Here is a 72,089-nt window from a genome sequence, read left to right as displayed (position 1 = left end):
AAAATAGATGCCACTTTAATATCTCAAACGTTTGTATAATTCAAACCGTGTGCATTTTGTTAACCATTCATGTGACGCCACGTGTCTTGGTTTTAATGCAAAGTGTGAGCAGGATTTGTGCATCTCTTGAAAATGAACGGTTCTTTTGGATGACCCGTGTGCAACCACTTACAAGCAATTTGGTAAGATTTGCATCTGTCATATTGGGTATGTTTCCATCTGTTAAACTGGAAAGATTGACATTTGTTGATCCAGTAAGATTGCCATTTGTCAAACCTTGTAACACTGCGATTTGTCAGAATATGAAGCTAAAAATCACTAGCAGTATCTAATTTTTGCAACTAAAATTCAGTAATTAAGCATAGATGGAGGCGAGGAGGCGTGTTCAGCCGGGCGTGCAGCGGGTGGCGCAGTACAATTCGATTTGACAGTGGGCGGCACAGTTCCCGATACGGCTTTAATGTAGACGAGGGAGAGGGTAGCGGTTCCCGAAATGTTGAACGGCCAATGATGCATCCTCCTTGAATTAGCATCTTGTGGATGCATGAGGGAAGTAATGGGAGGAGGACCGGGAAAAGAGGCAGCACGATGTGAATGCAACGCAGTTTGCACTCATATAAAGGCGCCCCTCTATTCCAATGCATCTACCACATTGTACGCACCTATGCATTTGCCTAAGCACCTACACTAATAAGCGCAAAAGTGCTCACTCCAGACCCATGGTGGTGATGCACGCGAGCGGCCAGCGGCTGTGCCAGATGGTCCACGACGCCATCCTGTGGCATGGGACCGAGGATCGTCTCCAGACGGTGTTGGCGATTGGCTGGTGGATGGCCACCGTCGACGCCGGCTACGACTCTCAGTTGGACCAGATGATCGTTGCCACCACCAACAAGTACACCGTCGTCAAGAAGCTCACGGACGACATCACCGTACTCCTCCAGCCCACGCGCCCGGGCTCCTCATTGCCTGCCACCCTAATCGGCCTCCATGGTCGAAACCTCTTTCAAGCACTGGTGGCCCTGTGACTCCCCGTTGATGCGACGAAGAATGTCCACCTGGAGGTCGCACTCGCCGCGAGGCGCCTCGCCCTGCAAGAATTTGTCGACCTACACATCCACGTGTACAAGCAAATCGTGTACATAGGTATCTACAAGGCCAGTGAGGATGCTACGATGTTGGCCTTCTTCAACCGGCTGGAAGCCTTGGATGCCTAATCGAAAACAGTTCATCGACTGAACCGTATGCCGTATATGATGACCCCTAAGTATAGGGGATCAATTGTAGCTCTTTTCGATAAGTAAGAGTGTCAAATCCAACGAGGAGCAAAAGGAACTGACAAGTAGTTTTCAGTAAGGTAATGTCTGCAACTGCTGAAACTGTAAGTAGCAATTAGTTTGATAGCAAGATAATTTGTAACGAGCAAGTAACAATAGGAGCAATAAGTATGCATCAAGGTAGCCCAATCCTTTTGAGGACAAGGACATGCCTAAACGGTCTCTTATGATAAGCAAAGCGTTCTTGAGGGTACACGGGAATTTCATCTAGTCACTTTCATCATATTGGTTCGATTTGTGTTCGGTACTTTGATAATTTGATATGTGGGTGGACCGGTGCTTAGGAGTTGTTCTTACTTGAACAAACCTCCTACTTATGATTAACCCTACCGCAAGCATCTGCAACTACGAGAAAAGTATTAGGGATAAATACTAACCATAGCATTAAACTCTAGGATCCAATCGGTCCCTTACGGAATAGTGCATAAACTGGGGTTTAAGTTTCTGTCACTCTCGCAACCCACCATCTATTTACTACTCAACAATGCATTCCCTTAGGCCCAAATATGGTGAAGTGTCATGTAGTCGACGTTCACATGACACAACTGAGGGAATCACAACATACATACCATCAAAATATCGAACACATATCAAATTCACATGATTACTTGCAATATGATTTATCCCGTGACCTCAAGAACAAAAGTAACTACTCACAAATAATCAACATGCTCATGATCAGAGGGGTATTAATATGCATAATGGATCTGAACATATAATCTTCCACCAAATAAACCATATAGTAATCAACTACAAGATGTAATCAACACTACTAGTCACCCCTAGCAACAATCTATAGTTACGGTAACAAGATTGAATACAAGAGATGAACTAGGGTTTGAGATGAGATGGTGCTGGTGAAGATGTTGATGGAGATTGCCCTCCCCAAGATGGGAGAGTTGTTGGTGATGATGGTGACGATGATTTCCCCCTCCGGGGGGGAAGTACCCCAGCAGAATCGCTCCGCCAGAGGGCAAAAGTGCCCTTGCCCAAGTTCCGCCTCGAGACGGCGGCGCTTCATCCCGAAAGCCTTCCCTTTATATTTTTCTAGGTCAAAATCACTTATATACCAGAAGATGGGCACCGAAGGTGGGCCGAGGAGGCCACAACCCACCAGGGCGTGCCAGGGGGGCCTGGCGCGCCCAGGTGGGTTGTGCCCACCTGGTGGCCCCCCTCTGGTGTTTATTGGCTCCAGTATTTCTCAAATATTCCATAACAAATCCTCGTGGAGTTTCAGCTCATTTGGAGTTGTGCAGAATAGGTAGCCTGACGTAGCTTTTTCAGGACCAGATTTCCAGCTGCCGGAATTCTCCCCCTTGGTGTGTACCTTGCAAATTATGAGAGAAAAGGCATTAGAATTACTCCAAAAAGCATTATTATGGATAAAAACATTGTAAATAACAGTAAGAAAACATGATGCAAAATGGACGTATCAGATCCCCCAAGCTTAGACCTCGCTTGTCCTCAAGCGAAAACCGAAATCGAAAAACATGTCCACAAGCTTTGAGAGAGAGGTGTTGATAAAAACAAAATACGGACATAGAAGCATCATGTTGATTATTATAACAGCAACAAATTTGAACATAGGACTTTTATCATAGAACTTTTATCATACACTTACCATGAATAAGTAACAATTCATCACACAATCAAAGTATAAAGCAAAAACTCTATTAGAAACCAACAAACTATGTTCTCAGTCAACTTTGCAACTACAATTCATCATCTTTTCAGGAAGGGTCACGTGTCGGAGCCCTTAAGCAAGTCCACATACTCAACCATCATAGAGTCCTCTATGATTGCTAACACTCACCGAGTACACATGAGCAAAACGTTTCAACCGGACAAATAGAAAGATAGGGGCTTATAGTTTTGCCTCCCAACATACTCACCTCAAGGGTGATGCCAACAATAATAACTCATGCTATCTATATGCAACTGAACATATGTGCCTAGGTCTTTCCCCACCACATGATGCTTGCCAAAGGAGAAAATTAAAAAGGTATAGAAGGAAAACTTTGACTCTTTGCATAAAAGTAAATACATAAAAGTAAAAGATAGGCCCTTCGCAGAGGGAAGCAGATGTTGCCATGCGCTTAATTGTTTGCATGCTCAACCCCTTAGTGCTAAAGAACTTCACGTTACATTGCCCCTTAAGATGACAACCTTCATTATGCAGTCTGTCGCTTTTATTCTTTGTCATCCAAGTTCGTGCAACGCTCAATTTTCTCTTACCACTGGTACGCGTCGGTCCTAAACAAAAGGTTTTTAACCCCTTTCCCCGACGGCATTTGAAACCGCCACCAAGTGAGTGTGGGCGATAGGGGGGTCCTTCCCACACAACCCAGAAACCGTCGGGGATAGGGTCCCTACAGTACTCCTACTCGTTTTTGCTCGCATTGCCATCGCAGTCGGTATTCTGTGGTGCTACGTTTACGATGCGCGGCCCATCACAAACGGTTCACTATTATAGAACATGTATGATGCGCGGCCCATCACAAACGGTTCACCATTAAGAAGATTAGCTAATCATCGTACGAGTGCCGGACAGGATTATGAAACGTCGGACCGTCGTAACATCGTCGTACACGACAACTGTCGCTCACGCTATTCTGTGGTGCAATGTTTACGATGGATACTTCATTAGAAACAGTTCATGGTTGCGAATCATGTACGATAAGGCAACTAACACAAACGTTTAGTTTGCCCACACCGTTTGTGGTATTGTCCGACATCGCACACGCTTTGCAAACGTCAACTGTGTGCATGCTTGCACATGTTTCCTCTCTGTGAACCGTCTTGGATTATGGTGTATATCGCAAACGTTTGTGTTTTACCAACCGTGTGTGCCGTAACAACCTGGAGAGCGTAATTTCACCATAATTTAATTGTTGCTTTTCCAAATTGTAACGGATTTGGATTTGAATTTGAATGTATGCTACAAATTTATTCATATCCATCAGGTTCAAACAACCAATGCATTATTCAATGCATAGGTACATATGTTCAAGAATTACATAAGAACCAAATAAAGAATGATGAACCACAGTTATATACTTGTACTATTAAAGACGGTAAAGAAAGAGGCGAAATATATTCTGGTTGCTGAACAAGGTGAAGCGGAATGCCCATATTGTGCCCTCCTTCATGCAGAAGGCACGCACGACTCTAGTCCAACCCCTTGTGATGGCCGAACGCCCATCCTTCACGGTCTTCATGAAAACATCTAGATAATCATCGTGTTCTGGTAGAAATACTTTAACCTTTGCATGCCCACCAATCATGTACTTTGAGATGTAATCTTGAGTAAACTGCTTTGGCAACCACTGCAAAGGAAAAAGATTCAGACATAATCATCTAACAGAACTCATTATGGGCAGTAAAAAGAAGGCTGTAGAGTTCTTACTTACCATCCTGCAGTTTGCTGTTGTCTTGGATAAAGTGTAAACAAATAGTTTAATTGCCATCTTTGGACCCATTTTACTAACAATCTTTATCAGCTTCCTCACTTGATGGTGGTTCATCGATATCTCATTGCCCCATACGCAAAAAGGGTCGAAACGCAGATCTTTACCAATGACATATGTACCTAAAAGCACCAAGTTAATATTAGAAGCTAAACAGCAATTGCACAACGATGTAGTACAACACTCTTTTATAATATGTCTATATACATCCGTATGTGGTAGTCCATTTGAAATCTCTAAAAGACAAATATTTAGGAACGGAGGGAGTATCTTATAACATCCAATATACTCACATATTAGATGAATTAACATCGTCTTATATTATGGGCCGGAAGGAGTTTAGTTCATTCTTACAAATTATCGGCGATTAACTGCTGCTGTATCCATGGGTTACAGTTAGTTTGAGCTAGTTCGGGCTCAAATAGCCCTAAGTATATCTAAACATGAGGGCTAGTTTGAGCTAGTTGCATCTATAACCCACCCCAAAAAACTATCCAACCCAAGAGGTGCTAATTGGAGCTAGTTCCCCTAGTGCATTTATTGTCAATCTAACCCTGCCATCCAAACAACTCTTTGGATGGAGTTAGTTCAGGGTTAGTAATGAACTAGAAACTAACTCTAACCTTTAGCTAACTTGAGTATCCAAACAGGGATGTGTTGTTGCCATTGCTGCTGCTGCTCTTCTACGTATATCTAGACATCATTAGAACATTAATGTAACACACTTCCTTGTTGCTATGTAGCCTAGGATTGCATATTTACTTATTTAGACATTAATTACAGTGCATGTTGCTATGTAGCCTCAGATATATTACATATGGCCCCAGTTAACCTAATGAAAAATGGGTTGCAGATATATTCAGTTAAAAGTCCGATTCACCGATTAGTCCCTTATCAGCCGCCAGCCTATATGGTACCAGCTACCGATATCCTGAACAGTGAGTAGATATAGGCCATGGGATGAAACTAACCTCCATGGAAAACAGCAGTCGTTCCCAAAATTGTCCTGTGTAGGTACATCGAGAAGCATGTTAAGCACAACAGGCTAAACATCAACCAAAATTATACATGGCAGCCAAAATAATCTCCAAAAGATAGCTTCAGTGTGCAGGTTTAAGCACGCTAGTAAAGCAAAACAAGTGGAAAGGTGTGCTAACTGCAATAGGCCTAACATTTAACAACAAGCAAACATAGTCATTCAAACTGGTATTGTGCCGGTCTAAGTACGCTGGTTATGGTTAAATAAAAATGGAAAGGCGTGTTAACTACAAGATGCAGCAACCAAATGTAGTCATTCATAGTGGTATTGTTGAAACTGGTACTGATGAAATCGAACTGCAAAGTTCATACTTGCACATAAAGAACATCACGTTGCGAATAACTGGAATAAACAAGGCATACTATGAACAACCAAAGATAGCATTTGAAACTGAACATATGCTAACTACAAACAACCGAACAATCAAAAAACTTTAAAAGAGGCATATGCTAGCTATAACAGGCTTAACAGCAAGCAAATATATGCATTCCTATCGCTATGTTTAAAAATGGATTGATGAAATGTACTGCACAGTAAATAATTGCACATATAGAGCATCACATTGTGAACAACTGAAATAAACAAGGCATACTACAAACAACCAGATATAGCAATTAAAACTGGACATCTTCTACACTACAAAAGGGACTCGACAAAACAAATCATGGGTTTCCCCCTGTGAAGAGGCGCGGCAAAACAAATCATGGGTTTCCTCACTTGTCACAGATGGGCTCGTTCCCGTGGGAAGAGCATGGACCCTGGATGTGCTCCATGTTGTCACAGATGGGCTCCTTCCCCTTGGAAGAGCACGGCTGTAGGGTGCCCTCCCTGATGTCGCAAACGGGCGCTTTCCCCTTGGGAGAGCAGAAGGGCTCTTTCCCCTTGGAAGAGCCGGAGAGGATGCCCTCCTCGTGGTCGCCGTCGATGAGGTCTGACTTGGAAGCTGTGGATCCCAAGCCAGCGTCGCAGAACGTGTCCTTCAGAAATGAAAAAAGGGGCTCGATGGCGATGTAGAATGGCAAATTGTTGACAGCGAGCCAAAGGAGATCAGCGGCGGGGCCATGGATGAGATCGACGATGGTTGAACCCGAGGGGTTGGGGTGGGCCAGTTAACCTGTGACACAGCCAGCCTCAGGCCGTCGCTGTCGATGACCTCAATGTCGTAGCCGGCGGCCGAGACATGCCCGCATACTCTTGCCCGCTGCTTGAGTGCCTGCCTCTAGTAATGGTCGTCAGCTTCCTCGGTGACATCGGGCGAAGAGACCGCTATACACCTCTTTTGGGCCAGTCGCTCCTCGGGCTCCACGGGAAGCGTAGCCGGGCTTAGGCTGCGACGCTCTGGGGTGGGGGATGGGGATGGGGATGGGGATCTGTGGGAAAGGGGGCGCTTGGCAGGCGTCATCTAAGAAACTCAGGGCAGCCTGCGTATGGAGATCAGTGGGTAAGATGCACGGGCAAACCGACAGATGTTGAGAATGGAGGCCTTGCGGCGGCCGCGGGGACCTTGCTAGGGTTTTGAGCGAGGGAGGGGGTGTGTGTGTGCGCGCGCGCACGCCCGAGGAGGTTTTGGTGTGTGTGTGTGGAAGGGGGCGCGGAGTGTTTGAGGAAATGACGCGGGTACTGAAAATTTTACTACACGGGAGTGAAATGCGGGAGTGAAATGTCGGGCTATTGAAATTTTTGATGATAGTGCATCGCACACGGTCCGGAGATAACAACCGTGTGTTATGAAATAGAAAAACCCTCGAGGCGGGCAGATATTTTCTAGGGATGCAGGCAGGATTGGGAACAAGAAACATCACACACGGTCCGGAGATAAACAACCGTGTGTTATGAAACAGAAAAACCCTCGAGGCGGGTAGATATTTTCTATGGATGCAGGCGGGATTGGGAACAAGAAACATTGCACATGGTCTGGAGATAACAACCGTGTGTTATGAAACAGAAAAAGCCACGAGGCGGGCAGATATTTTTGAGAGGGGGAGCCTCGTGGAGCCCAATGTACTGTGTGGATGTGTGTGTGACAGGTGCACCAGCGTGGCGCACGGTTAGTTTGAGTGAACCGTGTTTGTTGCATCATCCGACTTGTCTAATGCTCATAAATTTGGCGAAAAATGACGCGGGAGAGGGTCAGAACACAAACACACTTGCATGTGGACCAAATTTATGTATCAAAAGGGTGGTTTGATTTTCAAATACCAAATGCAACTTCGATGTGGCACCTCTCTTGCAAAGCGCACGGTATTTCTTGCCCGCACTGAGGGAGTCCTGGACTAAGGGGTCCTCGGGCGTCCGGCCTGTTGGACATGGGCCGGACTAATGGGCTGTGAAGATACAAGACCAAAGACTCTCTCTCGTGTCCGGATGGGACTCTCCTTGGCGTGGAAGGCAAGCTTGGCGACCAAACATGAAGATTCATTTCTCCGTAACCGACTTTGTACAACCCTAGCTCCCTCCGGTGTCTATATAAACCGGAGGGCTTAGTCCAGAAATAGCCATAGTCATACAGGCTAGACTTCTAGGGTTTTAGCCATTACGATCTCGTGGTAGATCAACTCTTGTAATACTCATATTCATTAAGATCAATCAAGCAGGAAGTAGGGTATTACCTCCATAGAGAGGGCCCGAACCTGGGTAAACATTGTGTCCCCCGTCTCCTGTTACCATCGACCTTAGACGCGCAGTTCGGGACCCCCTACCCGAGATCCGCCGGTTTTGACACCGACATTGGTGCTTTCATTGAGAGTTCCACTGTGCCGTCCCCAAAAGGTTTGATGGCTCCTTCAATCGTCAACAACAGTACTGTTCAAGGGAAAACCTTCCTCCCCGGACAGATCTTCGTGTTCGGCGGCTTCGCACTGCGGGCCAACTCGCTTGGCCATCTGGAGCAGATCGACAGCTACGCCCCTGGCCATCAGGTCAGATTTGGGAGCTTGAACTACGTCACGGATATCTGCGGAGACTTGATCTTCGACGGATTCGAGAGCACGGCAGTCGCTCCCCGTCGCCACGATGAACATGACTTAAATCTGTCATCGGGCCATGCCCAGGAAATTGCACCTGTAACCGCTCTAGCCTTAGATTCGGAGTAGATCGCGCCATCTGAGGACGGGAAGCTCAACCCCGCAATGGAAGCCGTAGATTCCGTGGCATTGGAGCCGCACACAGACCTAATCTCGGGTGATGTCCGCGTCACCGGAACCTCGGAGTCGTTTCCGGCTATAAGTTCCGAGCCATGTGCGTCTGCGTATATCGAGCAGGATCAGTCATCGATCGCCGAATTCAGCGCCGCAGACATCTTCCGGCACTCGCCTTTAGGCGACATGCCGAACTCGTTAAAAAATATATCCCTAGCGGGGGACTCTCAGCCTAATTATATCCGGTTTGAACTGGAGGCTGACGATGGAGAATTTTGTTTCCCACCCACTGCCCACTTCATAGCCACTGTCGACGACCTAGCCGACACGCTCGGTTATGACTCCGAAGACATCGACGGTATGGACGACGATGCCGGAGAAGAGGAGGCCCAAAACCCGGCGTTCACCGGACGATGGACGGCCACTTCCTGATATGACGTATACATGGTGGATTCACCAAAAGACAATAGCGGCGATGATAAGGAAAACCCAGTGGAGGATGACCCTCCTAAGACACAACCAAAGCACCGGCGTCAGCGGCGCCGCTCTAAATCGCTCCGTAGCAAAGATAGCAACACCGGCACAGGAGACGATAACACTCCGGATGGCGCCGAAGACACAGAAAACCCCGATGAGCAAACTGCCGAACAAGACAATCAGGAAGATGGGCAAGTTAGCCCTAATGAACAGGCCATAGACGAAGACTCAGAGGACGGTAGTTATCATCCGCTCTCCGAGGAGGAGGTGAGCCTCGGCAACGAGGATTTTATCGTTCCTGAGAAACCTCTCGAGCAGGAGTGCTTGAAACGCCAGCTAATAGCCACTGCAAGGAGCCTGAAAAAGAAGCAGCATCAGCTTCAAGCTGACCAAGATCTGCTCAACGACAGATGGACTGATGTCCTAGCAGCCGAAGAATACAGCCTTAAGCGCCCAGACAAAAGTTACCCGAAGCGCAAATTGCTGCCCCAGTTCGATGACGAGGCGCCGGAGCTCGTACCATCATCGCGCAATGCGGCTGACCGACCATCACGCGGTCGGGATAAAGCGGCAACTCAAGCCGAACACCAGGCTGCCCCACCTCACCGTAAAGGAATGGATAAAATAGCTCGGGGTTATACATAGGACCTTTGGAAGGACCTAGACAGTTGGGCAGGGCATACAAGATCGATCTACGGATCGCGAGGACATGCCTCGACACGCGGCGTCGGCTGTCTATTCGGACGTGACAAACCTAGTCACGCCCGGGCCGAAAACCGCAGACGGACTCCATTGGAGCTACGTCGTGATGCGGCCCGATATAGAGGAGCCGCACATCCTCTTTGCTTCACTGACGAAGTACTGGATCATGAATTCCCAGAAGGGTTTAAACCCCTAAATATCGAGTCATACGATGGAACAACTGATCCCGCGGTATGGTTCGAGGATTTTATTCTCCACATCCATAAGAGACGACCTTCACGCCATTAAATACCTCCCACTAAAACTCAAAGGGCCAGCTCGGCACTAGTTAAACAGTCTGCTGAAAATTCTATTGGCAGCTGGGAGGACTTGGAAGAGGCCTTCCTTGACAACTTCCAAGGTACATATGTCCGGCCACCAGATGTCGATGACTTAAGTCACATAGTACAATAGCCTGGAGAGTCAGCCAGGAAATTCTGGACTAGGTTCCTAACTAAAAAGAACCAGATCGTCGACTGTCCGGATGCCGAAGCCCTAGCGGCCTTTAAACACAACATCCGCGACGAATGGCTTGCCCGCCACCTCGGCCAAGAAAATCCGAAGTCCATGGCAGCCCTCACGGCACTCATGACCCGTTTTGTGCGGGTGAGGATAGTTGGCTGGCCCATAGCAAAAACACAACAAGTGAAATGGGCACCTCCAAGGTTAAAAATAGCAATCGCAAGCTCCGACGTAGCACACACAAACGCAGAAGCAATGGTGACAACACCGATGACACAACAGTCAACGCCGGATTCAGTGGCTCCAAGTCTGGTCAGCGGAAGAAGCCATATAAAAGAAACAACCAGGGACCATCCAGCTTGGACCGCATACTCGATCGTCCGTGCCAGATCCATGGCACCCCAGACAAACCAGCCAATCATACCAACAGAGATTGTTTGGTTTTTAAACAGGCCGGCAAGTTAAATGCCCAAAACAAGTAAAAGGGATCGCAAAGTGAGGACGATGATGAGGAGCCCCGGCAACCGAACACAGGGGGACAGAAGAAATTTCCCCCTCAGGTCAAAACGGTGAACATGATATATGCTACACACATCCCCAAGAGGGAGCGCAAGCGCGCACTCAGGGACGTCTGTGCGATAGAGCCAGTCGCCCCAAAATTCAATCCATGGTCGTCATGCCCGATCACCTTTGATCATCGGGATCATCGGACCAGTATCCTTCATGGCGGTTCAGCCGCACTGGTCCTCGACCCAATCATTGATGGATTCCACCTGACGCGAGTCCTCATGGACGATGGCAGCAGCCTCAATGAGCATTAATCCATCACGGATCAAGCCCACAAAGACTACCTTCAAAGGAGTCATACCAGGTGTAGAGGCCCGCTATACGGGCTCAATCACACTGGAGGTTGTCTTTGGATCTCCGGACAATTTCCGAAGCGAAGAGTTAATCTTCGATATCGTCCCTTTTCGCAGCGGCTATCACGCACTGCTCGGATGAACCGCATTTGCTCGATTCAATGCGGTGCCTCATTATGCTTACCTCAAGCTCAAGATGCCCGGACCACGCGGCATCATAACAGTTAATGGAAACACGGAACGCTCCCTCCGTACCGAGGAGCGCACCGCCGCCTTAGCAGCAGAAGTACAGAGCGGCCTTTTCAAGCAGAACCTTAATTCGGCGGCCGAGCTCCCGGGCACTATCAAGAGGGTCCGGACTATTCCGCAGCAGGACAGCTCGGCTCGTCAAGAGCTTGACTAGCAATTTGGCCTCCGTCCCTGTCCCAATCAAGTGGTGGCATTCGCACCACGCGTACATAACTACACACTCAAAATACCATGGGCATAGATGGAGGCATACCTACCTTGTGATCCACAATACGGCTCGACCGCTCCCAGACACATATACTTCCACTATTTAATTTTTCTCCTTTTTAGGTTTCTTTTCCACAGGCCTTCCCTAACGGTCTGACCACCGGTCCTTTCGAAGGACACATACACCAAGATGGCAAGAAGCACAGACGCATGGGGAAATTTCTAGGTGGTTTCTTCAACGATCACTCTACCTGTTTTCAGGACCCACACGCAACACTCCCTTGGTTGTGGCATGTTAAATAGCATGTTGCTTATCGCACTATTTGTATCAATGCGCCTTAACCTATTAACCAAAATATAAATGGAAACAGTTTGCGGCCCAAATTTTAGGGCACCAGCTCATTACCTTTGCTCCTTTTCTGTTTTCCTTTGTTTGTTGATAGCTTTATCAGATAGAACCCATACTCTTTGGTACGCTTCGTATTTGCCAGGGGCTTCATAGCGCCCCGTACTACGGCAACAAAGTCCGAACACTTTTTACAGTATAGTTCGGCACCCCGAATTTAGCATTATGTGCATTGGCTCCGAATCATGTCTTTGGTCAATAGTTGGGTTTCCTGGCTCCTGTGCTTGCTACCTTACGTTCCGCTATATCGGCTAAGGTAGTGAAGGGAGAACTACTGTGATTGTGCCCTGGTTTATCCAAAGGAGCACCTCAGTAGAGAAAGCCGAAAACTGACTGTCATGATGCGGCGAGAGCCGGTCAGCTCTTCGGAGGTCTTAAATCGTTGGAGATTTTTTCCGCATTACGCGAGGGATCGGTATTTACCCGATCAGGTGTTTACAGCATCCTAGTTCGGATACTAGGGGCTGCACCTATATTTTTATTGTAAAACTCCTATGGCTTAGTGAGGGTGTTCAAGTCGCATAGTCTGATTACCTAGTTCGTTGTTCTAAACACCTCCGTCAAGGACCAAAAAAATGGATCAAGAGTGTTTAGATTCCATCCCGAACACCCCCATACTACCTACATGGGGGCAGAAGCCAACGACTAGCCAACTCTCAGATTTCATACAAAACGGCCGCACAGGAGGTAAATTTTTTAAAACATAACAAACATTATATTACATAACAACTTTGTTTTATCATACAAGGCAGAGACAACACGAATGTATTCATTCGAGAATAATGTCTTGCGCACATTGCGTTGCCACAATACGAGACCCCTCCAGGACGTCTCCAAAATATCGCTCGGGCGTGCGGTACTCCTTGCCTTCAGGCGCCCCCTCGGTCCCAAGCTTGACGGCGTCCATCTTCGCCCACCACACATTGACACGGGCGAAGGCCATGCGCGCGCCCTCGATGCAGACTGAACGCTTGACAGCGTCCAGCCGAGGGCAGGCATTCACCAGCCGCTTCACGAGTCTGAAGTAGCTGCTGGGTATAGCTTCGGCAAGCCACAACCGGATTATTAAATCCTTCATGGCCAGTTCGGCCACCCTATGCAGCTCGACCAGCTATTTTAGCTGATCAGTGAAGGGCACTGGATGTTCTGGCGCAAGGTATTGCGACCAGAATAGCTTCTCCATTGAGCTCCTAATACGTCTCCAACGTATCTATAATTTTTTATTGTTCCATGCTATTATATTATCTGTTTTGGATGTTTATGGGCTTTATTAAACACTTCTATATTATTTTTGGGACTAACCTTTGACCCAGAGCCCAGTGCCAGTTTTTGTTTTTCTCCTTGTTTCAGTGTTTCGCAGAAAAGGAATATCAAACAGAGTCCAAGCAGAATGAAACCTTCGGGAGAGTTATTTTTGGAACGGAAGCGATCCAGAAGACTTGGAGTATACGTAAGGGAAGCAACGAGGAAGGCACGAGGCAGGGGGCGCGCCCACCCCCTGGGCGCGCCCTCCACCCTCGTGGGCCCCTCGTGGCTCCCCTTATCGACTTCTTTCGCCTATATATATCCATATACCCTAAAATCACCGGGGAACAGAAGAGATCGGGAGTTCCGCCGCCGCAAGCATCTGTAGCCACCAAAAACCAATCGGGACCCTGTTCCGGCACCCTGCCGGAGGGGGGATCCCTCACCGGTGGCCATCTTCATCATCCCGGCGCTCTCCATGACGAGGAGGGAGTAGTTCACCCTCGGGGCTGAGGGTATGTACCAGTAGCTATGTGTTTGATATCTCTCTCTCTCGTGTTCTTGAGGTGGTACGATCTTGATGTATCGCGAGCTTTGCTATTATAGTTGGATCTTATGATGTTTCTCCCCCTCTACTCTCTTGTAATGGATTGAGTTTTCCCTTTGAAGTTATCTTATCGGATTGAGTCTTTAAGGATTTGAGAACACTTGATGTATGTCTTGCCGTGCTTATCTGTGGTGACAATGGGATATCACGTGATCCACTTGATGTATGTTTTGGTGATCAACTTGCAGGTTCCGCCCATGAAGCTATGCATAGGGGTTGGCACACGTTTTCGTCTTGACTCTCTGGTAGAAACTTTGGGGCACACTTTGAAGTACTTTGTGTTGGTTGAATAGATGAATCTGAGATTGTGTGATGCATATCGTATAATCATACCCACGGATACTTGAGGTGACATTGGAGTATCTAGGTGACATTAGGGTTTTGGTTGATTTGTATCTTAAGGTGTTATTCTAGTACAAACTCTATGATAGATCAAACGGAAAGAATAGCTTCATGTTATTTTACTATGGACTCTTGAATAGATCGATCAGAAAGGATAACTTTGAGGTGGTTTCGTACCCTACAATAATCTCTTTGTTTGTTCTCCTCTATTAGTGACTTTGGAGTGACTCTTTGTTGCATGTTGAGGGATAGTTATATGATCCAATTATGTTATTATTGTTGAGAGAACTTGCACTAGTGAAAGTATGAACACTACGCCTTGTTTCAACGCATTGCAATATCGTTTGTGGTCACTTTTATCATTAGTTACCTTGCTATTTTTATATTTTCAGATTACAAAAACCTATATCCACCATCCATATTGCACTTGTATCACCATCTCTTCGCCGAACTAGTGCACCTATACAATTCACCATTGTATTGGGTGTGTTGGGGACACAAGAGACTCTTTGTTATTTGGTTGTAGGGTTGCTTGAGAGAGACCATCTTCATCCTACGCCTCCCACGGATTGATAAACCTTAGGTCATCCACTTGAGGGAAATTTGCTACTGTCCTACAAACCTCTGCACTTGGAGGCCCAACAACGTCTACAAGAAGAAGGTTGTGTAGTAGACATCAAGCTCTTTTCTGGCGCCGTCGTCGGGGAGGTTAGTGCTTGAAGGTATATCTTTAGATCTTGCAATTGAATCTTTTAGTTTCTTGTTTGATCACTGGTTTAGTTTATAAAACAAAACTACAAAAAAATGGAATTAAGGGTGCCTCATATGCTTCATCTTTTTAATATCTTTCGTGAAAATGATGGAAAGGAAAATTGTGCTCAAGTACTACAAGAAGAAATCTATAAACTGTTTGGCACTAAATCTTTGTATGATGAGCATGATTGCAATGTTGTTAGCATGAATTCCTTGAATACCCATGATGCTAATGATATGCAAAGCCATAAGCTTGGGGATGCTATGTTTGATGAAGATGATATGTTTAGTCCCCCAAGGTTTGATGAGCAAATTTATTATGATGAAAGCATGCCTCCTATTTATGATGATTATTGTGATGACATGTATGCTATAAAGAATAAACATAACCACGAAACTTGTCATCGTGATTTTAATTTTCAATTGGATTATGCTTCACATGATAGTTATTTTGTTGAGTTTGCTCCCACTACTATTCATGAGAAGAAATTTGCTTATGTGGAGAGTAATAAAATTTCTATGCTTGTGGCTCATGAAAAGAATGCTTTATGTGCTGGTTATATGGTTGAATTCATTCATGATGCTACTGAAAATTATTATGAGAGAGGATCATGTGCTTAAAGTTTTGAAGTTATGCTTGTTTTGCCTTTCTATGCCAGTTGATTATTGTTCCCATAAGTTGTGTGCTCACAAAATCCCTATGCATAGGAAGTGGGTTAGACTTAAATGTGCTAGTCATATTCTTCATGATGCTCTCTTTATGTTTCAATTCTTATCTTTTATGTGAGCATCATTGAAATCATCATGCCTAGCTAGGGGCGTTAAACGTTAGCGCTTGTTGGGAGGCAACCCAATTTTAGTTTTGTTCTTTGCCTTTTTGCTCGTGCTTAGTAATAAATAAATCATATAGCCTCTGGTTAGATGTGGTTTTACGTTTTAATTAGTGTTTGTGCCAAGACCTATAGGATCTTCTTGGATGATAGTTATTTGATCTTGCTGAAAATTCCAGAAACTATCTGTTCATGAAAACAATTGTTTGAAATCACCAGAACGTGATAAAATACTGATTCCAATTGCAGAAGATCAATAATCAAATTATCTAGGTCGTCCTATTTTGGTAGATTTTTCTGAGTTCCAGAAGTTTGCGTTAGTTACAGATTACTACAGACTGTTCTATTTTTGACAGATTCTGTTTTTCGCGTGTTGTTTGCTTATTTTGATGAATCTATGGCTAGTAAAAGAGTTTATAAACCATAGAGAAGTTGGAATACAGTATATTTAACACCAATACAAATAAATAATGAGTTCATTACAGTACCTTGAAGTGGTGTTTTGTTTTGTTTCGCTAACGGAGCTCACGAGTTTTCTGTTGAGTTTTGTGTTGTGAAGTTTTCATGTTTTGGGTAAAGATTCGATGGACTATGGAATAAGGAGTGGCAAGAGCCTAAGCTTGGGGATGCCCAAGGCACCCCAAGGTAATATTCAAGGACAACCAAGAGCCTAAGCTTGGGGATGCCCCGGATGGCATCCCCTCTTTCGTCTTCGTTCATCGGTAACTTTACTTGGAGCTATATTTTTATTCACCACATGATATGTGTTTTTCTTGGAGCGTCATTTTATTTTATTTAGCTTTTCTTGATGTTTGAATAAAATACCAAGATCTGAAATTCTTAAATGTTAGAGAGCCTTCACATAGTTGCATAATTATTCGACTACTCATTGATCTTCACTTATATCTTTCGGAGTAGTTTGTTGTTTGCTCTAGTGCTTCACTTACATCCTTTTAGAGCACGGCGGTGGTTTTATTTTGAAGAAATAGATGAAATCTCGTGCTTCACTTATATTATTTTGAGGGTACTAAACAGCATGGTAATTTGCTTTGGTTATGAATTTAGTCCTAATATGATGGGAATCCAAGATAGGTACAATAAAAACTTTCATATAAAGTGCATTGATTACTATGAGAAGTTTGATACTTGATGATTGTTTTGAGATATGAAGATGGTGATATTAGAGTCATCCTAGTGGAGTAGTTGTGAATTTGAGAAATATTTGTGTTAAAGTTTGTGATTCCCGTAGCATGCACGTATGGTGAACCGTTATGTGATGAAGTCGGAGCATGATTTATTTATTGATTGTCTTCCTTATGAGTGGCGGTCGGGGACGATCGACAGTCTTTTCCTACCAATCTATCCCCCTAGGAGCATGCGGGTAGTACTTTGTTTCGATAACTAATAGATTTTTGCAATAAGTATGTGAGTTCTTTATGACTAATGTTGAGTCCATGGATTATATGCACTCTCACCTTTCCACCATTGCTAGCCTCTCTAATACCGCGCACCTTTCGCCGGTATCATACACCCACCATATATCTTCCTCAAAACAATCACCATAGCTACCTATCATGGCATTTCCATAGCCATTCCGAGATATATTGCCATGCAACTTTCCACCGTTCCGTTTATTATGACACGCTCTATCATTGTCATATTGCTTTGCATGATCATGTAGTTGACATCGTATTTGTGGCAAAGCCACCTGTAGCGACCAGACCTCAAACAGTCTAGTCTCTGTGCATCAGTGTCATCCCCGGATCGGTAATGCTGACACGCACAGTACTTGAAGGATTTATAACAGAGTAGCAATCACACACTTATTACATCGAATTGTCTCAAGAGAGAACTTATTACAATAAATATGGCTTAAAGCCATCTAAAATGATAACAGCGGAAGGCTTGGAAGATAAAGTGAGTCCATCAACTCTAACGGCATCACTGAGTATAAGACCACGACCTAAGGCTTCTTACTCATTGTCTGAAAAGTCTGCAACATGATACGTTGCAGCCCGAAAACGGGTCAGCACATGGAATGTGCTGGCAAAGTAACACATAGAGAGTAATGAACAGAAATAATGCTATCACTACATGCATATTTGGCTGGTGGAAAGCTCTATGGTTACAGTTTTGCGAAAAGCCAATTTTTCCCTACAAAAAAGGAATAAATTTTATTTAACTACAAAGTTGGTTGAAAAAAATATTGAGAAGGTAAACCCCCTCTCAATCCCAATTAAAAGTAATCATTAACAACCCAACAAATTATTTAAGTAACGTGATGAGATCAATATGATAATCCAGGAACCAGATACTCAAGATGTCCATAACCGGGGACACGGCTAACCATGATTAGTTTATACACTCTGCAGAGGTTTGTGCACTTTTCCCCACAAGACTCGATCTCCTCCGTTGGATTTCTCGCACTACAAGGTGTTTGAGAAACGGATGACCGAGACATAGTCTTTCAGAAGCGTTAGCACCTTACGATGGGTAGACCGGTACACCTACATCCCCTACATCTGCTAGTCTACCACTTTAAGAGTTCACCTAACTTAAGAACTCCGGTTTGCAGAAAGAATCAAATCGAACGAAGCAACGAAACTCAAACGGCGAACAAAACAAGCTTCGTTTACTAATCTGGACCTAAGTCAAATTTTACAGTACCAAAATCTTGTTCAAGTTGGTTAAACAGAAAGAGGGTCTCGAGACAAAGATCTAGGTGCTTGAATCGCCTGATTCCGATAAACGAGCGAAAAGATAAACTGAAACGAAAATCGGATCAGAAATCGCGATCGAAAATAATCGCAGAAAAATCCGAAGAAAAGAAAACTGACGAACAGGCTAACGAACGAACGTTCGTTGTCTGTAACTATCGGGCGAAAACCGTTCGTTAAAACGAACATACGAACGAACGTCCGCTAAATAGATAAACCGAGAAAACCGGCGAACCGATCTAAAAAACGAACTAGGATTTCTAAAAAACCGAATCGGTTTTCTAAATAAAACCGGCGGCGGCGAATGGCGTGTTACCTCCGGCGAGGCGGGGCTCGGGCGGCGGGGTTGCGACGGCGGGGCGACGGCGCGTTACCTCCGGCGAGGGGCGGCGGCGGCGGCGGCGCTGTAGCGGCGGCGGCAAAGCGCGGCAGAGGCGGCGGCGCGGCTGCGGTGGCGGGGCTGCGGGCGGCGGGCTTGGTGGTGGTGGCGGGGGTCCGGGGGGTATTTAAGAGGGGGAGGGGGTGGCTTGGAGGAGGGGGCAAGGCGGCGGGGGAGGAGGAGTCCGGCTCGGACTCCGGTCCGAGTCGATGGCGGCGACGCGCGGTCTCCAGGTGGGAGACGGCGGTGCCGGGGAGATGGGCCGACTCGGCTGGGCCTCGGCCCAGTCGGGCGCAGGAAGTTTTTAAAAAAACCATTTCGCCGAACAGAAAATAAAACCTAGAAAATAAAATAAAAATCTAAAAATGCCAAAACAAATTTTCACCGTCTAAATAAAATATTTAGAACGAGATGAACATTTTCTTGGCCCTAAAATGCAATTTTGAAAACGTGCAAATTTTCTAATGCAAATAAAATTGCAATAAAATCCCTAAAATCAAATATTTGATTTTAATATTTTCCTCCAATATTTCAATTATTTTGGAGAAGTCATATTATCTCCTCTCATATATTTTAATATGAAATATTTTTCGGAGAGAAAAATAATTAAAACCAAAATCCTCGTTTCAATATTTGATAAAAAATTCAAATATGAAAACCGGAAAATCCCCAACTCTCTCCGAGGGTCCTTGAGTTGCTTAGGATTTCGAGGATCGCGAACGAAAATGCAATAAAATATGATATGCAAGAATGATCTATGTATAACATTCCAAATTGAAAATTTGGGATGTTACACCACCATTCATAATTCTTTCATACATGTCACTCATGAGTCATTGGACATCCCGGTACACCGCCGGAGGCATTCATATAGATTCATATCTTGTTCTAAGTATTGAGTTGTAATTCTTGAGTTGTAAGTAAATTAAAGTGTGGTGATCATCATTATTAGAGCATTGTCCCAGTGAGGAAAGGATGATGGAGACTATGATTCCCCCACAAGTCGGGATGAGACTCCGGACGAAAAATTAAAAAAAAAGAAAAAAAAGAGGCCATAAAAAAAGAGAAAGGCCCAAATAAAAAAAGAGAGAAAAAGAGAGAAGGGACAATGCTACTATCCTTTTACCACACTTGTGCTTCAAAGTAGCACCATGATCTTCATGATAGAGAGTCTCCTATGTTGTCACTTTCATATACTAGTGGGAATTTTTCATTATAGAACTTGGCTTGTATATTCCAATGACGGGCTTCCTCAAAATGCCCTAGGTCTTCGTGAGCAAGCGAGTTGGATGCACACCCACTTAGTTTCTTTTGTTGAGCTTTCATACACTTATAGCTCTAGTGCATCCGTTGCATGGAAATCCCTACTCACTCATTGTAATGCCCACGATGCGGCTATATCTCCCATGTGTCGAGGCACGACTTAGAGGCATAACCGCATAGTGGTTTTGTCGCAAGAAGGGTCATCTTCACACAATCCCATGTAATGAACAAGAATGGGATAAAGAGTTGGCTTACAATCGCCACTTCACACAATACATAAATATAATTCATACATCATCCAAAATACACACATAGACCGACTACGGTCAAAAACCAGATGAAAATAAGACAACCCCAAATGCTAGATCCCCGATCGTCCCAACTGGGCTCCACTACTGATCATCAGGAAAAGACACATAGTAACGACCACGTTCCTCGTTGAACTCCCACTTGAGATCGACTTCATCATCTGCACTGGCATCGTCGGCACCTGCAACTGTTTTGGTAGAATCTGTGAGTCACGGGGACTCAGCAATCTCACACCCGCGAGATCAAGACTATTTAAGCTTATAGGAAAGGATGGTGTAATGAGGTGGAGCTGCAGCGGCAATAAGCATATATGGTGGCTAACATACGCAAGAGAGAGCGAGAAGAGGAGCAACGGAACGGTCGTCATCTAGCAATGACCAAGAAGTGATCCTGAACTCCTGCTTACGTCATTCATAACTCAAACCGTGTTCACTTCCCGGACTCCGCCGAGAAGAGACCATCACGGCTACACACGCAGTTGATGTATTTTAATTGGGTCAACTGACATGTTCTCTACAACCGGACATTAACAAATTCCCATCTGCCTCATAACTGCGGGCACGGCTTTCGAAAGATAATACCCTGCAGGGGTGTCCCAACTTAGCCCATCATAAGCTCTCACGGTCAATGAAGGATAAACCTTCTCCCGGAAAGACCCGATCAGTCTCGGAATCCCGGTTTACAAGACATTTCGACAATGGTAAACAAGACCAGCAAAGCCGCCCGATGCGCCGACAAATCCCGATAGGAGCTGCACATATCTCGTTCTCAGGGCACACCGAATGAGACATCCTACGAGTAAAACCAGACCTCGAGTTTCCAAGAGGGGGCCCCGCAGTCTACTCAGTTCAGACCAACACTCGAAGGAGCACTGGCCCGGGGGGGTTAAAATAAAGATGACCCTCGGGCTCGCAAAAATCCGGGGGAAAAGGCTTAGGTAGAAAATGGTAAAACCAAGGTTGGGCCTTGCTGGAGGAGTTTTATTCAAGGCGAACTGTCAAGGGGTTCCCATAAATCACCCGACCGCGTAAGGAACGCAAACTCAAGGAACATAATACCGGTATATCAGAAACTAGGGCGGCAAGAGTGGAACAAAACACCAGGCATAAGGCCGAGCCTTCCACCCTTTACCAAAATATATAGATGCATTAATTAAATAAGAGATATTGTGATATCCCAACATATCCATGTTCCAACATGGAACAAACTTCAACTTCACCTGCAACTAGCAACGCTATAAGAAGGGCTGAGCAAAAGCGGTAACATAGCCAAACAACGGTTTGCTAGGAAAGGATGGTTAGAGGCTGACATGGCAATATGGGAGACATGATATAGCAAGTGATAGGTAGCGTAGCATGGCAATAGAGCGAACAACTAGCAAAGCAAAGATAGAAGTGATTTCGAGGGGTGGTCATCTTGCCTCCAAGGTTCTCAGAGTTGTCGAAAGCTTGATCCTCGTAAGCGTACTCGACAGGTTCCTCGTTCATGAACTCGTCTCCTGGCTCTACCCAAGACAAGAACACAAGCAACGGAACCACAGTCAATCACGAGAAATGCACAAACAACATGATGCAAAACAGGTAGGATATGCAAAATATGATATGCGATGCATATGCGTGCTCCGGAAGGAAAATGATGAACAAGGCAGTAACTTGGCAAACCAAGCATGCCACTGGATATATGAGATGATTTCGGTCAAAATTGATATAAAGATCATCGGAAACGGATGCACGGTTTGCAAATGGCAAGCAAAACAAGAATGACACGAATCTGCGATTAACAGCATGATAGCACTTAAAATGCAACAAGTAACAATGCTACAGCACTCCAACGTAGCAACAAAGCATATGGTAGTAATCTACAGGAGATGCTTGACAAAAGATGAACACTGAGCTACGAATAGATCACAACATAACAAGCTCAAACAAGCATGGCAAAAGTGCAAAAGATATCAGGTTCACAGACTTGGTGAAATTACTGGACATGGCAGAAAACAGCATCAGGTAGCAATGTTCAGAGCACGAAATCAACATGCTATAAGAACTTAACATGGCAAAACAAGGCATGAAAGTATTCTACTAAATGCATATGACAAAAGTCCCTTACTGACCATAAGCCAAAAAGGACCAGAAGATATGATGGCAACCTTGTAAACATAGCAAGTTTCGTTATCAGGTTTCAGACTTCAGAAAACAGAGCATGGCAGAAATAATAATATGAGGGCATCTTGGTGAGCTTGATGCACTCACAACAAAGCAATTCATAACAAAACAAGCATACCTACAGCAAGATGGCATGTTTATGAAGCTATCCATGGCAAGAACAAAAGCATAGCATGTATGGATCAACTACAACAAGCTTGGCAAAAATGAATATCATGTTAAGAATCTGCCAGAAATATTTTATAGCAAAAGTAGAGCAAGCTTGAGTCATGCTATGGTACTCCATAATTGCAAACAAGGGAAGGAATGGATCAATTACAACTATATCTACGAAACATCCTTACTGGACATCTCCAAAATATGCATGGATCTCTCTGTAGCATCAAGTTTACATGGCAACAAAATAACAGCAGACAAGGACTTGGAAAGATGGCATGCTTGTGCTAGTCACCACAGAGATCACAAAAATACATGGCATACACCCTTGGAAAGATGGCATGACATACAATAAAACACATGTAGAGCTCATGCCCATAAGATGGACAGATTAAATGATACAAAAATAACAAATCTCCAAGTTCTGATAAGAACCAGCAGATAACATCAACTAGCACTCTTGCAACAGAGATTTGGGCATCAAGATGGCCTCAAATGAACATCGTGCAATTGAACAAAATGTAGAGCATCACGAGACGAACAATTCGATATATTACACGCGTGAAACGGAGCTATATGCAAAGAGTTATGCAATGTTGAACAGTGGCACTTGCTGAGAAAATACTGGGACTTAGGAAAAATTTGGGATCAAGAAAAGTCAACCGTAAGAGAAACTGGATCGAGAGCTGAGAGGTTTGTCGGGGCAACAGCTCGGCTCGCCGGAGAAGATGGAGGGAGGGGCGGCAGGCGTGGGCTCGGGCCGTCGGGGAAGGAGACCGGCCGGAGGAGCTCGGCGGGGAGGCGCGGCAGGCTCGGGCGGCGCCGTGGAGGAGCGGCTGGCGCGCGAGCTCGCCGGAGCTCGGGCGCGGCGGCGATGGCCGGCGAGGCGGCGGGGCAGGCGCGGCGAGGGCGCGGGGACTCGGGCCCGGGAGGGCCGCGGACGGGCCGGCGGGCCACGGCGGCGCGGGGACGGCGGCGGGTGACGTGTCACGCTGTGGTTGGTCGGGGCGGCGGAGCGGACATGTCCGTCGGTGGAGGTTTTTGTCCGGCGGCGCGGCGGGGACGAAGTTAGGGTTTCATCTGCGAACGTTTTCGGGAGGGATGCACTTATATAGCTAGAGGGAGCTAGGAGACTCCAAATGAGGTGCGGTTTTCGCCCACACGATCGTGATCGAACGACCTACAGCATGGAAGAGAGTTTGGTGGGTTTTGGGCTGGTTTTAGAGTGGGGTTTTGCTGCACGCTCAAATGGACTTTGCGGATACCCGGTTAACCGTTGGAGTACCAAACGACCTCCAAATGGAACGAAACTTGACCGGTGGTCTCTGGGTGGTATACTAGGGCCACTTGACAAGCCTCGGTCCATTCCGAGAATGTTTGACACCCGCTCACGAAATAAAACAAGAGGGGTGCACCGGAGGAGATAGGAGCGCCGGATTGCAAAACGGACAACGGGGAAAATGCTCGGATGCATGAGACGAACACGTATGCAAATGCAATGCGCATGATGACATGATATGAAATGCATGACAGGAACAAAATACAAAACGAAAAACAAAACCCGACCACGGAGGGAATATCATATCACATAGCCGAAAATGGCAAGAGTCGGAGTTACAAATATGGCAAGTTACATGCGGGGTGTTACACTCACATTGATATCTGTTGATGGGCATCTCCATAGCCCGTTGATACGCCTAGTTGATGTGATACTATCTTCTCATTTTTGTCTTCTCCACAACCACCATTCTATTCCACCTATAGTGCTATGTCCATGGCTCACGCTCATGTATTGCGTGAAGATTGAAAAAGTTTGAGAACATCAAAAGTATGAAACAATTGCTTGGCTTGTCATCGGGGTTGTGCATGATTTAAATATTTTGTGTGAAGAAGATAGAGCATAGCCAGACTATATGATTTTTTAGGGATAGCTTTCTTTGGCCATGTTATTTTGAGAAGACATGATTGCTTTATTAGTATGCTTGAAGTATTATTGTTTTCATGTCAATATTAAACTTTTGTTTTGAATCTTATGGATCTGAATATTCTTGCCACAATAAAGAAGATTACATTGATGATTATGTTAGGTAGCATTCCACATCAAAAATTCTGTTTTTATCATTTACCTACTCGAGGACGAGCAGGAATTAAGCTTGGGGATGCTGATACGTCTCCAACGTATCTATAATTTTTGATTGTTCCATGCTATTATATTATCTGTTTTGGATGTTTATGGGCTTTATTAAACACTTTTATATTATTTTTGGGACTAAACTATTGACCCAGAGCCCAGCGCCAGTTTCTGTTTTTCTCCTTGTTTCAGTGTTTCGCAGAAAAGGAATATCAAACGGAGTCCAAACGGAATGAAACCTTCGGGAGAGTTATTTTTGGAACGGAAGCGATCCAGAAGAGTTGGAGTATATGTAAGGGAAGCAACGAGGAAGGGACAAGGCAGGGGGTGCGCCCACCCCCTGGGCGCGGCCTCCACCCTCGTGGGCCCCTCGTGGCTCCCCTTACCGACTTCTTTCACCTATATATATCCATATACCCTAAAAACACCGGGGAACAGAAGAGATCGGGAGTTCCGCCGCCGCAAGCCTCTGTAGCCACCAAATACCAATCAGGGCCCTGTTCTGGCACACTGCCGGAGAGGGGGTCCCTCACCGGTGGCCATCTTCATCATCCCTGCGCTCTCCATGACGAGGAGGGAGTAGTTCACCCTCGGGGCTAAGGGTATGTACCAGTAGCTATGTGTTTGATCTCTCTCTCTCATGTTCTTGAGGTGGTACGATCTTGATGTATCGCGAGCTTTGCTATTATAGTTGGATCTTATGATGTTTCTCCCCCTCTACTCTCTTGTAATGGATTGAGTTTTCCCTTTGAAGTTATCTTATCGGATTGAGTCTTTAATGATTTGAGAACACTTGATGTATGTCTTGCCGTGCTTATCTGTGGTGACAATGGGATATCACGTGATCCACTTGATGTATATTTTCGTGATCAACTTGCGGCTTCCGCCCATGAACCTATGCATAGGGGTTGGCACACGTTTTTGTCTTGACTCTCCGGTAGAAACTTTGGGGCACCCTTTGAAGTACTTTGTGTTGGTTGAATAGATGAATCTGAGATTGTGTGATGCATATCGTATCTAGGTGGCATTAGGGTTTTGGTTGAATTGTATCTTAGGGTGTTATTCTAGTACGAACTCTATGATAGATCGAACGGAAAGAATAGCTTCATGTTATTTTACTACGGACTCTTGAATAGATCGATCAAAAAGGATAACTTTGAGGTGGTTTCGTACCCTACAATAATCTCTTTGTTTGTTCTCCTCTATTAGTGACTTTGGAGTGACTCTTTGTTGCATGTTGAGGGATAGTTATATGGTCCAATTATGTTATTATTGTTGAGAGAACTTGCACTAGTGAAAGTATGAACCCTAGGCCTTGTTTCAACGCATTGCAATATCGTTTGTGCTCACTTTTATCATTAGTTACCTTGCTGTTTTTATATTTTCAGATTACAAAAACCTATATCCACCATCCATATTGCACTTGTATCACCATCTCTTCGCTGAACTAGTGCACCTATACAATTCACCATTGTATTGGGTGTGTTGGGGACACAAGAGACTCTTTGTTATTTGGTTGCAGGGTTGCTTGAGAGAGACCATCTTCATCCTACGCCTCCCACGGATTGATAAACCTTAGGTCATCCACTTGAGGGAAATTTGCTACTGTCCTACAAACCTCTGCACTTGGAGGCCCAACAACGTATACAAGAAGAAGGTTGTGTAGTAGACATCAGCTCCCTTCTTCAGCTCGGAAGAACTCCGCAACATCTGACACACTGCGCGGCAGATCCGCAAACGCCCCTGGAGAACTCCGAATCCGGGTTAGTAAGAAATACTTCTTCTTTACATACTTGCTCTGCATACTAAACGTCTTACCCTCCGCGATCTTCTTGGCCTCCTGGATCTCCTGGAGGGCGCCCTGGGCTTCAACCCGGGCCTCTTCCGCGCTTTGGCGAGCCTTGGCGAGTTCGGTCTTTCGAGCCAAAACATCGCACTCCAAGGTCTTGCATTTTTTCACAGCATCCTGGAGCTCTTGCTGGACCTCGTTAAGCCTGGCCTTGAGCTTCTTACGGGCGGCTTGCTCCTTGGCAGCTTTCTCCTTGGCTTCGGCCAGGGCCTTTTTAAGGGCCTCGACCTCGGTCGTCGCTCCTACACATATCATGACACTACGGTCAATACACATTATTTATTCTTTCCGAATTTATAGCGAGTCATTACATACCTTGCTGGTCTTTTAGTTGCTTCCTCGCCTGGCAGAGCTCCTCCTCGGCCCACTCCAGACTCTGCTTTAGTCCGGAGACTTCGGCAGTATGAGAGGTCGCGGCTAGCAACGATGCCTGCTTATTCATATAAGACACGTTTAGTTAGTTTCCTGCGAAAATTAATTGATCCTCTGTCCGGCTTTTCTTTTCGAACACCGGACAGTGTCTCAGGGGCTACTGTCTATATTGGGACTTTTCTCTTTTGTGTCTCTTACCTCAAACCTGTCAGCAGGCTGCTGCAGGCTTCGGTCAGTCCACTCTTGATGGACTGAACCTTCTCAATCATCGTACCCATAAGGATACGGTGTTCATCCACAATGGAAGCGCCTCATAGCGCTTCCAGCAGATTATCCGGTGCCTCTGGTTGGACAGAGGTCACCGGCGGAACAGGCACAGCTCCTCCTTTCAGGGAAGGCTGCTCGCTTGACTCCGGAGCCGTGTAGGTCTCCGGAATGGTATTCGGCTGGGGGCCGAATTGGATATGGCCCCCATCGCCAGTGTCGATGGGGGCTTCCTTCCCCATGTGTCCGGCGGCCGAGGAGTCATCCTCTAGCGCCACCCTGACGGCCTCCTGAACCTCTCCCTGGCCTGGGAAGGTCCTTTGGGACACCACCTCGTCGTCGCCCTTGGCCGGGGGAGAGTGAGTGGCCGGCGGTGACTCGCTGGCCATCACCTTTGAATCTAGTGAACCTCCTGATGAGGATCGCTGGGAACTGTCGTGGGCCGGACTGTAATAGCATAATTTAACATATTAGTACCATGAAGCAGACATATGGACGTATACAGGTTTTTAGTACTTACGATGCGGCCAGGGGCTTGTTTCGGGGGCGCCGCTCTGGACTGCTGTCGACGTCCCACGCGGTGTTATCCACGAGGGGGGCCTTCCCCATCTTGGGCGCCTCCGCCTCCAGATTTGTGGAGGCCACCCTCTTCTTCCACTACTGGAATCAGCTAATTTGCCATCTGCCAGCTCTTTGCCGTCTGCTAGCTGACGGCAAAGCAGCTCTTTGCCATCAGCTACGCATAAGCAGACGGCAAAGAAAAGGCTGACGGCAAAGAAGCTCTTTGCCATCTGCCAGCTCTTTGCCGTCTGCCAGCTGACGGCAAAGAATCTTTGCCGTCCGCTGGCGGACGGCAAAGAGTGTGGTGGCCCCCACCCCCCGCTCATTTGAAAAAATGTTAACGGCCCACCTCTTTGCCGTCCGCTAGCAGACGGCAAAGAGGCAAAAAAGCGGACGGCAAAGGCTGGCGGACGGCAAAGAGGGCACTTGACTAACGGCAAGTGCCCCCCCGCCCGTTACTCACTTCGTCCTCGCGCGCCCTTCTCCTCCGACCCCGCCGCCGCCGCCGCCCGCCGCCCCGTCGCCCCCGCCGCCCCGTCGGCCCGCCGCCCCGCCGCCCCACCGCCCCGTCGCCCCCCCGCCCCGGCCCCCCGCCGCCCCGCGCCCCACCGCCGCCCCGGCCCACCGCCGCCCCGGCCCCCCGCCACCCCGCACCCCCCGCCGCCTCCTCCACCAAATTGGGAAAACCTGGTGCAAATGGGTTTGTGCGAGCCGCATTTGCAAATGGCCAGAGGAAAACCTGGTGCCCCTGTTTACGGTGCGGCAATTGGGAAAAGAGGACAGAGGCTGAAATGGGCAAACACCTGCAGAAGAGTGGTTTTACGCCTGATTATACGGTGTGGACATTTCATGGTGAGTCTGCCCAACGTGACCGAGCTGAGGTGGATCGTCGTCGCACCGACGAGCATGGTACCGGGATGGAAAACATGGTGCAAGACTTTGATGATGCTCGGGATTCGGACGAGGAGATGGAGGAATCTGCAAAGGCCTTCAATGAAATGTTGGAGTCTTCAAAACGTCCGCTCCATGAGCACACTGAGCTTTGCCAGTTGGATGCCATCTCACAAGTAATGGCTCTGAAGGCTCAGTTCAACTTGGGCAGAGAATGCTACGATGCAATGATGACAGTATTTGGACGCTTTCTACCCAAAGGCCATGTAATGCCTGCAAACCTGTACCAGTCGGACAAAATCCTCCGTGCAGTGAAGATGCCCTATGATAAGATACATGCCTGTGAGAAAGGATGTGTCTTGTTTAGGCTTGACTATGCGGACTTGAACTATTGTCCCATTTGCAAGTCTTCCTGGTATGTTGTGGTAGACAACGGTATGGGTGAGAAGACACAGACCAAAATCCCCGTTAGTGTTCTTCGGTATATGCCAATCGTACCAAGACTTCAACGTCTTTTCATGGTCGAAGAGACGGCCAGACAGATGACATGGCACAAAACGGGCAAAAGAACCGAACTAGATGCAGATGGGAATCTGATGATTGTACACACATCGGATGGTGTTGCGTGGAAAAAGTTTGATGAATTACATGGTGACAAAGCGGCAGATCCGAGGCATCCTCGAGTCGGCATCAGCACGGATGGGTTCAGTGTGTTTGGTATGACGGCAGCCCAATACAGTTGTTGGCCCGTATTTGTCTTTCCACTCAATCTCCCCCCCCGGACAGATTATGCAAAGAAAGAACATTTTCCTGACGTTGATAATTCCAGGGCCCAACTATCCGGGGAAAAATATGAATGTGTACATGCAACCGCTTAAGGACGAATTGCAAGAAGCCTGGGATAATGGGTTCAAGACATACGATGCCTATAGCAAACGGAACTTCATAATGCATGTCTGGTACATGTACTCGACGCATGACTTGCCGGCGTATGCGCTATTCGTTGGCTGGTGTGTGCATGGAAGTTTCCCGTGCCCCACATGCAAGGAAGCTCTTGAGTTTCGTTGGCTTCAGGCCGGTCGCAAGTTTTCTTGCTTCGACATGCATAGACAGTTCTTGAATCCTCGCCATAAGTTCAGGAAAGACAAGAAGAACTTCATCAGAGGTAGAGTTGTCAAAAACTCTGCACCACATGCATTGACAGGCCAACAGACCCTGGATCAGTTAAACGCTCTCGAGCCAGATCCAGAGCGTCCAGGGTACTTCAAGGGGTATAATTCTAAGCACGCCTGGACTCACAAAACATGCTTATGGGATCTGCCTTACTTCAAAGACCTCCTTTGCCCACACAACATCGACGTGATGCACACTGAGAAGAATATCGCCGAGGCACTTTTTGGTACATTGTTCGGCATAGATGGGAAGTCAAAGGATAATACTAAGGCTAGAGTCGATCTGGAGGCGCTATGTGATAGGCCGTTACAAAACATGAAAGAACCGAAAGGAAAGCAGAACTGGACGAAGCCAAAGGCATGGTTCAATCTTGGAAGGCCAGCTATGAGGGAAATTATCTTGTGGGTGAAAATGCAGTTGATGTTCCCCGATGGGTATGCAGCGAATCTACAGAGGGGAGCCAGTCTTGATAAATTGAAGATATTTGGTCTCAAGAGTCATGATTGGCACATATGGATTGAGCGGGTAATGCCGGTGATGTTGCGTGGCTTCATCCCTGAGGATGAATGGCTAGTACTGGGAGAACTCAGCTATTTCTTCCGTGTTCTTTGTGCGAAAGAACTATCGCCTGGTGTGCTAGAAGAAATGGAAGAGTTGGCGCCGGAGTTGATCTGCAAGTTAGAGAAGATCTTTCCACCGGGCTTCTTTAATCCAATGCAACATTTGATTTTGCATCTCCCGACCGAGGCAAGATTGGGGGGGCCCGTGCAAAATCGTTGGTGCTACCCAACTGAGAGGATGCAAAAGACGCTTCGACAAAAATGTAAAAATAAACGTAGAATTGAAGCATCGATGGCTGAGGCATTCATCACTGAGGAGGCGGCAAACTTCGTGACAGCACACTACGAAGCCAAAAATCGTCATTTGCATAATCCGAAGCCTCGGTACAATGCTGATGACCCTAAAAAGGGTGGATCCAACCTCAGCCTTTTCAAAGGGAATCTCGCACCAACCAGTGTTTCAAATCCAGTATCTTTGGATAACGAACAATGGCGGACCATTTCGTTGTATATCTTCAACAACCTGATAGAAGTGCGGCCGTACATCGAGTAAGTTCTCGGTACATAGTTTCGCAACTTCTATTTCCTTTGAACTGCTCTTATTCCTGGATATTTCATACAGTCGATACGTCGCCTTATTCTCGTATGGAGCGGTGATCCAAAAGGATTCTGTCGAAGAGTATGAGCTTCTCGCAAAGCAAGGAGGCGGCTATCCCGGTTTCATCTCTTGGTTCAAACAAACGGTAATTTCTATTAGACTTGTAGGCTAATTTGTAGGCGGCTATCCCGGTTTCATTCGCTAATTTGTGCGTAATGCAACAATCCTTTCATATTAAACTTGTAGGCTAATTCAGAGTCTATGGACGCCGAATTGAGACAAGTGGCTAATGGTTTTGACTATAAGGTCCGTTCATTTGACAAATACGACATCAACGGGTATCGCTTTCCTACCTATGGCAAAGAGCTATCTATGGCCGACCGAAAGTCTACAAATTGTTGTGTATCTGCTATCGGCGAAGGAGGTACCGAGTATTATGGGAGAGTTGAAGCAATTTATGAACTTCTATTCTATGGTGAAAACCCACCGAATGTCGTAGTCTTCAAATGTTATTGGTTCCAGCCGAAGGAGACTAGAAGGACTCATGAACATATAGGGCTAGTTGAAATCAACCAAAGCACCCATTTAGATGTTCCTGATGTCTATATTACGGCTCAACAGGCGACCCAAGTATTCTATCTACCGTGGGCCTACCAAACTAATCCAAATCTAAAAGGTTGGGATGTCGTTTATGAAGTGCCGCCACGTGCTAGACTATCTCCCCCAAAGGAAGAGGATTATGAACCTCACATTAACCCAGACACATATGAAGGAGAATTCTTCCAAGAGACACGTCTTTCCAAAAAGCGTTTCAAGAACCGCTATACTTCACCCCAAAACATTGAAGTAGACAGCGACAGTGAATCCGACATCACCCCAGAGGAGGAACAAGAAGAGCCGGAACAAGAAGAGGTTACTGCTGCGGATGACCTGTCATTGCTTGACCGATTACATCAAGGTGGCCTTGCACATGTTGATGCCACTGAACCCTATGAGCCCGTCATTGATTATAGTGATGATGATGATTATGCATTTATTGATGATACTGATCGAGATTATTAGTAGTGTCAGGTATTAAAAATTTTAATGTTGTACTTGATGATGATACACTTAAGTGATACACATATTATTATTCATGTCGGTCTTTTTTTTTATGTTGTACTAATTTCGTTTACTGTTTGTCATGGCAGGTGTTGAAAGATGGTGGGCGCTGGTCGGGAGCGCGCCAAGGCCCCTTCTTCGTCGGCGCGTGGTCTGAGGTCTTCGATTCCAGACGTACCTCTCCGCCGAGCGTTGCTGGACAGTATGTCCACACCGCCGGGCCCTTCTTCGTCGACCGCGGTGCCCAGCAGGGGACGAGGTAGGAAGAGAGGAGGTGGGACACGTGGTCGCGGGAGAGGAGGTAGGGTGACTGCTAGGGCACCTTCCTCGCCGCCACCCCCAGCTGTTTCACCCGTGCACGTGACTGCTAGGGTGGACTCGTCCGAGGAGGAGGCTACACGGACTCCGGTCCACGAGCCTCCGGTCCACGGGTCTTGGGCCCATGAGCCTTGGGTCGACTGGCCTTCGGCCCACGAGAGTTCGGCCCACGAGACCCCGGAGGAGCACACGTCCGGATGGGGTACCTGGCCGGATCAGCCCGAGGAGCTGAGTGGCCATGCTGATGATGGCGGGGAGCCGACTGATCTTGAGGAGGAGGGTGGCACCGTCTACCAGCGTGGTGCTACACGGCTCCCGTCCGTGCCGGCGACCCGCGAGCAGAGGTGGTTGATCTTCCCTGATGGGGAGAGGTACGTAAGTGCATTTAATATTTTTGTACCTTCTGCATTCACGTTTCTTGAAATAACTAATGCGTTGGCCTTGTCATGCTGCAGGGGTTGGGACCACCATCATAGTGTCCGCCGGCCCAACTCCGTCCTTGGAGTTCTTTGCCGGCAAAACTTCCCGGGGTTTGTCACGTTGCCTGGTGAGGGTCGGCTTCCAGAGCTTGGGTTGAGCTGGGAGCACTACGTGGCTGCCCCGGCCCCGCCGGATGTCATTATCGACGGTGTCGTGTGCGACACGAGGGCTGACATGGTGATCAGGACGTTCTGGGTAATTTCTCCTTTACACATTTCAAAATCTTCAACTAGCTAGTTATTAATTGTACTAATCAATATTGTCTCATTTGATTGCAGACATTCTACAGGTGTGAGGAGGGATACGAGGAGGACAGCGCAAATGTTATCCAGAACATCTGCAAGCGCCTACTCCAGAACTTACGGCACGAGGCTCGGGTGCAGGCTGTTCGAGACTACTACGCCTTGCGTGGTATCAAGAAGACCAAGCCGGCGTGCCGCGATAAGTTCCTGAGTAAGGAGCAGTACATGAAGGTAATTCTTAAGGCCTTCTACTTAAGTTCCTTCATTTAGTAATTCTTAGCCGTAGCGCTCAAGTTTCTATTTGCTAACTTATAGGCGCCTCCGAGATGGTGTGCGGATCGGATGGATTGTTGGGAGGTGTTGGTCGATGAGTGGTGCTCACAAGAATGGCTAGCCCTCCACAACCAGGCCAAGGACAAACGTGCCCAAATGGAAGGTGTGCCACACCATCAAGGCAGCTCCAACTTATATCAGTTCGGGCGCAACTGGGTATGTGGTTTGCTTCATGATTCATGCAATTCATTCATCATGCTAGCTTGAGCCCTTTAATTACTAATTTGCATTGTTTCTCTCTTTCAGGCACGCCACAATAAGGCGGATAAGGTGCCAGAGGTGTACGACCTGTATGCCATGGCCCACACTGGCTCTTTCAAGAAAGTCAAGGCTTTCTCTCAGTCTGACCTCGATGATGCAAACAACTTCACCAACATCTCCTCCCACAACAAGCTCGTGAGATATAGAGATGAGGGGAAGGTGAGGAAAGGGGAGGACTTTAACCCGAGCCAGGGTCCCATTGATCCAGAGCTGGTGATGATATCTGGTGGCGGGAGGTCCCATGGCTCCATAGCCATTGGAGATGGACTTATCCGTTGTCCTAGCACTCTCCCGGAGATCAAGGCGCGCCAGTCGAGCTCCGCTCCTGAGATAAGGCCTCGTGAACGGCCAGTGCAACTCGCCATCAAGGTTAGTGATACGTACTCAGTTATCTTTCTCCATTACATTGTGTGCGCTTCCATCAATGATTACAAATGGTCATGTGAGCGGTGTTGCAGGCTGCTATACAGACTGAGAGAGATAGAACGGAGAAACTTCTGGCGGAGGCGGCGGAGAGGCAGTGGGAGATGGAGGAGAGGACGAGAAAGATGATGGAGGAGGAGAGGGCACGGAATGACATGCAGGCAAGGGCCATGTACGAGCTCCTTGTGGTAAGTTTCTTCTGCAGATTACTTGCTAGTCTTAACATTTGAGTCTCATTACTAACTAGTATGACTCTGTTCTGAAAACCAAATGTGCAGTCTGTGTGCGAGAAGTCCGGTCAGCCCGCTCCGCCGATGCCAGTGATTGCTCCTGGGAGCTCGGTGAGTTTAGTTTGAATGGACATTACTTGGTAGTCTTAACATTTGTGTGTCGTAATGCTAACGAGACATTGGAAATGATCTTTGGTGCAGCTTAACTCCAGAAACGCATCGCACGATCCTTCTCCAGGTAGCGGCACTAGCCACCCCGCTCCTACACCTCCCTGATCACGGTAAGTTTCTCTAGTGTTTTGCTTAACAAATGCATAAAGACCTAGACTTAGCTTATTTTCCTCCAAAATGACCCATTTTACCTAGGTTAGCTTATAAATGATGCAGTTCATCCAAGTTAGCTCAAAAATGACCCATTTTACCTAGATTAGCTCCTAAATGATCCATTTTACCTACGTTAGCTTTAAAATGGCCCATTTCACCTAGGTTAACTCCAAAATGACCCATCTTACCTAGGTTATCTCATAAACGATCCATTTCAACTAATTTAGCTCATAAACGATCCATTTGACCTAAGTGAGCTAAAAAAGATCCATTTCACCTAAATTAGCTCTTAAATGATCCATTTCAACTAAATTAGCTCTAAAATGACCCATTTTACGTAGATGAGCTCCTAAATGATCCATTTTACCTACGTTAGCTTTAAAATGACCCATTTCACCTAGGTTAGCTCCAAAATGACCCATTTCACCTAGATTAGCTCCAAAATGACCCATTTCACCTAGGTTAGCTCCAAAATGACCCATTTCACCTTACTTAGCTCAAAAACGATGCCCTTCACCTTAGTTAGCTCATAAACGACCCATTTCAACTAAGTTAGCTCATAAATGATCCATTTCAACTAAGTTAGATCATAAACAACCCATTTCAACTTAGTTAGCTCATATATGATCCATTTCACCTAAGTTAGCTCATAAATGACATATACTTCTTGTTCTAGTCACCTATTTCTAACTTTCTTATTTACCATTTTGCAGATTTCATTCACTTCATGGAAGCTAGCTTGCTATGATGGAGTGCTTGCTTTTCCTTTCATGAAACTTTGCATTGTATCTAGCTTCTTATGATGGATGGAACTATGTGATATGGATCATTTCATCTAACTTGCTATGTTGATGAAACTTTGCATTGTAATATATATATGGATGGAACTATGTGTATGGATGGAACTTGCTTATGTATGAACAATGTGTATGGATGAAACTGATGTGATATGTGATATGAAACTTATGTGCTGGATATGTGCTGGATATGTGATATGAAACTTATATATTTTCTATGCAAATTGTGGGATTTAATAAAAAACAGAAAAAACAGACAATATGCAGGCTCTTTGCCGTCTGCCACCGACGGCAAAGAGCTCTTTGCTGTCTGCCGCGGACGGCAAAGAAGCCACGTGGCAGCCAACTGTGCTTCCTGGGAGCTGACCCATTTGGTCAGTTTGCCTACAGTGGTAGACGGCAAAGACTTTGCCGTCCGTGGCAGACGGCAAAGAACCTGCACTTTGCCATCAGTGGCAGACGGCAAAGAACCTGCCATCTAGTGACGTGTAGATGACATCATAAGGCGGACGGCAAAGAACCTGCCATCTAGTGACGTGTAGATGACATCATAAGGCGGACGGCAAAGACCAGAGAAATTTTGCCGTCTGCGGCGGACGGCAAAGGTCTGCCGTTAGCCACTTAACGGACTGACAACGCAATTATTGCCGTCCGCCCTCTTTGCCGTCCGCCGCAGACGGCAAAGAGCCTTTGCCGTCCGCCTCCAGGAAGCAGACGACAAAGCAGCTGTTTACCGTAGCCTTCTTTGCCGGAGCCTTTTGCCGTCCGCGGCTGACGGCAAAGGTCTTTGCCGTCCGCCTTTTGAGCCTTTGCCGTCCGCCGTGGCAGACGGCAAAGTAGCTGTTTCCTGTAGTGTTCCTCCCCCCATCAGGGGGAGAGTTACTTTCCTCCTCCTCGTCATCTTCGGTGGCAGAGGAGTGAGTCTTGTCTTCGGACATTACATCCGAAGTGCCCTTGCGGCGGGGGCCACCCCGGCCCCCTTGGCCTTCTTCTCCGGCGGCTGATAGGGCGCCGGGACCAGCATCTTCGCCAGGAGCGGGATGGCTGGTTCTTTTGGCAGCGGAGCCGAACATCGAATCCGCTCTGCTTTCTCTGTCTATACCTGAAAGAATAAATCAGTAAAGTTTAGTTACCTTCCTTGAACAAGCAAGTAGGGGGTTGCTACCTCTTGAGCACTGCGTTGGTTTTCCCTTGAGGAGGAAAGGGTGATGCAATAAAGTAGCGTAAGTATTTCCCTTGGTGTTTGAGAGCCAAGGTATCAATCCAGTAGGAGGCCACGCTCAAGTCCCTTGTACCTACACAAACAAATAAGAACCTTGCAACCAACGCGATAAAGGGGTTGTCGATCCCTTCACGGCCACTTGCAAAAGTGAGATCTGATAGAGATGATAAGATAATATTTTTGGTATTTTTATGGTATAAAGATTAAAAGTAAATATTGCAAAATAAATGGCGCCAGAAATAACGGTAGATTAATATGATAGAGAATAGTCCCGGGGGGCATAGGTTTCACTAGTGGCATCTCTCAAGAGCATAAGTGTTACGGTGGGTGAACAAATTACTGTCGAGCAATTGATAGAATTGAGCATAGTTATGAGAATATCTAGGTATGATCATGTATATAGGCATCACGTCCGTGACAAGTAGACCGACTCCTGCATGCATCTACTACTATTACTCCACACATCGACCGCTATCCAGCATGCATCTAGAGTATTAAGTTCATAAGAACGGAGTAACGCTTTAAGCAAGATGACATGATGTAGAGGGATAAACTCATGCAATATGATATAAACCCCATCTTTTTATCCTTGATGGCAACAATACAATACGTGTCGTTTCCCTTACTGTCACTGGGATCAAGCACCGCAAGATTGGACCCAAATCTAAGCACTTCTCCCATTGCAAGAAAGATCAATCTAGTAGGCCAACCCAAACCGATAATTCGAAGAGACTTGCAAAGATAACCAATCATACATAAAAGAATTCAGAGGAGATTCAAATATTGTTCATAGATAATCTTGATCATAAACCCACAATTCATCGGATCTCGACAAACACACCGCAAAAGAAGATTACATCGAATAGATCTCCAAGAGAATCGAGGAGAACTTTGTATTGAGATCCAAAGAGAGAGATGAAGCCATCTAGCTAATAACTATGGACCCGAAGGTCTGAGGTAAACTACTCACAGATCATCGAAGAGGCTATGGTGTTGATGTAGAAGCCCTCCGTGATCAGTGCCCCCTCCGGCGGAGCGCCTGAAAAGGCCCCAAGATGGGATCTCATGGGTACAGAAGGTTGCGGCGGTGGAAATAGGGTTTTGGCTCTTTGTCTGATATTTTCGGGGTACGTAGGTATATATAGGAGGAAGAAGTAGGTCGGTGGAGCTACAAGGGGCCCACAAGGGTGGAGGGCGCGCCCAGGGGGTAGGCGCACCCCCTGCCTCATGGCCTCCCTGTTGATTGCTTGACATCCACTCCAAGTCCTTTGGATCACTTTTGTTAAGAAAATCACGTTCCCGAAGGTTTCATTCCGTTTGGACTCCGTTTGATATTCCTTTCCTTCGAAACACTGAAATAGGCAAAAAAACAGCAATTTGGGCTGGGCCTCCGGTTAATAGGTTAGTCCCAAAAATAATATAAAAGTGTATAATAAAGCCCATTGAACATCCAAAACAGATAATAGAATAGCATGGAACAATCAAAAATTGTAGATACGTTGGAGACGTATCAGGGGTACGCTTTGAGACGTAAAGGACTTACCGCATTGACGGGATGGGCAAGATCGTGCCCGCGGTCCAAGTCTATGGCCGGCGGCTTCTCGTCGCCCTTAAAGAGCAACTTCCAGGCATCTTCGTGAGTGGTTCCGAAGAGCCCCACCAATGTTTGGTGCTTCTCCGGATCGAATTCCCATAAAGGGGGGTTCGGCTTTGGCAGGGGAGGATCCGGCGAACTAGCATCACCTGGATCACGTCGACGATCTTGATGTTTTTGTCCACCATGCTTTGGATGCGCGTTTGCAACGCTATTAGCTCGTCTGACGAAGACCAATTTGGGCCCTTATCCATCCAGGAGGTAAGCCGCATTGGAGCCCCAGACTTGAATTCGGAAGCCGCAGCCCAGGAGGCGTCGCGGGGCTCTGTGATATAGAACCATAGCTTCTGCCACTCCTTGACAGTCTCCACAAACGTGCCTTTGGGCCATGTGACGTTGGGCATCTTGCTCACCATGGCTCCTCCGCACTCCGCGTGTTGGCCATCCACCACCTTCGGCTTCACGTTGAAGATCTTGAGCCACAATCTGAAGTGGGGTTGGATGCGGAGGAAAGCCTCACACACGACAATGAATGCCGAGATGTTGAGGAAAGAGTTCGGAGCTAGATCATGGAAATCTAACCCGTAATAGAACATTAGTCTGCAGACGAAAGGGTGGAGTGGAAACCCCGACCCACGGACGAAATGAGGGAGGAACACCACCCTCTCGTTGCGCTTCGGTGTAGGGACGACTTGCCCCTTGGCCAGAAGCAGGTGGACGATTTCTTTCGCCAAATACCGAACCTCCCGAAGCTCGGCGATATCCTTCTCCTTAACGGAGGAGGCCATCCACTTGCCTTGACCTTCGGATCCGGACATGGTTGGGTGCTTGCTTGAGGTGGAAAAGATGAGAACTTGAGCGCTGGAGCTCGAGAATGGAAGGGCAGAGGAACAAAGAAGGCGTGGGTAAAGAAAGGGAATCCTTATCCCCTTATAAAGGCAGTGAATATCGAACGCCTCCCCACTCGCCTTGAAACTCGCCTATTCCCAAGGGTTGTGCAAACGGCACGGTTGGATTACCCACGCCCGTATTGATGAGAATCCCGCAATAGGGGGACACGATCTCTGCTTTGACAAGATGTGCCAATGGAAACCGCATCTCGAAACGCGGAACGGCAGACGAAAACGGTTCAAAATAATGACCGGCAGACGTGATGTCATCTTGCAAAAAGTTGTCAGCGGATGGGACTCGTGAAATATTATACTCTCTATGGCTATGTGTGTGGTACCTGTGTTGCAGATCCGGACACGTTCGTTTCTTCCGAAGACTATCTTGGAGTACTCGGAAATGGGAACCCGCCTTGCAATGCAAAAGACAATCTGCGCGCCGGACACCTCGTCATTGAAGCCTGGTTCAGGGGCTACTGAGGGAGTCCTGGACTAAGGGTCCTCGGGCGTCCGGCCTGTTGGACATGGGCCGGACTAATGGGCTTTGAAGATACAAGACCGAAGACTCTCTCCCGTGTCCAGATGGGACTCTCCTTGGCGTGGAAGCCAAGCTTGGCGACCAAACATAAAGATTCCTTTCTCTGTAACTAACTTTGTACAACCCTAGCTCCCTCCGATGTCTATATAAACCGGAGGGCTTAGTCCGGAAATAGCCATAGTCATACAGGCTAGACTTCTAGGGTTTTAGCCATTACGATCTCGTGGTAGATCAATTCTTGTAATACTCATATTCATTAAGATCAATCAAGCAGGAAGTAGGGTATTACCTCCATAGAGAGGGCCCGAACCTGGGTAAACATTGTGTCTCCCGTCTCCTGTTACCATCGACCTTAGACGCACAGTTCGGGATCCCCTACCCGAGATCCGCCGGTTTTGACACCGACACCCACCCCCCTCGTGTCTGCATGAAGGGAATCCTAAGCTATGAATGCATGCCCCCTCCCCCCCAACCGAGGTGCACCTAGCAAAGTGCGAAGTAGCTAGCAGCCCCCCTCCTCCCTCGTGTCGGCACGAAGGGAATCCTAAGCTATGAATGCATGCCCCCCAACCGAGGTTCATTCACCTAGCAAAGTGCGAAGTAGCTAGCAGCCCCCCTCCCTCGTGTCGGCACGGAGGGAATCCTAAGCTATGAGTGCATGCCCCCCCAACCGAGGTTCATCCTAGCAAAATGCGAAGTAGCTAGCAGCCCCCCTCCCTCGTGTCGGCACGAAGGGAATCCTAAGCTATGAATGCATGCACCCCCCTCAACCGAGGTTCACACTAGCAAAGTGCGAAGTAGCTAGCAGCCCCCCTCCCTCGTGTCGGCACGAAGGGAATCCTAAGCTTTGAATGCATGCCCCCCCAACCGAGGTTCACCTAGCAAAGTGTGAAGTAGCTAGCAGCCCCCTCCCTCGTGTCGGCACGAAGGGATTCCTACGCTATGAATGCATGCCCCCCAATCGAGGTTCACCTAGCAAAGTGCGAAGTAGCTAGCAGCCCCCTCCCTCGTGTCGGCACGAAGGGAATCCTAAGCTATGAATGCATGCCCTCCACCCCAATCGAGGTTCACCCTAGCAAAGTGCGAAGTAGCTAGCAGCCACCCCTCCCTCGTGTCGGCACAAAGGGAATCCTAAGTTATGAATACATGCCCCCCAACCGAGGTTCACCTACCAAAGTGCGAAGTAGCTAGCAGCCGCCCCCCCCCCCTCGTGTCGGCACGAAGGGAATCCTAAGCTATGAATATGCATGCCCCCTCCCCCCAACCGAGGTTCACCTAGCAAAGTGCGAAGTAGCTAGCAGCCCCCCACCCCCCTCGTGTCGCCACGAAGGGAAACCTAAGCTATGAATGCATGGCCCCCCCAACCGAGGTTCACCTAGCAAAGTGCGAAGTAGCAACCCCCTCCCCCCCACGCACAGACACTTTCAGTCGGCGGGCCAGAAAGGCATATATCTCACCAAGATGGATCGTAAAACGGACCAAGCTAGAATAATCCACCTTGGTCCTACAACCTCTCTCTTGTTGTTGGTCAAAGTGATGTCCGTCCATGCGACGCCGGAGATGGGCTAGCTCGCCAATAATCATGCAAGTAGCTAGTCCCCGAAGACAACCACTGCATGCGTGTGGCCCAAACATATGTATGGAGAGGTGTGTTTTTGAGTAACAATGGAACAACTTTGATGTGGCACCGTGATTTCAAACTAGAAATCCCCACACTGAGTGAGGGTTAGGTTGACGATGCATATGTATGTTACACCACACTTCAAGCCAACAACGGGGATTCATGCATGCATGCGTGCATAGTATATGCTCTCAAACTTAATTAGGTCTGAATCTCACCATGACCTATACTATGATAATACGAACCAAATGAAGAATCCGCCATGGTAACCTATCTTGTTGTTGGTCAAGGTGATCATGGATGTCCACGCGGGCCCACGAATATATAGGCTTGTCGCCGACAACCACGCGAGGGAGTGTATCGTTCGAAGGCAACCACTACATGCACATGTATGGAGGTGATGTGTGCATGCATGTTTGAATACACAACATTGATGTGGCGCGTGTGTCAAAAATCATACACTAGCTCCCCCACACAGAGCGAGATCGGTTCATGATGTGTCGTTGTACTAGCCACTTCGACTCGATGGGAGGGATTCATGTATACACATGCATGTGTGTGTGCTCAAACCGTATCATGCATGTCATCCCAGAGCAAAAATAATAATCCCCTCCTAAGTCAAATTAACCTCTCTTGTTGTTAGGCAAAAAGTAGTGATGGACCAAGCGGGCCCACAGATGGAAAGCATCGACATCGCTGATAACCGCTTAAGTGGGTTCGAGAGGACAACCACCACCGCTTTGCATGTTGGCCAAACATATAAATATGTTGAATACCCAAAATGCACAACTTTGATGTGCCACATGCCTCAAAAACCGTAAACCATGCACCCACACAGAGCGAGGTTCATATTAAGCGTACTACATATGATGGTCCCCTTCCCCCCTCTTCACCGCATACTATATGCTCCTCCCGTAATATATGTACAACCCAAAAGAATCCTCATCGATGGTGAAATTAATTAACCTCTCCCTATGTAGGTCAAAGTGATGCATGCATGAATCGACGATGGCCTCGTGGGGCCACAGATGGAAGCGTCACACGTGAGTGTCCTAGCTAGGATATGCATGTGGCCCAAAAAGGTGTTGTGTGATGTTTGAATAACCAATTTCACAATTTTGATCTGGCACGTGCCTCGGTAACCAAAAAGTCCCGACACTGAGTGAGGTGTACTTGTTCACAGACGTGTACGTATAGTATATATGCTAGTCCCCTCCCACCTCTTCGACGCGTACTATATACCACCATAACACAAACAAAAAAGATTCTACCTTGCTGGTCAAATTAACCTCACTGCCGGCTATTCGTCAAAGTGATGGACGAGGACCTCACGGGCCCACAGAAAGCGTCACACGCAAGTATCGAGTGTCTTGTAGGACAACCATCGACTGCATGTGGCCAAAACATTTATGTATGAAAGGGTTGTGTAATGTTTTAAATAACGATTTCACGACTCTGATGTGGCACCGACCTGCCTAACAAAACGGCCAACCCACACGGTGGCTCACAACTCGTAGTGTACTGCGAGCCACCCGCCACCCCCAGACGCACACACCCACCCACACACCGCGAATCCATCGCAACTACGATGCATGTTAAATTAATTGTCCCGCGGTGAACATACATGTTACCAAAGGAGGGACGTTTTAGTTTCAAAAAAAATCACAGAGATCATTAAGACGTTTTAGTACATTGATTGATTGATTTTCTATGGGTATAATGTGCAAAAATCACATTTGAGCTACATGCACACGTGACAGTGCACTTAAATGGATTGCAAAAACACATGTGTCTCACTGGGTGGATGTTTACTCCCCGTGCAACAAATTTCAAACATTGAGAATCTTGATTTTTATATTCTAGTACATCCAAAACTTATTTGAAGTTCATAAAACTTATCGTGTTGTCATATGGACACCAATACAAAGTGGCATTGTACTTTTTTTGTCAAATTTGAAACCAGTTTTGATGTAATCTTTATCTAATTACAGACGGGAGATTATTAATAATTGGGAACCAATATCCCAAACGGATTATTTATCCAAACCGTGAGCATTAGACCAACAATGGATACGTGCCATGCTTCGGTTAAGCAATAAAGCAGAAGCATTAATCATCCAAATAGAAAAACAATATACGTGCCGCCGCGCGACCAGTGTGGCGTGCGAGCAGGCGTAAGTTGACGGGACGCATGCGAGCAGTCCACCGCGCAAGCAGACGGGGAGGCGTGCGTGTAGGTGTGTGAATTTACGGAGGCGTGCTCGTTGCGCAGTGTCATCGGGAGGCGTGCGAGTAGCTGTGTGAAACTTCGGTAGGCATGCCAGCAGTCCGGTGCGCAGGCTCGCCGGGAGGCGAGCCATCGGTTTGACCGCGGCCCGCCTCTCTCCCACAACCCCCACTACTCCATATTAACGGTGCGCCCAAGCGGCCGCACCCCCATCCTCGCTATGCACACACAATCCTCTCTCTTCGCTTGCATTCTCGACGCCGCTCTCAGTCCTCAAAGCCGTCAGTGTATGAGGATGCCGCCGAAGCGCCCCACCGGAGGGAGTGGCGACACCGGGGCTGCTAAAGCACCGGAGCACGGCGTGGAGATGGAGACAGAGGTTGTCGTCACCGCCGGCGAGTTATTGCTGCACCCTGACATCGTCGACGGCGTCGAGCTTCCACAGCCGGAGGCGGAGTTCCACACTGACTCCAGCGACCACTCCGGCGACGACTCCGACGATCACTCCGGCGACGACTCCGACGACGACGGACAGCTGGTTAGTCATCAATACCCACTTATGTGTCAAATAGATCATAGGGTTTCTCTGATTACTCCTGCCTCCCCCTTTTTGGAATAGAAATCCTATGGTTATTGAAGGAAATATGCCCTAGAGACAATAATAAAGTTATTGTTTATTTCCTTATTTCATGATAAATGTTTATTATTCATGCTAGAATTGTATTAACCAGAAACATAATACTTGTGTGAATACATAGACAAACAGAGTGTCACTAGTATGCCTCTACTTGACTAGCTCGTTGATCAAAGATGGATATGTTTCCTAGCCATAGACATGAGTTGTCATTTGATTAACGGGATCACATCATTAGGAGAATGATGTGATTGACTTGACCCATTCCGTTAGCTTAGCACACGATCGTTTAGTATTCTGCTATTGCTTTCTTCATGACTTATACATGTTCCTATGACTATGAGATTATGCAACTCCCGTTTACCGGAGGAACACTTTGTGTGCTACCAAACGTCACAACGTAACTGGGTGATTATAAAGGTGCTCTATAGGTGTCTCCAAAGGTACTTGTTGGGTTGGCGTATTTTGAGATCAGGATTTGTCACTCCGATTGTCGGAGACGTATCTCTGGGCCCACTCGGTAATGCACATCACTATAAGCCTTGCAAGCATTGCAACTAATGAGTTAGTTGTGGGATGATGTATTACAGAACGAGTAAAGAGACTTGCCGGTAACGAGATTGAACTAGGTATTGAGATACCGACGATCGAATCTCGGGCAAGTAACATACCGATGACAAAGGGAACAACGTATGTTGTTGTGCGGTCTGACCGATAAAGATCTTCATAGAATACGTGGGAGCCAATATGAGCATCCAGGTTCCGCTATTGGTTATTGACCGGAGACGTGTCTCGGTCATGTCTACATAGTTCTCGAACCCGTAGGGTCCGCACGCTTAACGTTTTGATGACAGTTATATTATGAGTTTATATGTTTTGATGTACCGAAGGTTATTCGGAGTCCGGGATGTGATCACGGACATGACGAGGAGTCTCGAAATGGTCGAGACATGAAGATTGATATATTGGAAGCCTATATTTGGATATCGGAAGTGTTCCGGGTGAAATCGGGATTTTACCGGAGTACCGAGGGGTTACCGGAACCCCCCGGGGGCTTAATGGGCCATAGTGGGCCTTTGTGGAGAAGAGGAGAGGCGGCCAGGGCAGGGCCGCGCGCCCCTCCCCCTAGTCCGAATAGGACAAGGAGAGGGGGGCGGCGCCCCCCCTTTCCTTCCTCTCTCCCTCCTCTTTCCCCCTCCACTCCTAATCCAACTAGGAAAAGGGAGGGAGTCCTACTCCCGGTGGGAGTAGGACTCCACCTGGCGCGCCCCTCCTGGCCGGCCGCTCCTCCCCCCCTTGCTCCTTTATATACGGGGGCAGGGGGCACCCTAGAGACACAACAATTGATCGTTTGATCTTTTAGCCGTGTGCGGTGCCCCCCTCCACCATAGTCCACCTCGATAATACTGTAGCGGTGCTTAGGCGAAGCCCTGCATCGGTAGAACATCATCATTGTCACCACACCGTCGTGCTGACGAAACTCTCCCTCAACACTCGGCTGGATCGGAGTTCGAGGGATGTCATCGGGCTGAACGTGTGCTGAACTCGGAGGTGCCGTGCGTTCGGTACTTGATCGGTCGGATCGTGAAGACGTACGACTACATCAACCGCGTTGTGCTAACGCTTCCGCTTTCGGTCTACGAGGGTACGTGGACAACACTCTCCCCTCTCGTTGCTATGCATCACCATGATCCTGTGTGTGCGTAGGAATTTTTTTGAAATTACTACGTTCCCCAACAGTGGCATCCGAGCCAGGTTTTATGCGTAGATGTTATATGCACGAGTAGAACACAAGTGAGTTGTGGGTGATACAAGTCATACTGCTTACCAGCATGTCACACTTTGGTTCGGCGGTATTGTTGGATGAAGCGGCCCAGACCGACATTACGCGTACGCTTACGCGAGACTGGTTTCACCGTCGTGCTTTACACACAGGTGACTGGCGGGTGTCAGTTTCTCCAACTTTAGTTGAACCAGGTGTGGCTACGCCCGGTCCTTGTGAAGGTTAAAATAGCACTAACTTGACGAACTATCATTGTGGTTTTGATGCGTAGGTAAGAACGGTTCTTGCTCAGCCCGTAGCAGCCACGTAAAACTTGCAACAACAAAGTAGAGGACGTCTAACTTGTTTTTGCAAGGCATGTTGTGATGTGATATGGTCAATACGTGATGAGATATAAGTTGTTGTATGAGATGGTCATGTTTTTTTTGAAGTTATCGGCAACTGGCAAAAGTTTTATGGTTGTCTCTTTATTGCATAAGATGCAAGCGCCAAATAATTGCTTTACTTTATTGCTATGCGATAGCAATAGTTGCAAGAGCAATAGTTGGCGAGACAACCATGTGACGACACAATGATATAGATCAAGATGATGGAGATCATGGTGTCATGCCGGTGACGATGGAGATCATGACGATGCTTTGGAGATGGAGATCAAAGGCACAAGATGATGATGATGGCCATATCATGTCACATATTATGATTGCATGTGATGTTAATCTTTTATACATCTTATCTTGCTTTGATTGACGGTAGCATTATAAGATGATCTCTCACTAAATTATCAAAGTATAAGTGTTCTCCCTGAGTATGCACCGTTGCGAAAGTTCTTTGTGCTGAGACACCACGTGATGATCGGGTGTGATAGGCTCTACGTTCAAATACAACGGGTGCAAAATAGTTGCACACGCGGAATACTCAGATTAAGCTTGACGAGCCTAGCATATAACAGATATGGCCTCGGAACACGGAGACCGAAAGGTCGAGCGTGAATCATATAGTAGATATGATCAACATAGTGATGTTCAGCGTTGAAACTACTCCATCTCACGTGATGATCGGACATGGTTTAGTTGATATGGATCACGTGATCACTTAGAGGGTTAGAGGGATGTCTATCTAAGTGGGAGTTCTTAAGTATTATGATTAATTGAACTTAAATTTATCATGAACTTAGTCCTGGTAGTATTAGCATATCTATGTTGTAGATCAATAGCTCACGTTTAGCTCCCCTGTTTTATTTTGATATGTTCCTAGAGAAAACTAAGTTGAAAGATGTTAGTAGCAATGATGCGGACTTGGTCTGTGATCTGAGGATTAACCTCATTGCTGCACAGAAGTATTATGTCCTTGATGCACCGCTAGGTGACAGACCTATTGCAGGAGCAGATGCAGACGTTATGAACGTTTGGCTAGCTCAATATGATGACTACTTGATAGTTTAGTGCACCATGCTTAACGACTTAGAATCGGGACTTCAAAGACGTTTTGAACGTCATGGACCATATGAGATGTTCCAGGAGTTGAAGTTAATATTTCAAGCAAATACCCGAGTTGAGAGATATGAAGTCTCCAACAAGTTCTATAGCTAAAAGATGGAGGAGAATAGCTCAAGCAGTGAGCATGTGCTCAGATTGTCTGGGTACTACAATCACTTGAATCAAGTGGGAGTTAATCTTCCAGATAAGATAGTGATTGACGGAGTTCTCTAGTCACAATCACCAAGTTACTAGAACTTCGTGATGAACTATAATATGCAAGGGATAACGGAAACGATTCCCAAGCTCTTCGTGATGCTGAAATCAACGAAGGTAGAAATCAAGAAAAACATCAAGTGTCGATGGTTGACAAGACCACTAGTTTCAAGAAAAGGGCAAAGGGATAGAAGAGGAACTTCAAGAACAATGGCAAGCAAGTTGCTGCTCAAGTGAAGAAACCCAAGTCTGGACCTAAGCCTGAGACTGGGTGCTTCTACTTCAAAGGGTCTGGTCACTGGAAGCGGAACTACCCCAAGTATTTGGCGGATAAGAAGGATGGCAAAGGGAACAAATGTATATTTGATATACATGTTATTGATGTGTACTTTACTAGTGTTTATAGCAAACCTTCGGTATTTGATACTAGTTCAGTTGCTAAGATTAGTAACTCGGAACGGGAGTTGCAGAATAAACAGAGACTAGTTAAGGGTGAAGTGACGATGTGTGTTGGCAGTGGTTACAAGATTGATATGATCATCATCACAGACTCCCTATACTTTCGGGATTAGTATTGAACCTAAATAAGTGTTATTTGGTGTTTGCGTTGAGCATGAATATGATTTGATCATGTTTATTGCAATAGGGTTATTCATTTAAGTTAGAGAACAATTGTTGTTCTGTTTACATGAATAAAAACCTTCTATGGTCATACACACCAACGAAAATGGTTTGTTGGATCTCGATCGTAGTGATACACATATTCATAATATTGAAGCCAAAAGATGCAAAGTTAATAATGATAGTGCAACTCATTTGTGGCACTGCCGTTTAGGTCATATTGGTGTAAAGCGCATGAAGAAACTCCATGTTGATGGGATTTTGGAATCACTTGATTATGAATCACTTGATGCTTGCGAACCATGCCTTATGGGCAAGATGACTAAAACTCCGTTCTCCGCAAGCAACTAGCTTATTGGAAATAATACATACTGATGTATGCAGTCCGATGAGTGTTGACACTCGCGGCGGGTAACATTATTTTCTGACCTTCACAGATGATTTGAGCAGATATGGGTATATCTACTTGATGAAACATAAGTCTGAGACATTTGAAAAGTTCAAAGAATTTCAGAGTGAAGTGGAAAATCATCGTAACAGGAAAATAAAGTTTCTACGATTTGATCGCGGAGACGAATATTTGAGTTACGAGTTTGGTCTTCAACTAAAACAATGTGGAATAGTTTCACAAATTCATGCCACCTGGAACACCATAGCATAATGGTGTGTCTGAACGTCATAACCATACTTTATTGGATATAGTGCAATCTATGATGTCTCTTACCGATTTACCACTATCGTTTTGGGGTTATGCATTAGAGACAGCTGCATTCACGTTAAATAGGGCACCATATAAATCCGTTGAGACGACACCGTATGAGCTGTGGTTTAGCAAGAAACCTAAGCTATCGTTTCTTAAAGTTTGAGGTTGCAATGCTTATGTGAAAAAGTTTCAACCTGATAAGCTCAAACCCAAATCGGAGAAGTGCGTCTTCATAGGATACCCAAAAGAAAATGTTGGGTACACCTTCTATCACAGATCCGAAGGCAAGATATTCGTTGCTGAGAATGGATCCTTTCTAGAGAAGGAGTTTCTCTCGAAAGAAGTGAGTGGGAGGAAAGTAGAACTTGATGAGGTAACTGTACCTACTCCTTTATTGGAAAGTAGTTCATCACAGAAATCTATTCCTGTGACTACTACACCAATTAGTGAGGAAGCTAATGATGATGATCATGAAACTTCAGATCAAGTTACTACCGAACCTCGTAGGTCAACCAGACACTACTAGGAAAAGGGCTATAGATGGAATGGCCACTAATGGCGCATCAGACATGTGGTGCGCCATTGCTATGTAGCAGTGGCGCACCATGTGCTAGTGCGCCATTAGTGTGAAATACACTAATGGCGCACCAGACACACGGTGCGCCATTAGTAACAATTTTTTCCAGACATACTAATGGCGCACCAGGGCACAGTGCGCCATTACTAGTTCTAACTAGTAATGACGCACCAGCCACATAGTGCGCCACTACAATATTTTTTTTATTTTTTAGTTTTTTGCAAAACTACTAATGGCGCACCTGGGGACAGTGCGCCATTACTAGTTTAAGCTAGTAATGGCGCACTGTTCCATGGTGCGCCATTAGTGTCTCTTTTTTTGCAAAACTACTAATGGCGCACCACCAGCAGGTGCGCCATTAGTAACCAGGGTTACTAATGGCGCATTAGGTGGTGGTGCGCCATTAGTAACCTGGGACGAGCTAGATATTTTGGACAGCCACACCTACCCACTCACTTTCCCCACTTCATTCTCTCCTCCTCCTCCTCCAAGCTTGTCTCGGCTGCCTCCTCCTCCTCACCTCATTTGCACCATAAATTCATCCAAATTAAGTGGTTAAATTACCTTTTTTTGATAGGTAAGTAAGGGGGGAGCTATCTTTATGTTGTTCTCCCTCTCGAACAACTTGCACATGCACTTTTTATGGCCTAGCTAGATCTATGTATGTTAGTGGTGTTGCATATATGTTTGTGTTTGCAGGTACCGGTATTTGAAATGCGATAGTTGCCAATATTTTGCCGGAATGTTGATTCATTTCCGTTTCAGCGAGAATTTTGGCACTATGCATTCTTTTTGGTCCTATTTTTAGGGAAAGTCATGCCAAATTTTTTCTTGGTTCTAAAATATCGTTTTGCTCTACCCCACAGGTGACCATGGTCCGCACGATGACCGAAGGCATCGTGAATAGGTTTTTCAGCTCCGCGAAGGCCGAGATGCTTGAAAAGAACGAGACGGAGATAAGATGTCCGTGTCGAAGATGCAAGCTGAAGAGCCTTATTGCGGACCCGGATTCCGGGCAGGTGCGGGACCACCTGCTCTTGCGTGGTTTCATGGATGGCTATCCGTGGCAGGGTGATGAAGATGACTATGAAGTCGTCCATGGGGGTCGGGCAAGAAATGAGGATGGGCAGCAAGACAACCACCGCGGCTCGGGCGGGCGAGAAGATGAAGAATCTCCAGGACATGATCACGATGGTGATGCTGTACACAGTCATCATGTAGAAGATGCCGGACATGATGATGAGGAAGATGCGGGAGCAGACGAAGGGCATGATCATGAAGATGAAGATGCCGGCGGAGCAGATGATGATGGACCATCGATGGGCTGGGTGCAGGACCCTCATATTCAAGAGCTGCTTCTCAAGCAGACGGATAACGCAAGAGCTGCCGCCCGAGAGAAAGCCAAGCTGGATCAACTGGAGATAGACGTGGTTACTCCATTGTATGAAGGATGCAGGCCCGAGGATACCCGCCTGAAAGTAACGCTCATGGCTCTGGAGATGAAGGTAAAACACAAAATGACCGACGCCTGCTTCGACGAGAACATGTCATTCTGGCACGAACGTCTTCCCAAGGGGAACAAGTGCCCGACCAGTTTCGAGGAGGCGAAGAAAATCGTGTGTCCTCTGGATTTACCGCACGTGAAATACCGTGTGTGCATGAACAATTGCATCATTTATCGGGACAAGCACGCGGAGTCTACCATATGTCCGGTGTGCGGCGTCACTCAATACAAGAAGAGGAAGAAAGCTCCTCGAAAAGTGGTGTGGTACTTTCCGATCACTCCTCGTCTGCAGCGGTATTTCCCGGACCCTAAGGTAGCAAAGCTCCTGCGTTGGCACGCGGATAGGGAGGAGAAGAAGCGAGAAGATGACGCAAATGATCCGGAGATGAATAAAAAAGACAAGATGCTGAGTCACCCTAAGGATGGGAGCCAGTGGCAAGCGTTGAACTTCAAACACCCAGAATTTGGGAACGATCCAAGGAACATCGTGTTGGGCGCGAGCACCGATGGAGTCAATCCGTTTGGCAGCCAGAGAAGCACACATAGCACCTGGCCTGTGTTTGTGTGGATGTACAACCTTCCCCCCTGGTTGTGCATGAAGGGGAAGTACATTCACATGAGTATGCTAATTGAAGGGTCGAAACAACCAGGGAACGACATCAATCTGTATCTGGGGCTGCTGAAAGAGGAGCTAGACACGCTGTGGAAAATGCCAGCCAATACGTGGGACGACGCAGAGAAAGAATATTTCCCTATGAGAGCCGCACTGCTCACGACGGTGCACGACTATCTCGGTTACGGATATCTCGTGGGGCAGGTGGTCCACGGATTTTCTGGATGCGTCAGGTGCATGGATGACACAACGTATCGCCAGCTAGATAGAGATCCCGGGTCTTCGAAAACCGTGTTCATGGGACATCGAAGGTGGCTTCGCGACGATGACCCATGGAGGAAACGCAAGGATCTGTTCGATGGTGAAACCGAACCCCGAAGACGCACGCGTACGAGGAGCGGCGAGGAAATAGACGAGCTATTGAAAAATTGGAAAGATTGCCCACTGCCGGGAAAGAAGCAAAAGGCGCCAGAGCCGGGAAAGAAGCGAAAGCTTAAGGCGCCAGAGCCACTGCTGAAGGTATGGAAAACGAGGTCTGTTTTCTGGGACTTGCCGTACTGGAAGATCCACCGTGTGCCTCACAGCCTTCATGTCATGCATATCACGAAGAACGTGTGCGAGTCTGCTTGGTACCCTGCTCAACATGCCAGAGAGGACCAAAGATGGGCCGAAAGCAAGGGCAGACTTGAAATCAATGGGCATCAGGGAGGAGCTTCACGCTAATCATGATGATGATGATGATGATGAGGCGAAGCAGGACACGGAAAGTCGTCGCAAAGGCAAAAAGGCGAAGAAGACCGGAAATGACTTCCCTCCCGCGTGCTTCACTCTAAGTCAGGAGGGGACCGATCAGTTTTTCACCTGCCTCGTAGGAGTAAAACTTCCTTACGGTTACGCGGGGAAGATAAGCAGATACCTAGACTCAGCGAAGCAGAAGTTCAGCGGGATGAAGTCTCACGACTGTCATGTGCTGATGACGCAGATACTTCCAGTTGCAATCCGTGGGATCATGGACGCGCACATCCGTGAAACGCTATTTGGCCTATGCAACTTTTTCGACGTCATCTCTCGGAAGTCGGTTGGCGTGAGGCAACTCAGAAGGCTACAGGAAGAGATCGTGGTGATACTATGCGAGCTTGAGATGTACTTCCCGCCCGCATTCTTTGACGTTATGGTGCATCTGCTGGTCCATATCGTGGAGGATATCATCCAACTCGGGCCGACGTTCCTGCACAGCATGATGCCTTTCGAAAGGATGAATGGTGTCATCAAAGGATACGTTCGCAACATGTCACGTCCAGAGGGAAGCATAGCCAGGGGCTTTCTGACCAAAGAGTGCATCTCCTACTGCACGAATTATCTAGGCATCGAGAACCCCATTGGTCTGCCCGTCAACAGGCACCTCGGCAGGCTCGCTGGATGGGATCACCATGAGGGTCGCCGCGAAATGCATGTCGACTTCGATGGTCGACTCGCCGACTTTGAAAGAGCAAACCTAGTCGCGCTACAACACATAGACGTGGTCGATCCTTGGGTGGTAGAGCACAAAACGTTTATTGAGAAGACGTACAATGACCGAGGCCAACAGAGGACGGACGGAGATGTAATCAAAGAGCACAACTCATGTTTCACGCGTTGGTTCAAGAAGAAGCTTCTGTCGCACCCTTTACATGAGGATTCTTCCGCGGAAGAACAACTCATATTCGCCTTGTCACAGGGCGCCGAGCACAACCTGATGACGTATGAGGCGTACGATATCAACGGCTACACATTCTACACCGAGGACAAGGACATGAAGAGCGATGGTTATCAGAACTCCGGGGTAACAATGGAATCCTACACCGGTAACAACAAGGACAGATACTACGGAAGGATCGAGGAGATCTGGGAGCTGAGCTACGCTCGAGAGAAGGTCCCGATGTTCCGTGTCAGATGGGCCAAGAGCGTCATAAAAGAAAACCGGCATTTCACCACCATGGTTATACCCGAAGCCAAATCCAAGACCGCAGGCGCGAACGTCACCGCGAAAAATGAGCCATGGGTACTGGCTTCCCAAGTGGACCAATGCTTCTTCATTACCGACCTGTCAAAGCCCAGTCGTGTTGTCGTGAGGAGAGGCAAAAGTAAGATCATCGGAATGGATGGAGTTTCCAATGAGCAAGACTTCGACAAGTACGGCGACCCGAAGATGGAACATGACGACGACGACGAAATATCAGCATACACCACAAGAAGAAGCAGGACCACCCTACCTAAAGGACATCCGTTCAAGAGAAGAACTCCATTTATGAAAAATAAGGGCAAGAAGATTGTGAACAGATAGCTAGCTAAGATCGATTGTATTTAAATTGTAGCCTTCATTTCTCGATTGTATTTCATGGGCACTTTTTGAACTCATGAATATTTTAAAATTTCATGGACACTCGATCTCGATCGCCCTCCATCTCGATCGCTATCCCCCCTCGCCAGATCCGGTCCCCCTCGCCGCCGAGCACCCCCCGCACCCTCTACCCCGCTCCACCGGCCGCCGTCGCCGACCCCCCGCACCCTCCCCCCCCCCCCCCCCCCGCTCCACCGCCGCCGACGACCCCCCCACCCTCCCCAAATATTTGATTATATTTTCAAATAATAAATTTGATGATTTTTTCATATTCATAAATATTATTACTGTTTTTATAAAAAATTATTACTTTTTCATATTCACAAAAAATAATAATAATAAAAGTTTACTAATGGCGCACCTCTGGCTGGTGCGCCATTGCTATATAAAAAAAAGTTTACTAATGGCGCACCGATCGTGGGTGTGCCATTGCTATATAAAAAACATTCTAATGGCGCACCGCTTCGTGGTGCGCCATTAGTAAGTTTCCCCCCTATAGCTAATTCCTCCCTCTCCCTCGCCAGTCCCCCTTCGTCCCTCTCCCTCGCCAAGATCCACCCGCACGCTGCCCCGACCCACGACCCCGCCGCCCCGACCCCCGCCGCCCCCACCACTGCAGCTCCCCCGCGCCGCCGCCCCCCCATCCCCCGACCCACTGCGCCGCCTCCTCGACGCGCCGCTGCCCGCAGCCTCCTCGACGTCGGTGTTCTCCTACGGCAGCCTGCCGTTCTCCCACAGGTGATTCCTCCCCTCTCCTCCCCTCCCCCCTTCCCCCTAGGTTTTCTTGCCTCCTCCCACCATGGCTACCTCCGGCGAGCACGACGCTGCACCGACGCCGACCTAGCTCCCGGGCTCCGCCGCCCCCACCGACCCCTCCCTCCCCTTCGCCGCACCCACCCACCCCCTCCCTCGCCTTCGCCCCGTCTCCTCCCACCTGCCGCCAGACCGCAACCGCCGCCGCAGCCATCCAAGGTTTTCTGCTTGATTTTAGTTATCAGCATACTTGTAGTTAGGGATCCCCTCCTGTTATTTTTTTGATGAGATGCTTAAGGCAGCTAGTGCGTTCTGTTGTTATCAATCTTAAGGCAGCTAGTTTCTGTAAATCTAGTCTGAAACTAGTAGAGCTCTTGGTGATTTGCAAATTCAGTTTAAATAAAAATTTGGTACATGACTACTGATCATGTATGAAAGATGTTGCTACTGGATGAGCACAAGAACTACTCAATAGATTTTGGTTCATATTGCTTGTTTTTTATTTGATGATTCTTAAATTGTTTTCTGAAGATTGCTGAAGAGCACAACTTTCTGATCTTTGAAGACTGCAAATTCACTGACATTGGGAACACAGTAACTACGCAATAGGAAGGGTGAGAGCAGAGTAAAAATAAACCACCTATTAAGTTTGTTTATTTTATATTTACTGGCATAAGATAACTAGGGCTTGATGTATGGAGGCTTGTCTACTTGCTGCTAATACAACATAATATTTGATATGAGCAGGGTGAACAACCCTCAGGTCCCGGGAATCTACTCAAGGCTGCAGACACTTCTTGTCTCACTTCTTTTATCATCGGTACAATATTCATATTAAGGAGTTTCTATAAGTTCATTGTTCTTACCTGCAAATTTAAAATGAAAGCACAATCAATCCATATTAAAGACTTTAGGTTGGTTTTATTTTGAAGGTTCTTACTAGGGTTCTTCTTGGCTGCAATTCCCTGGTATATTGGTGCTTTTCTTCTATTCTTTGTTGCTTTGGATCACCAGGAGAAGCCTAGATTGATTGCCTGCACAGTTGCTGTAAGTACTCCATTTTCTAAAGCTTATCACAGAGTACTAGCATTTTCTTCCGGTGCAAAAGAAAAGGGCTGTTGTTTGTCTTTTGTATAAAATGAACTGAAAACACTTAGATACTTATTAATGTTTCCTTACACTTAGAACACTTAGATTTTATAAAGATGTGTGATCTTTGTTTCTGAGACTGAAAGTGCTTTTATCTCAAAAAAAGAAGAAGCAAAAAATTAAAAGTGCTCATTCTAGTGGCAGGCACAGCTCCTGTCACTTGTGACCATTGCTGCTGGGAGCTTGATGGCATCTTGCCGCACGCCCTTCCCTTTTAATGCAGCTCCTTAGAGATCTACACCACCTTGTATACTATTCAGAGAAATGTATAACACTTATGTACCCAAATTGTATTTGTTTTCTGTGTACCCAAATATGTACCACCTTGTATACACCACCTTGTATAGAGGTACCCAAATATTTACCCAAATTTTTTGATTTTTTTTTGTTTTCTGTGTTACTGACAAAAATGCATTTTCTGAATTTTTGCTGTCAAAAACTGTATGTGCAATCTCCAGAACAATTATGCTTATGCTGAGAACTTCATGTATGTGAAAACTGCCATAGGTGCTGTGTTGTGTGATTCTTCATGCTTATGTGAAAACTGTATGTGCAATCTCCAAATGTGAAAAACTGTATGTGCTGTCATAGGTGTTGTGCTGTCAAAAACTGTATGTGCAATCTCCAGAACAATTATGCTTATGTGAAAACTGTATGTGCAATCTCCAAATGTATCATCATAATGTAGGTGTTGTGTTGTGTGATTCTTCATGCTGAGAACTTCAGCTTTTTCAACTTGTGATGTTGCTGCTGTGATGCTGCTGTTGTACCATCATAATCTAGGACTTGTGATGCTGCTGTTGTACCCCGAGAGGCCCTTGAGTTTGCCGGAATGTCGATTAACTTCCGTTCCGGCAAATTCGGGTACTCCATATGTCCTATTTTCAGCTAAGGTCATGCTGAAATTTTCCGTGAATTTTAGCATGACTTTGCTAAAAATAGGACATATGGGGTACTTGCGACTAATGCATGGGCCGGGGTATCTTAGTACTTAATTAAGTAGGATCAACTGCCCCTTTATTCTTGCTGCATTAAACCATAGGTGGCAACAGAGCCAAGTGATTAGGCCCAACTTAGAATTCTCCTTCCCAGCTTAGCTTTTAGGGTGCCTCGGTGTCGATGAGAACCTAAATGATGTACGCTTAGGCTTTTAGGGTGCCTCGGCGTCGACAAACCCTAAATGATAAAAGCTTAGCTTTTAGGATGCCTCGGTGTCGACAAACCCTAAATGATGAGACCATGATCTTGTTCCTTGACAATAACCAACTTTTTGACCAAACTTTTTTCCTATTTAGAGCGAAACATGGCCCACAACGATGAGGCCGGCGGTTCGGGCGGCAAGCAATTCTGGGAGCTGTCCCAGGAGATGGAGGAAGAACCTCACCGCTATGAGGACGCCGCCGCGGAAGACACCGATCCTGACTACACAAACCCTAGTGGCGTCGAGGATGACACCACTGATGGTGCCGCCGAGGATGCCACCACTGATGATGGCGGCGCACGCACAGATGGCAGCCAACCGAAGAGGCAACGGAAGGACCGCGCCCGAACGTGCTCGGCACCGTCAAGGAGGAATTTACTGAAGTTAACTCTGACGGGCATCCAACGGCGCCCAAACATGTAGTCAAGGGGTACTCGGTTCAGCTCGGGTGCATTCTCCGGAGCACCGTCTCGATCAACACCGAGAACCTAAGGCATAAGGACCGAGGGAATTTGCGCAGCCTCCTGTTCACAAAGCTGCACGAACGATACAAGTTCCCCGCTGAGTTTGCAAACACACGCCTCTCAGGGAATAAAGTGAACAGTGCCGCCCTCACGAGGATGAGCACGGCCTTGTCTACATGGAGAAGCACGGTGAAGGCAATGATTGAAAAAGGTGATAGTTATGAGAAGATCAAGGCGAAATATCCTTTGATGAGCGAAGATGACTACAAGGAGTTCAAGATCAAGTGCGAGAGCAGCGCAACCTCCGAATCAAGTCAGTGGGGGAAAGAAATGCGGGAGTTGAACTTAGGGGTCCACCAACTCGGTCCCGGCGGTTACAGAGTGGCGGAGCCTATATGGGACAAGGAGGACGCGGAGCATGCCGAGCAAGGCCTACCGCCCCGCTTCGAGAAATTACGTGACAAGCAGACCAGGAACTTTGTCAGGGCCCGGTACAAGGAGGACCCGGTAACATAGGAGCTTACCACGGATCCGAAGACCAGGGCGCTTGAGCTTGTTCTGGTAAGGAATACACCCCCGCGTAATTAGCTCCATATGGTTGCATTCTAATTAATGAAGCCAAATTTCTAAATGGTTCACATTCCTTCCGCAGGAGGCTGAAAGCAGTAGCGCGGGGTCGTCTCAGAGCTCCCCTTTTGACACCCCTTTAAATAGGGCGTTGAACGTAATGAAAAACAAGGATAAGCTCAGTAAGCCGTCATCAGCTGGTCGTGTGGCCGGCAAAGGCTTGTCCACAAAATGGTCATCATAGTATACCGCTGGTGGGCGAAAGGAGAAAAAGACCAGCTCGGAAAGCCAGTCGCGCGAGGTTCAAGAACTCAAGGCACAAGTGGCGCGGATTCCGGAGATTGTCCAAGAGCAAGTGCAACAACAACTGGGAACGACGCTCACCGCCATTGTGCCTACCTTGATTCAGGGGCTGACGACGTGGATTTCGGGCGGCCAACAGGGGCCTCCCCCGGTTCCCAGCTTCACGGCCAGCAACTCGCACAACGCGCAGGCGGCGCCATTGGTGTCTCCGGCGGAGGCGGTATTCGTGTCTCCGGCGCCGGCACGGGCACTGGAGCTTAATGCACACGGGTGTACGCCGGCCGGCACCTCGCTAGCAAGCGGCCCCTCCGTCAGTTGCACGCGCACGCCTGCCGTTGGCGGTGCCTCGACATTAGGCGAGCTCGACGGCATCATGGTAACTAAGCCTCTCGGCCGATGACTTCATCTCCTTGCCTTTGACTGGGCATCCCTGACGCCCTACATGTTTTCGCAGGGCGCCACCGATGTTCCTTGCACTCTCCTGCACATCGTCCGCGGCGAGTTGGTCGATGTCGCCAAGGGCAGAATCGTTCAACCGGGCAACCGCATGTTCCACGGTAATCTGATGCCACCTTGTATAGGGTTGAACTGGTTCGGGTGCTGCCAGGCTGCGACGAGTTGTTACCTCCGATTCGACCCGCTGGGGCCGACGAAGATGATGTGATGACCCTCAACGCCTGTGTAAGCTGGCCCCTGCTTTGGCCGAAAAGCCAGATTCGTTTGGGGGCGGGGGACACCACCCCACAGACAAGACCGCTAGTCGTGCCAGCGCCAAGCCATGGCAAGAACACCGCAACGCTACCGGACATGCCGGACATCCCTATGGCACAGGATCCGGACATGCATATGGCACAGGATCCGAACGACGACGACAACGACGGCGGTACATTTTCCAACGTCGATAAGTACTTTGCCGAACATGGGTACAGTGACGAGTTCTGCGGGCCTCCTTCTCAAGAACCCAACCCTGAAAAAGACGACCGCGATCTAGCTGGTATGGCGAAGAAACCCAATTGCAACAGGCGTCGTCTAGCGTTCAGTTCTTAGGAGACGCCTCCAGCTGCCGCCTTCACCGAGCCTCAGATAGCTGAGGTGCCAAATATTATCAGCCCCAACACGCTCAAGAAGGCGGTCTGTGAGCAGAACTCGATCCCATTACAGCAGATCAGGAAGAAGGGACGGAAACGAAAGACTAACAAGGGCGCCAGCGCGAGCCAGCCAGCACCGAGTACGATCCATGCTCAGGACGGGCCACCTTCACCTAAGGATATCTCGAGGAGGGTGTATGTGGTGGGTAGGCCGATGCTACCAACAAATATGCTCAATGCTGCAACCGGTGCTATGCGGAGTCTCCATGACAGTGTTCTTTCTTTGGAGAAGCGGCGTCTCAGAGAGAATGATGTGGCATACCCGGTTTTCGTGGCCAAGGTGCCAGAGGGCAAGGGCTTTGTGGATAGCGCCGTCGGGGGTACGATCGTCCTGTGGTTTGATGACATCTTTGCTATGCTTAACCTTCATCCGCTGCACTACACCTTCGTTCGGCTGTTTTCGCTGAGTATGGAGATGCGGATCATTAGAGACAAGACCCCGGACATTGTGATAGTCGACCCCTTCTACATGCGTGCCAAGATCTTGGGCAGCGCTGGGGACTGGCAAGTCGCGAGTTCACACCTCGAAGGCGTCATTCTGGCAAACCCAGATAAGGATAACTTCCTCGTTCCTTACTTTCCCGAGTAAGTCATCTCCTAACCGCCCCGTAATATATGATTTCTTAGATTTCGATCGTTCTTTTTTTTCTAACATTCTGTGTTCTGTGCAGTGACACACATTGCACACTCATCCTCTTAAGCCCGAAATATTCCATGGCCACGTATTTCGACCCGGACCGTGACTCCAAGATAGACTACACAAATATCAAGAAAGTTCTTGATGATGCTCTCCCCGGCTACGCCGCATCTGGAGGCACCTTTAAAAGGCCATCTCGTAGGTACGGCAGGCACGTGTTCACCCACAATACGACGTTCCCCTGCGTCAAGCAGCCGCCTGGCGGTCAGAAGGATGCCTACTACGCCCTCCATCACATGCGGGCGATCGTACGGGACCATAATCACCTTCTGCTACCAAATAATCTCAAAGATTGGGCCGCAAGCTTGCCGGCAATCCAGGACGCGGACATCCGACAAGAATTCTTTCGCATCCAGTCGGAGTTTGCAGAAATCATCCATCAAGATGTCCTTCGTACCTCAGGGCAGTTCTACCTCAAATTTCAACCGTCCAACAGTGAGATAGACACAACGCTACAAATGCAGGCTGACAACGCCCGCGACTTCATGACCATCACGACAGACGGCGGCTTCATCCACGCTCCGGTCCCATGAGTCGAGTCGAAAGTAGTGATGCTATGTGTATCTGAAACATTGATTAGCTCATGTTGTAATTAAACTTTAATGAACTTGTATGCCTCTTTGGTTTGGACAGTCGTTCAACTTAGATGTAATCGATGCTATTTATTAGTAGGACCATGAATCGTGCTATTAATGTCTTGCTTTTCTCTTCCGATTCTTTTGTTGCATACTTATATATTGCTTATGTATTGTCTGTTGTTTGGCTAGTGCATAGAGATGCCGTCGTATGTCGTGTACAAGGGTAAGGTTCCCCGAGTCTACGACGACTGGGAGGAGTGTCGGAGACAGGTTCACCGTTTCAGCGGTAACAGTTACAAAGGGTACACCACTAGGGCAGAGGCGGAATCTAGATACGCGCGCTATCTAGCGGGAGAGAGGAGGGAGCGTTGGAGGAACCGGATGAAGACCAGTTTCATCGCGATGATGCTCATCATGATGACCGCAGCTCTCTTCTATGTGATGGTAGTTTAGATGATCGATATCGACTTGTAATGTGAAGACAAACTCGCTACTCGCGGTCTCGAGACTTGTAATGTTCTATCTTTGTTCGGTCTTTTGAATTCGGAGACTAATATGATGAATTGTATTCGGAGACTAATCTTCTATTGTATTCGATGAATCTGCTGTTGCTGTGTGGTGCTGCTTATATTCTGTCCAATAATATATTTTGTAATCTGTGCAAAAATCAGAAAAGAAAAAAAATAATCCCTAATATACATACTAATGGCGCATCACACCAACGTGCGCCATTAGTATGCCAAAGGATACTAATGGCGCATCACACCGCAGTGCGCCATTAGTATGCCAGAGGATACTAATGGCGCATCACCCAGCAGTGCACCATTAGTATGCCAAAGGATACTAATGGCGCATCACCCCGCAGTGCGCCATTAGTATGGCAAAGCACATGGGTATATATGCCCCCCTGGGAGGCATACTAATGGCGCACCGTGGCCTATACTAATGGCGCACTGCCTGGTGTGCCATTAGTATACCAGATACTAATGGCGCACCAGCGGTGCGCCATTAGTAAAAAATACTAGTGGCGTGGTGCTAGTGGCGCACCGGTAGTGCGCCATTAGTAGGCAAAACTGGTGCACCACTAGTAAGCCTTTTCCTAGTAGTGAGAGTACGATCCGCACCAGAGTGGTACGGTAATCCTGTTCTAGAAGTCATGTTACTAGACCATGATGAACCTACGAACTATGTAGAAGCGAAGATGAGCCCAGATTCCGCAAAATGGTTTGAGGCCATGAAATCTGAGATGGGATCCATGTATGAGAACAAAGTATGGACTTTGATTGACTTGCCCAATGATCGGCAAGCCATTGAGATTAAATGGATCTTCAAGAGGAAGACGGACACTGATAGTAGTGTTACTATCTACAAAGCTAGAATTGTCGCAAAAGGTTTTCGACAAGTTCAAGGTGTTGACTATGATGAGAGTTACTCACTCGTATCTATGCTTAAGTCTGTCCGAATCATGTTAGCAATTGCTGCATTTTATGAAATCTGGCAAATGGATAAACAAAACTGCATTCCTTAATGGATTTATTAAAGAAGAGTTGTATATGATGCAACCAGAAGGTTTTGTCAATCCTAAAGGTGCTAACAAAATATGCAAGCTCCAGCGATCCATCTATGGACTGGTGCAAGCATCTCGGAGTTGGAATATACGCTTTGATAAGTTGATCAAAGCATATAGTTTTATACATACTTGCGGTGAAGACTGTATTTACAAGAAAGTGAGTGGGAGCACTATAGCATTTCTGATAAGTATATGTGAATGACATATTGTTGATCGGAAATAATGTAGAATTATTCTGCAAAGCACAAAGGAGTATTTGAAAGGAGTTTTTCAAAGAAGGACCTCGGTGAAGCTGCTTACATATTGAGCATCAAGATCTATAGAGATAGATCAAGACGCTTGATAAGTTTTTTCAATGAGTACATACCTTGACAAGATTTTGAAGTAGTTCAAAATGGAACAGTCAAAGAAAGAGTTTCTTGTCTGTGTTACAAGGTGTGAAATTGAGTAAGACTCAAAGCCCGACCACGACAGAAGATAGAAAGAGAATGAAAGTCATTCCCTATGCCTCAGCCATAGGTTCTATAAAGTATGCCATGCTGTGTACCAGATCTATTGTATACCCTACCATTGAGTTTGACAAGGGAGTACAATAGTGATCTAGGAGTAGATCACTGGACAGCGGTCAAAATTATCCTTAGTGGAATAAGGATATGTTTCTCGATTATGGAGGTGACAAAAAAGGTTCGTCGTAAAGGGTTACGTCGATGCAAGTTTTGACACTGATCCAGATGTCTCTAAGTCTCAATCTGGATACATATTGAAAGTGGGAGCAATTAGCTAGAGTAGCTCCGTGCGGAGCATTGTTGACATAGAAATTTGCAAAATACATACGGATCTGAATGTGGCAGACCCGTTGACTAAACTTCTCTCACAAGCAAAACATGATTACACCTTAGTACTCTTTGGGTGTTAATCACATAGCGATGTGAACTAGATTATTGACTCTAGTAAACCCTTTGGGTGTTGGTCACATGACGATGTGAACTATGGGTGTTAATCACATGGTGATGTTAAATCACATGGCGATGTGATCTAGATTATTGACTCTAGTGCAAGTGGGAGACTGAAGGAAATATGCCCTAGAGGCAATAATAAATTATTATTTATTTCCTTATTTCATGATAAATGTTTATTATTCATGCTAGAATTGTATTAACCGGAAACATAATACTTGTGTGAATACATAGACAAACAGAGTGTCACTAGTATGCCTCTACTTGACTAGCTCGTTGATCAAAGATGGTTATGTTTCCTAGCCATAGACATAAGTTGTCATTTCATTAACGGGATCACATCATTAGGAGAATGATGTGATTGACTTGACCCATTCCGTTAGCTTAGCACACGATCGTTTAGTATTTTGCTATTGCTGTCTTCATGACTTATACATGTTCCTATGACTATGAGATTATGCAACTCCCGTTTACCGGAGGAACACTTTGTGTCCTACCAAACGTCACAACATAACTGGGTGATTATAAAGGTGCTCTACAGGTGTCTCCAAAGGTACTTGTTGGGTTGGCGTATTTCGATATTAGGATTTGTCACTCCGATTGTCGGAGAGGTATCTCTGGGCCCACTCGGTAATGCACATCACTATAAGCCTTGCAAGAATTGCAACTAATGAGTTAGTTGTGGGATGATGTATTACAGAATGAGTAAAGAGACTTGCCGGTAACAAGACTGAACTAGGTATTGAGATACCGACGATCGAATCTCGGGCAAGTAACATAGCGATGACAAAGGGAACAACGTATGTTGTTATGCGGTCTAGCCGATAAAGATCTTCATAGAATATGTGGGAGCCAATATGAGCATCCAGGTTCCGCTATTGGTTATTGACTGGAGACGTGTCTCGGTCATGTCTACATAGTTCTCGAACCCGTAGGGTCCGCACGCTTAACGTTTCAATGACAGTTATATTATGAGTTTATATGTTTTGATGTACCAAAGGTTGTTCGGAGTCCCGGATGTGATCACGGACATGACGAGGAGTCTCAAAATGGTCGAGACATGAAGATTGATATATTGGAAGCCTATATTTGGATATCGGAAGTGTTCCGGGTGAAATCGGGATTTTACCGGAGTACCGAGGGGTTACCGGAACCCCCCGGGGGCTTAATGGGCCATAGTGGGCCTTTGTGGAGAAGAGGAGAGGCGGCCAGGGCAGGGCCGCGCGCCCCTCCCCCTAGTCCGAATAGGACAAGGAGAGGGGGGCGGCGCCCCCCCTTTCCTTCCTCTCTCCCTCCTCTTTCCCCCTCCACTCCTAATCCAACTAGGAAAAGGGAGGGAGTCCTACTCCCGGTGGGAGTAGGACTCCACCTGGCGCGCCCCTCCTGGCCGGCCGCTCCTCCCCCCCTTGCTCCTTTATATACGGGGGCAGGGGCACCCTAGAGACACAACAATTGGTCGTTTAATCTTTTAGCCGTGTGTGGTGCCCCCCTCCACCATAGTCCACCTCGATAATACTATAGCGGTGCTTAGGCGAAGCCCTGCGTCGGTAGAACATCATCATCGTCACCACGCCATCGTGCTGACAAAACTCTCCCTCAACACTCGATTGGATCGGAGTACGAGAGATGTCATCGGGCTGAACGTGTGCCGAACTCGGAGGTGCCGTGCGTTCGGTACTTGATCGGTCGGATCGTGAAGACGTACGACTACATCAACCGCGTTGTGCTAACGCTTCCGCTTTCGGTCTATGAAGGTACGTGGACAACACTCTCCCCTCTTGTTGCTATGAATCACCATGATCCTGTGTGTGCGTAGGAATTTTTTTGAAATTACTACGTTCCCCAACAGTTATGTTCTCCCAATCCATGAAATCTGAGTAAGTTTCGTTAGATCCGTGTAGTGTATTGATTGTTTGAATGGTACAGGTGATAAATGATTAGTTGTTTCATCTGTGCAAATAATTTCTGCTAGTAATCTGACTAGGGTTAGTGTTCGTGCTAATAATTCCTAGGCAGGACTTGACAATCGATTTTGAATGACCTACATATGTTTGTGCAATTATTTTCTTCAAGATTGGTTTGTACACAGACGACTATGCTTAAAAATTGAACCATAATCTCTGGATATGTATAAATAAATAGCCATAAATTCCTAATCCTACTTCACGGCATGTAATGAGTGATTTGATGCCAAATTTGTTTTACTATTTGTATAGGTGATGTCTGACGATGTGGACAGCGGGGATGAAGATGCCCAGAGGAGGTACAAGAGGCGAATCCTGAGGGAGCTTTATGCGGGAATGCATAACAGGCGTATTAGGACCTGGAACGACAGCTATGGATGCCCATTTTGCAACCACAAGCTTCATGACGCTTATCTAAGAGTTCTGGCGCGTGCAAGAGGACGGGCCGTTGGCTCCTTCAAGCAGAAGTATTCTCGCAGGGTGGCGCACGACGCTTACGCCGAGTACCTGGAGAAGCTTCAGGATCGTGTCGGCCGCATGTGAGATGAGATGTGGGATGGATCGAACTATGTACGCTTGAGTATGCTTAATGACGGTTGAACTATGTACTTATGGTTGAACTATGCTTATGTACGTGTACGCTTATTATCTATGTCCGAGTATGTTAAATATTTCGCCAAATTTTGGTAAAATTACAACGGGGGACCAATAAACCAGGACGGAGGTAGTACGTCAATCACACATGGTTCCCAAAATTGGAACCGTGTGCAATGACTTTCATTTTTCCTGCTGCGTCAATCACACACGGTTCGCTCTAGCAAACCGTCGCCCCCAAAATTCTTTGTGGGACAGAAAACCCTCAAGACCCAATTCAAAAAATAAAAAAGAAAACCCTCACCATCCCCACGTCACAAAAACCCTCACCCTGCCTGTTGAGGATATAGACCTTAGAGTCACCCGCCAGGAGGGGCCGGGTTACTCATATTGGTCATTGCCAGAAGCCCGGCGCCAAGCTTGAAGACGGTGGGCTAGAGATGGGCTAAGACCCGGATACGGCTTAAGGCCCGTAGTTGCAATCTTTATCATGGTAGAACTTGTAGTGTAAGGCAAGAATAGTTGAGAGTCCGAGCCGGACACTCTTATGAGCCGGCCGGGACTCTGAGAGCTGCAGGGCGTCAGCCTCCCTATATAAAGGGACGACCCGGCAGCGGTTTAGGAGGACAATCTCATCGAAAGCCAGGCATAGCGGTTTAGCTCCCTGGTTATCGAAACCCTAATCAATACCACCTCAAACTGGACGTAGGCTTTTACCTTCACCGTAAGGGGCCGAACCAGTATAAACCCTCGTGTTCCTTGTCCCGCTTAACCCCTTCAAGCTTCCTAGCTGCGATGGCTCCACGATTAAGTCCTAGCTCGAGGACATCTGCCGTGACAATTCCACGACAGTTGGCGCCCACCGTGGGGCCAGCGCACGGTCGATTTGAGTTCTTGAAGGGCAGCTTCGAAGGGCTCAAGGGATACGCTGTGGGCCGGATGACCAAGAGTCGTCGCGGCAAGCTCTACATCGACGATGCAAACTGGGGCCCTGACGCCGGCTCAATTGAGTACGGGTACCGGGTCCCCTTCGGCGGAATTCATGTTTTCATTGGCAAGATCGGTGAGCCGGGCCCTGAGCCGGATCTCTGCGCCGATCTCATCGAGACGGCTCAGCGTGCACGACCCGCCTAGGCCCGGCCTGCCTTAAGGCATACTTTTGTGGGGTGTATCCACGGGGGACTCTCTGATCGATCTGGATCTGGTGATGAGACGGCCGCCGGCTCTGACGGCGAGTCGGCCACCGATGAGTCAAACTCGTTGTATCAACTTCAAGATGGCAGGCTCATGGGATGTTCCGATGGTGACAGTATTCCGGACTTGTTTGAGCCGCCAAGCCGGGTCGGAATCTTTATGGCCGGTGCGCAGCCTGTTCAGAACCCCGCTGCCAGAGCGGGAAACCCGGTACCTTCTCCGGCTCAGGTGCTGATGGACCTCACGGACAAGATGACGGCCTTGTTAACCGCCATGGTTGACCCGGCAGATCAAGCTCAGCACGATGTGGAGGTGGCACAGTTAAAATTGGATCTAGTGAAAGCTAAGGAGGATCTTGCAGCGGAAGGGATCAGGATGGCTGCGGAGAGGGCGGCTCTCGATGCCCAAACTCAGTTGATCCAGGCGCAGTCCTTCCAGCTCACGATGGATCAGAACGCGTCCAATGAGGTCATGAGAAGGAGGCATCAAAAGACCCAATCTCGGCTCCCTCCGGTTTACGATCCACGCAACCTCTTCAGCACGCCAGGTGCAGGGTCTAGTAACCCGCCAGGGGTCATAGTGCCCGGGTCTGGGACCCCTATTCAGCCACGAGTGATGGATCCTCCCCAGGTGCCCCCTGCCCCGCCTCAGTATGTGCCAACACCCCCGGGTCATTACAATAACCCGCTGGAGAACATGGTCGCTGCGGCAGCACGGCTGGCGGCTCTCCCAGTTGATGGTGACTCTCCGACGGCTATTGAAACCCGTCGGGTCAGGGAACTCCTTCAGACAGCACTGGCGCAGCAAGAGGCGTACTCCTACAGCCGGGATAGGATCCACTCGACCCCTCGTCCGGGCCGGAGCCCGAGTTACCGCAGGCACATGGTTTCAGCGACCGGCTCAAGTAACGTCCGACACCATGACCCACCCCCCGGCCATGGCCTGGCTTATAACGGAGCCTTTCACGCAGCAGACCAAGATAAAGCGCGGCAAGAGGCGGAGCAGGTGCCTCAGCTGACGGCTTACCAGACTCCCCCGGCTTATCCGACGACTTCCGTTGACGTGGGTATCCCTACCAGGACTGGGGGTGTCCCTTGTTTAGTGTCGGCTATCCGCAATGAACGCCTACCTAAGGACTTCAAAGGCCCTAGGAAGGTGCCCAACTACACGGCTGACCTACAACCCGCAGCCTGGATCGAGAGTTACGAGATGGCCATGGAACTACTGGAGGTCAGTGAGGCGGCAATGGGCAAGTACTTCACCATGATGTTGGATGGGACTGCCCGCACTTGGTTAAAGGGGCTACCACCGAATTCCATCGGGTCTTGGGCTGAGCTGAAAGCCCGGTTCATCCAAAACTTCAAAGATACCTGTAGGCAGTCTATGTCAATTGTGGATTTAACTAACTGTAAGCAGCAGGAGGGTGAATCCACGACTCACTGGGTTCGCCGGGTCAAGGAGATCATACATTCATCAGATAAGATGGATGTCAGCTCTGCGGTCTTAATGTTGGAACAGAATTGTTGTTTCGTGCCCCTGAAGATGAAGCTCGGGCGGCTTAAGCGCGACTGCAGTGATATGGGTACGCTAATGGCGGCTCTTGTCAAGTACGCCGATTCCGATGGTACCAAGGATCCCCTTCAGATGATGAAAGGGCAGGGAAGGGAAAGAAGAATGGCAATGGCAAGGGTCCTCAGCATAACTCGGGGAACCAAGGAGGAGGCAAGCGCAAGGCCGATGGCAGCCTAGAGTTTGTAGCCAACGCCAGCTCACAAGGTAATAACCAGCGACGCAAGGGGAGGCCCCCTCCCCGAGGCGGCGGGTCAGGCCCGACACTGGAGCAACTGTTGAATGAGCCTTGTCCAAGGCATGGCTCTAGAGAGAAGCCAGCGACTCATCTATGGAAGGATTGTGCAATCATGAAGGCCTTTAAGAATTACAATGGCCCGGGTGACGGCTCAGGCTCCGGCGGTTATCATGGCCCGGGCGGCGGCTCAAATTCTAATCCTCAGAATGGTCGAGGGGGCTTTAATCAGCAGTCTGGCCAGGGTCATCAACAGCAGCAGGGGGTTATCAGACCAATCCAAAGCAGCTTAGCGGTGGACAGTACCATGTATTTACCACTAGTCTGTGTAAGCGAGATTAGAAGATTCATAAGAGGGCCGTGAATGCTGTTGAGCCGGCGGTTCCACGCTACTTGCGGTGGTCTGAGCAGCCTATAGTGTGGAGTAGAGAGGATCACCCTCCCCGGGTGGACAATCCGGGTCTCTTGGCCTTAGTGGTGGCTCCTCAGGTGGGAGGATATAAGTTCACTAAGGTGCTCATGGACGGAGGCAGCAGCATCAACATCCTCTATTATGAGACTTTTCGCCGTATGGGGTTGGTTGATAAGAACCTCAGCCAGTCAAACACTATCTTCCATGGTGTGGTACCTGGTAAGTCGGCTTATCCAGTTGGCAAGATCGAGTTGGAAGTAGCCTTCGGAGATGAAAACAACTACAGGGTGGAAAATTGACCTGTGAGGTGGTCAAGATAAGAAGTCCGTACCATGCTATATTTGGGCGGCCGGCTTACGCCAAGTTCATGGCACGGCCGTGTTATGTTTACTTACAGCTCAAGATGTCGGGTCATAATGGGACCATTACGGTTCACGGCAGCCGGAGGGTGGCCTTGGAATGTGAGGAAGGCGATGCAGCTTATGCAGAATCTGTTTGTGCAACAGAGGAGCTGAAGTTTTACAAAGACAATGTTGACCCAACAGATATGACCTCTCTAAAAAAGCCGACTACGGAAAATGAGCCGGCGATGAAATTTAAGTCGGCCGATGAAACTAAGCTTGTTGATTTTGTTCCAGGAGATTCATCTCAGCAGTTTAGCATCAGTGCAAATCTGGATCCAAAATAGGAAAGCGCGCTCATCGAGTTCATCCGTGAGAATAGGGACATCTTCGCATGGAAACCTTCTGACATGCCAGGTGTACCTAGGGAACTCGCTGAGCACACTCTCAATGTTGATCCGAAATTTAAGCCGGTCAGGCAGTTCCTTCGGCGGTTTAATGAAGAGAGGCGGAAAGCTATTGGTGAAGAGGTGGCCCGGCTCTTGGCGGCCGGGTTTATTTTTGAAGTCTTTCACCCAGAGTGGTTAGCTAACCCGGTGCTCATACTCAAGAAGAACGGCACTTGGCGGATGTGTGTAGTCTACACGGACTTGAATAAGGCGTGTCCGGCTGATCCTTTTGCCCTTCCCGTATTGATCAAATTATTGATGCTACGGCCGGTTGTGCGCTTAAGTTTCCTGGACGCCTATTCCGGATATCATCAGATTAAAATGGCAGTTAAGGACCAGGAGAAGACGGCGTTCATCACTCCCTTTGGAGCCTTCTGCTATGTGTCCATGCCCTTTGGACTCAAGTGTGCACAGGCGACTTATCAGCGTTGCGTGCAGAACTGTCTTCATAAACAGATTGGGCGCAATGTTCATGCTTATGTGGACGATATTGTGGTTAAGTCCATAAAGGAGGAAACTCTGATAGATGATTTGAGAGAAACCTTTGATAATCTTCGGGTCTACAAGATGATGCTTAACCCGGCCAAGTTTGTCTTTGGTGTTCCTGCAGGCAAACTCTTGGGTTTTTTGGTTTCTGACAGAGGCATTGAAGCTAACCCAGAGAAGATCAAGGCCATCACCTCCCTGGCTAAGCCGGCGTGTATAAATGACATTCAGCGCTTGGCGGGTCGCATCGCTGCTTTAAGCCGGTTTATAAGCCGTCTGGGTGAGAAGGCCATGCCATTATATCAGTTGATGAAGAAAACTGATAACTTTGTCTGGAATGATGCAGCTAATACTGCCTTTGAGGATTTGAAGAAGCAGCTGGCAGAGCCTCCGGTCCTTGCTGCTCCGGTGGATAAGGAGCCCTTATTATTATATGTGGCGGCGAACACACGAGCCGTCAGTGTGGCTATGGTGGTGGAGCGCAAGGAGGAGGGTAAGGAGCATCCGGTTCAGCGGCCGGTTTATTATGTCAGCGAAGTGCTCATTGAGTCCAAGCAGCGGTATCCGCATTGGCAGAAGCTTGTGTATGGTGTGTTCATGGCGAGCCGAAAACTTAAGCATTATTTTCAGGGTCATCCCATCACTGTGGTCAGTTCTGCCCCTCTTGGTGATATCATTCAAAACAGAGAGGCCACAGGGAGAGTGGCTAAGTGGGCTATAGAGCTTGGACCTCATGGTCTCAAGTACGTGCCACGCACTGCTGTTAAATCTCAGGCCCTGGTGGATTTCATCAATGACTGGACAGAGTCAC

Source organism: Aegilops tauschii, chromosome 4, assembly GCF_002575655.3.
Source record: "Aegilops tauschii subsp. strangulata cultivar AL8/78 chromosome 4, Aet v6.0, whole genome shotgun sequence".
NCBI lineage: Eukaryota > Viridiplantae > Streptophyta > Magnoliopsida > Poales > Poaceae > Aegilops > Aegilops tauschii.
Note: the sequence above shows the minus strand (reverse complement) of the source record.